Source organism: Megalobrama amblycephala, linkage group LG23 (assembly GCF_018812025.1).
Source record: "Megalobrama amblycephala isolate DHTTF-2021 linkage group LG23, ASM1881202v1, whole genome shotgun sequence".
Taxonomy (NCBI): Eukaryota; Metazoa; Chordata; class Actinopteri; order Cypriniformes; family Xenocyprididae; genus Megalobrama; species Megalobrama amblycephala.
The window spans coordinates 19,152,660-19,224,748 of NC_063066.1; the positions used below are offsets into that span (position 1 = coordinate 19,152,660).

General features: G+C 36.8%; 3 protein-coding genes across 9 annotated transcripts; 2 read left to right on the forward strand and 1 right to left on the reverse strand.

Annotated features, from left to right (window-relative positions):
• Positions 1-4,078: 4,078 nt before the first annotated feature.
• tnip1 (TNFAIP3 interacting protein 1) lies at positions 4,079-22,945 on the forward strand. 5 transcript variants are annotated; one of them, XM_048176778.1, is made up of 18 exons: positions 4,079-4,218; positions 8,294-8,476; positions 8,851-9,000; positions 9,104-9,192; positions 10,092-10,154; positions 10,745-10,939; positions 11,053-11,147; positions 11,416-11,551; positions 12,627-12,719; positions 12,830-12,895; positions 13,726-13,857; positions 17,187-17,315; positions 17,679-17,804; positions 18,258-18,383; positions 18,520-18,600; positions 18,738-18,926; positions 20,047-20,131; positions 21,286-22,945. In XM_048176778.1, the coding sequence occupies exons 2-18, from the start codon at positions 8,332-8,334 to the stop codon at positions 21,345-21,347; spliced, it is 1,962 nt and encodes a 653-aa protein (XP_048032735.1). In that variant the 5' UTR covers positions 4,079-4,218; positions 8,294-8,331; the 3' UTR covers positions 21,348-22,945. The 5 variants fall into 5 exon arrangements, with proteins under 5 accessions (XP_048032735.1, XP_048032737.1, XP_048032734.1 ...); XM_048176780.1 differs by lacking the exon at positions 4,079-4,218 and adding an exon at positions 5,890-5,910; XM_048176777.1 differs by lacking the exon at positions 4,079-4,218 and adding an exon at positions 7,124-7,276.
• Positions 22,946-23,034: 89 nt separating this feature from the next.
• gpx3 (glutathione peroxidase 3) lies at positions 23,035-28,012 on the reverse strand. The gene is made up of 5 exons (XM_048176785.1): positions 27,855-28,012; positions 26,086-26,236; positions 25,786-25,903; positions 25,086-25,185; positions 23,035-23,651 (listed from the first exon to the last, which is right to left on the reverse strand). The coding sequence occupies exons 1-5, from the start codon at positions 27,936-27,938 to the stop codon at positions 23,433-23,435; spliced, it is 672 nt and encodes a 223-aa protein (XP_048032742.1). The 5' UTR covers positions 27,939-28,012; the 3' UTR covers positions 23,035-23,432.
• A 2,704-nt stretch (positions 28,013-30,716) lies between these two features.
• dctn4 (dynactin 4) lies at positions 30,717-39,087 on the forward strand. Of its 3 annotated transcripts, XM_048176783.1 has the most exons (15): positions 30,717-30,899; positions 31,484-31,554; positions 31,800-31,978; positions 33,181-33,224; positions 33,319-33,426; positions 34,410-34,430; positions 34,946-35,019; positions 35,764-35,876; positions 36,085-36,194; positions 36,900-36,973; positions 37,071-37,125; positions 37,348-37,455; positions 37,791-37,888; positions 38,267-38,499; positions 38,704-39,087. In XM_048176783.1, exons 1-14 carry the CDS (start codon positions 30,765-30,767, stop codon positions 38,478-38,480), a joined length of 1,404 nt encoding a protein of 467 aa, XP_048032740.1. In that variant the 5' UTR covers positions 30,717-30,764; the 3' UTR covers positions 38,481-38,499; positions 38,704-39,087. The 3 variants fall into 3 exon arrangements, with proteins under 3 accessions (XP_048032740.1, XP_048032739.1, XP_048032741.1); XM_048176782.1 differs by having other exon boundaries at positions 38,267-39,087; XM_048176784.1 differs by lacking the exon at positions 34,410-34,430 and having other exon boundaries at positions 30,718-30,899; positions 38,267-39,087.
• The last annotated feature ends 33,002 nt before the right edge of the window (positions 39,088-72,089 follow it).

Consider the following 72,089-nt stretch of genomic DNA (forward strand, 5'->3'; position numbering starts at 1 on the left):
GTAATTTTGACCTTCAAACTGTTGGTAGCCATTGAAATCCACTGTAAGGAGAATAATCCTGGAATGTTTTCCTCAAAAACCTTCATTTCTTTTCGACTGACGAAAGAAAGACATGAACATCTTGGATGACATGAGGGTGAGTAAATTTATCAGGAAAAGTGTATTTAAAAGTGGACTACGTTAATCCTGTAAGTTGCAACAGCTGCTTGTGCTGGGTACACACTAAAAGATTTTTGAAAACTTATAGGATTTACAAAATGAGAGAGACCACAAACTGGTGCTGATGCTGAGGATGATGGTATAGGGTCCCGTCATACATATCAACAATGTGCTAGACTCAAGAATAGTAGTAGTTTTAGTTATGGCGTCGGATGCGCCGTAGAATTCGGTTTTGCTTTCTACATTTTTCTTTGGTTAGCCAGTTTAGAGGATTTTGGGAACTTAGTTTATGAACTATTTTGTTTTATTCGTTTCTCTAATTTGGCGCCACCCTAGTTCCTTTGCCCCATTAGTTAATTGTATCTTTCTTTCTTTATATTTCCTTCCAATCTGCATTGTAATATAGCGCGCTCACACGCAGTCTTTGGCTTTTTGTAATAATACATTAATTGGCCATAAATGCTTTTGTGTGTCTGGTCTTTTCTGCTGCCCGCTCCATTACAGCAATATAATATCTAAATGTTACGTGGTTCTAACCCTAGACCTTTAAAAGTTCGTAACAACAAATAAATCCTAGATTTACCCATGTTGCTCCTGTAGTGTGTGGTGTGCCGTGATGTGACAAAGACAGCACACCACACACAGATTTTCAACCACAGTCCCAACTGTGAACACGGGAAATCTCTCAAAATCTCTCAAGACTTCATAAAGATGGACGATAGGCAGGAAGAAATTGTTTTGGTAATGTTTGGAATGATTTTGGTATGTTTTACAGGACACGAATCAGCTTGTCGATTTTGTGGCAACAGCATGAGTGTTTATAACTTTGTGCTGCGACTGCATTTGTTATGCTTCTGTCTTCTGTAAGCTCGCTTTCTGATTGGATATTGTTTGGTTTCACGTGATAATCTCCAGAGCGTGCGCACGTTTGTCCTCGGGGTTCCCCCCACACATCAGGAGTTGATTCGTGATCGGGGCTCCTACGACGTTCTTCCGAGCAGATTCAGTCACTCTTAACACACTTCACACCACAGGAAAACCTGATAAGATAATCTGTAGAACCATCAAGATAATCGGGACATTACCTAGGATTGTCGGAAGGGGAGAAAATGGCCCAAAATCAGCCCGATTATCTTGTGGTGTGTACCCAGCATAAGAGATTCAAAAATGATTCACCAATTCAAATCTCTGTGCAGAAGTCTTTTTATAGTAAAATATTTATGTGAAATATGAAAATGATGTATAATTTTGCTGCACTAGACCACTAAAAGTAGCTTTTTACTGGATAAGATATAGTATTTTGAAAATAGATAATCTAGTCAACTGTTGCAACTTTTTAGTTAGTTATTTTCCAACAATGCAAATGACGAGAGCAAAATATTGAAAAAGGTTTACAGGTTTCAGTTATGCAAGGCAAGTGTTAAGTGGCCTATAAAATCATTCCAAACACTTTCAACGCCATTTCTCCCTGCCTATCGTCCGTCATGTTTATTCCGAAATCTCGAGAGATTTTGCGAGATTTCCCATGTTCACAGTTGGAGCTCTGGTTAAAAAACTATTAGTGTGTGGTATGCTGTCTTTGTCACATCACAGCAAACCACACGCTATAGGAGCAAAACGTTGTAAATCTAGGATTTTTTTGTGGTCATGTTCAAGAGACCTCATGTTTGTGGTCTCTCACATTTTGAAAATCTTTTAAGAAGAGTCAAGTTTTCAAACATCTTTTAATGTGTACCCAGCATTAGTTTAAAAGTTCTGTGCAAGTTGAGCTTCATACAATGGACCTTTTTTTGCCCACAGAATTTCACTAATATGACCACACCTTTAGTATTTTAAAGAATTGCATAAACTCATCAATGTACGCAATTATTAACATGACACAGACAGGGCTTAGATTAAGCCAGGATTAGGCCTTAGTTCAATAGCTTTCATAAACATGCCTTAGAAAAAACATCACTGGTGTGCATCTTGAGACAAAACAATGGCACTGACATATTTTAAGATATGTCAGTACAAGTTGCTTTCAGTTAAAACAGTTCAAACATGCATTTTAGTCTGGGTCTAGGCTTAAGCCTTGTCTGTGAAACAGGGGTTAGAATTTTAGAATAAGATCATGATATTTTCATGATATCAGCAGCTAATAATTCACCCACAAAATAAATTGCGGTCAGCCCAAATCATGTTTATGCTCGCTTCAAGAGAAACTGTGTTTTTATGTAGACTGGGGTCATTTTTTTTTTTTTTTTTTTTTATTTTGTGTAATTGTTTTTTATTCAATTTTTCTTGAAAAGTTTTTCTTTTCTTTTTTTTTTTTTTTATAAAAAACAAGTTTCTATCCTACCGTATCTAACTAGTTGCATTTTATTATTTGCATTTAGCATTGTTTTTTTACCTGCTGTTCGTTTCTGGCTCAAAACGTCAGTTGAAAACCACTGGCCTGAAACATTCAGCATTCAACTCAGCAGAGGATGTTTCTCACGTCCTTATTTTTGATTAGTGGTCTAGAGAGCTGATTCACCCAGATCAGTCATTAACTTTATTTACATTACAGACGCACAAGATAAGGAAATTCCCTCCTGTTTTAATCTGTGAAACTGTTCTGAATAGGAAATATCTGGTTATAAATTGCAGATAGATATGATTGCAAATGTGATATTTGATGTTTGGGAGATGTTATTTACTTTTCAAAGAATCAAGCATGCATTATGACGTCAAAAAAAGAAAAAAAAGAAAAAAAAGCATAATAATGGAATTCTAAAAACTTAAAAGAGAAAATACCTAGGACTAGTTACTGTGCCCTGAACACATTGCTTTTATTGGATTTATCCATGCACAACACACCTTAATTACATATCCCGTGACTGCCATTTTAGAAAGATTTTTTTTTTTTTTTTACTTTTTTAAAATTGAACTCAACACATTTTCTGTTCTCGTGAGCTTCACACCATTTCGAGAGACGTTTCCCAGTTAGCAGACAGCAACAGTATTGTCATCTGCAGATTTCAGGGTGTGAGTAGAAGCATTGACGGGTCTTTTTCTGTACAACAGCCTTCCTCTGTCAAAAGCGAGCCTTCAAACCATTAATTCGTTATACTCTTGTCTGCAGCTATATGCGTATGTGCGCGAGCACGCTTGTGTTTGCGTGTGTGCGGACGTGTCTTTGTGTGAGCGCAGCTGTTGTCAGGCCATCTTTAGTTAAAAGAGGAAAGAAGAAAAAAGCTTGTGGGGCTAGGAAATCCCCTGCAAGTAGACCAACATCCCAGTCACCATCGATGATGTCTGCAATAGCAATAACATTGTTAAATTCAGAACAAAACATCAAGTATATGATCATACTGATATTTTCAACTGTGTGAGAACAGTTGCACATGCAAAAGCAAAGAAAAACTGAACTCTCCAGGGTGTTACGAGATGATTAATGTCAGAGGTGACAAAAGGTTACTATGCAGGCAAACTTAAACAACAAGAAGAGATATTGTGCATTTCAAAGTGCACTTTCTGTTGACTTTGCAAAAGTTGCATGCAGTTTTGCATCTAAGAAATTTAGGTTATTTATCAGTGCACTTTCCTGGTGCATGTAATCGTAATCGTTTTTTTTTGTGTGCGTGTGGTTTAAAAACTTTTGAAAGACAACAAAAATGCAATTCTACTTGTTTTGTGATCTTTATTCTTCTTTGAGGTTTATTTATAGGACAATTTCAAGACAAATGCATGTAGAATGATGGCGTATTAGAATCCACCAACTCAATATTAGGTGTTAAACTGCTGATTTATGAAGTTATGTTACTATAATTGAATACAATAATCCTATACTCATGTTTGTTACTTTTAAACAGTTAAAATGTGCTGTGTTACTATCAAATATATGTGTTGTCTGGTAACACTTAGCTAAGCAGTCTCAAGTTCCTGGACGAATACCAGGTCCCACTTTGAGACGAAAATATCAAGGCCTTTCACTATGTGGGAATTCCCCCTTCTGTTTAAAAACACAGCAAACGCTTCCCCCATTGCCACTAGTTTCCTTAAAAAACGCCTCTCGGACACAAGTATAATGTGTAGGTGAGTAATTGTACCATGTTTTTATTGAACATTTTCTAGTATTATTAATAGAAAAAAATGCTGTATCTTTGTTTATTACAACTTGGATAAAATAATGGGAAATTATACCAGTTAATCTGTGAATTTGCATTTCCATAAAAGCATTGATGAAAAGGTATTTATTTTTGATGATGCAGTAGTAGATTTCAATGGAAAGTGTATTAAAAGTAACCTATATACAGTATTAATTACTAAAATGTGCATGTGTTTTCTATTCAGACAAGACAAGTATAACTTTCTAAACAGTATTTTTTAATGTTTTGTTCATTGTTTTCAAATTTTCTTTGGCTGTTTTTCATTTCATTAACATTTAATTTGGACACTATTTTACTTCACATGCAGCTGTACATGGATGGCAAAGTGTTAAAGTTGACTGATTGCTGACCACCGATAAAGTTTTTTAATTTATTTTAATACGCTACCAGTAGAGTTCTCAATAAACATTCAGATTACACGCATATGTGGCAGAAGTATGTGTGTGATTTTAATCTTAAATACCACAGTTGTAAATTTCCACAAGATGTCACCATTTATTTTCAGTGCAGGGTAAGATTTACAAATAGGATGTTAGGATAATCTTCCTAATTTGTGGTGATGGCTAAAAAATGTTTCATATAAAAGTTGCATTAAATTTCCTCTAAGAATGTTATTGTTCTGTGGTGTTGATGGGAATTGAATTCATACTTGGATTACAGGAAAAAATCTTAAATCTGGTCAATCTGGAAATCCCTTTGTTCTGAAGTTACCTCAGTGGTCAAAAAAATACATCCATCCATTTGTCCGTCCATCTATTAACTTTTATCATGAGTTTCAGTTTCTATTTCAACAATGGTATCATTGGAAACGTGCTGAAAGTGACAAACCCAAAAAAGAATTATTTAAATTTACTGGATATAACCCTTTCTTCATAATGGAGTAAAATGTACATTTTCTCATACATTCCCAACTCACAACAGTTTTGTTCCTGTCAGAACACTATTTTGAGAACTGTGGAATATTTTGACAATACAATTCCTGATAGCCTATGCCAAGCACTTTTCAAATTGCACTCCTCATCATGACTGTTTTTGTTTTTTTGTTTTTTGCAGCTATTTTCCAATGCATACTTGACATCATACTGAAGTATTAAAAGGATAGTTGACCCAAAAATGAAAATTCTGTCATTATTTACTCACCCTCAAGTTGTTCCAAAACTGTATGAATTTCATTCTTTTGCTGAACACAAAAGAAAATATTTTGAGGAAAATGGATAACCAAACAGTTGATGGACCCCATTGACTTCCATAGTATGAAAAAAAAAATATATACTATGGAAGTCAATTAGGCCCATTAATTGTAATGTTTATGTTATGAAAGTATTTATAATAGACAAACAAATCAGTAATTTGCTTATAATGTTTAAACTTCCAGAATTGGCCAATAATGATAACTCTTCTGTTACCCAATTCAATGTCTCATTATGTTTCCTTGTGAATTTCTTAATGTCTATACTAGTGAAATGAACACAGCATTCTGTTTGAACACTCATATTTAAGAATGTTTTTTTTTTTTTTTTTTTTTTTAGTTTAACTAGGCTAATGGTGTTTAGAACAGCAGACAGCCATTTTAGTTCCCTGCAGTAGCCTACTGATTCAAGTTTTAAAGATAATATCAGTAAGTATGGCAGTAAGTATGAGTAAGTATGGCAGACCCTTGATTATTAGCTTGTATAACCTAACCTGGACGCATACATTTACACATCGTCGTAGCCTATATGCTAGGCTATATATGGGTCAAATTGATGCACCCTGGATACAATTAGATGCATAATCTTTATAAAACCAGCATACTGGGTTTGTCAATTAAAATGAAAACTTAAAATGATGTTGTGTTGTACGTGTTACTAACTTCAATTTTAACCAGGTGGATTGATAATTACGCCTATACTGTAAATCGCTCTACTAAAAACATCTAGCCTAGTAAGACACATTGCTACTTTTTTACTAAATATAAATTTGTTGTCTATATTTTACCCACATTTGTAAACTGCAGACACACTAAAAGACGTATAAAAACTTTTTGGTAGGGTTTATGTTGACCACGAATGTTTCACGTACATGATATTTGGCAGGAGAACTAGTGCAGTGACGTCAAGTGAAGAGCAGGCGCCCTAGATAAATCATTTAAAGTTAATGTTCCATTAAAACACGGCATACAATCATACAATGTGAAAATTAGTAAGTTTTTTCTATAGTAGTCTATATGGGCTCAGTCATTAAAATAGCAAAGTACAGCCACCAAATCAATATATTAAACTAATTTTCAAATATGTGTGGCTGTTCAGTGCGAGCAAACTAAAACTCGTCAATGAATCATTCTTTTGAGTTGGATCTTTTCCATGAATCGGTTGAATAGGTTCACAACAATGGGTCTGAACAATTCTTTCACGAATTGTAGGCTATTGAATCGGCGGTTCGTAATGAGAATCGATTCGAAATGCTCAGCAAACAGAAAAAGTTGGAGTGTCCCGAAGATGAGCTGGAAATATGTTTGATTATGGCAGATTTATGAACTCACATACTAAAAAGAGTTTATCTTCATAAACAGACTAGCATTTTATTAAAATATAGCCTAAAAAAACATTTTCAGCTAAGAGATAATTATATAATTTATTTATGTTCTAAATGACAGGCTGTTTTTACTAAAACGCTGGCTGCAACAAAATGACCTGGACACATAAAAGTACAATAAACATCCTTATTAATAAAACTGGAAAAAATATAGGCCAAATATGTCTTTCTTTGAACGTTAAGGATCATGTAAAAAGGGACCATTTGATGCCAATTACATTCTGACGTAAACGAGTCACTGAATTGTGTTCTATCAAATGAACTGTTCGAAAGAACCGAATCGCGGAAATGAGTCGGACTTCCCATCAGTGGAGTGAACACGGCTCTGTTTACATCTGCGGAATTTCCCGGCTCGCGCCGCGAACCACTTCCGCAAACCTCCGGCCGATCAAAGACGCATCTCCGTCAAGGTACAGAAAGAGCTATTCTTTTCATTGAAAACAAAAAACTAACGGCAAAATACAGCTTATTATAATAGTCACCGTGCGACTGCTATGTTTTATTCTTTCCTAGAACATTATTGAGCGTGTTTAGGTGCTGTTTGTGGCTTTAGGGTGAGCTAGCGTGAAAGCTTTTGTCTGCTAGCTTGGTAAACACATCACCTGCTGTTAGCTGGATGCTAAGCTAATAGCATCATATATTTGTTTTTTGAAATTGAGTCATTTGTTTAGCTACAAAATACGTTGGCTTTGACCTTGTGTGGGTAGGGGGTTTTGGCTCATGCTTAAAAGCTAAAGCTTTCCACACTGTATCTCTTTCAGGTCGTATTGTTAAGAGCTTGGAGAGGATTAGAAATAAATATGATCCTCTAGATAAGGTTTCCTCTTATCCTAAGTGTACCTATCATTCGGTGATGGTGTTGAAACTACCTGAGTTGTTTAAACAGGTCTCGTCATGGAAAGGAAAGTGAAAGGGTTTAGCTTTAAGTCTAGTTTGTTGGATTTGCTGTTGCTTTGAAGGTAGGTGACTGTGGTTTTGTTGTCCAAGAGGACACTTATTAGGATCGTCTTATTAGGATTTCTGAGATATGTTTGGTGGGATATGATTATTCATTTGCTTGGCTGCTGGTTTGATGCGTCACTTGTGTAAATGTGTAAATGTCATTTGTCATGGTTGTATGCTGTTTAGGATTCGTGCTGGTCTTGGTTGATTGACTATTAACTTTTTTAGAATATCTTAATGACTGCTATGACACATTTTAGTTATGATATCAAAGACGTGCATTCAAATCATTATGTCTTGAAATAGCCAAAGAGAAATCCCCAATATGCCATTATTCAAATGCCACCCTTTGAATTGCAAATCAACAATCATTCTTTTTATGCACTTTTATGCCGTCAGGAGGTTACATTAGTAATCTGAGAGTTTTGTTTAATCTGTTTCTACGGTACACACAAATAAATGACCATGTGATTTCTTTGTTTTAGTACAGGGAAACATGTTTGCTAAGTGACGGGGGTGACAGATGGAGGGAAAAGGTCCATATCGCATCTATGACCCCGGTGGGAGCGATTGCCAGGTCAAAGACGAGGCCAGCAGCCTCAGCTACAGACAGCTGCTAGAGGAAAACACCGTTTTGAGGGAAAGAATGAAAGGTTTGAAGAGTTTAGGTGAGGGATCTGAAACTGCAACCCATTTTTTAATGCCTTTCAGAATCAAGAACCTGATGAAGTCAGACTGGCCATACCATTTTCAATTTCAGCATCTGTCAGTGACTAAGCTTAAGGTTACATATAGTTAAATGCCTTACACGTTGCTCATTCAGGACATCTGAGTCATCAAACCCCTCTATTAATTCACTGGTAATTTTTGTGTTGCTATTTTGGGCTTACAGCTCTATTTTTAGGTCAAGAACAGAAAAATGAAGTGATTCTAGATTTTCAGCTTTTAGCAGTTGTGCCATTTGTTGTGTCAGAGCAGCTACGTGTTTTTATTATGTGCCTATGTCAAATAACTCATTGTTTGTTTTTCTCGTGACTGGTAGGAGACTTGTTAGAGGAGTCTCAGACAGAGGCGGCAAAACTTCGGAAAAGGGTGGAGGAGTTGGTGAGGGATAACGAAGCGCTGAAGTCGTCTACGACCAGCTTTGCCTCAAGCCTGTGCATGGGTGCCCCTGTTCAGTCAGACACTCAAGGTACAGTGCTGTCGTTATTCCAATGGAGTGAGGTCGGTGAAGGGTTTGACACCAGAGAGACCTGATTTTAAACAAGATCTGTTGTGATTTTGACTCCCCTTAGGTCATGGAAAACATCACGGTCATCCTACAACGGAAAGACAAGAATCTCGGGATTGTTTAACTGGAAATACTTTACAGCCAGAGGCAGCGGTAAGAACTTCTACTGAAACGCTTCTTTTGGAAACGCGTTATAAAACAAGTTGTAAATTATACCATTATAGTTTGAAGGTTATCAATCCATGATCTTATGCAACGTAGTAACGTAACTTTCTAACTTGTGAGCAGTAAAATATTCTTTGAGTTAATATTGTATAAAGCATAACACGTCACATGTGTTATATTACCAATATAGCTTCGATGTTGAGAAACATTATATGATATTCACCGTAACATTGTGTAACATTAAACTTCCAGGCTAATTTAATAAACTGTAGAATATCCTTAATGAGTTAATATTGTATAGGATTAACATGTTATAATGTGTTAAATTACCATTATAGATTTGAGGTTGCAAAACAATCAGAATCAGAAAGCGCTTTATTGCCAAGTATGTTTGCACACACAAGGAATTTGTTTTGGTGCCAGAAGAAGCTTCCAGTACACAGAGACAACAACAGTTGACAGATAGTAAAATAAAAAATAAAGATATTTGTGAATAATATATACAAAATAGACAGACAATATACTATATTCACATGTAACATGTATGAAAATCCTACAATGGGAATAAAACTTCCAGCTATTTTGGTCCAACTCAAACAGCAAAATATCCCTTAAGACTTAATATTGTATTCGGCTATATATATTTGACTAAAGCAATGCATGTGGTATAATGCGTTAGCCTTCATTCCCGTCAGAGCTGTGTTACATGTGAATATATTATATTGTTTCACATCATGTTATGAAAAGCTACCGGGAATGTAACTTGCAGTTTTGTTAATTGCTTGTCACGTTCCTCTTTTGCGAACGGTAAAATATTCTTTACAAGTTTACACTGTGTATAACCGTCAGAACAAATGTCGCAACACTGTGAATTCATGTGTTTACAGGAAAGTTCATCGGAATTTGAGGTGGTGAATATGGAAGAGAAGACACTTTCTGAAACCCAGCAGGTGAGTTTTGGGGATGTTAGGAAATCCTGGGCAGCTGCAGTCACTCAGCTTGCACGTGTAATAACTTGTGTGTATTTTTCTAGATTATTGCTCTGTTTCGAACATTCCGTATTCTGTCATTCTGTGCAGCGGACATTAGTCATGTGACACAGATTCCAGTCAGTGTAGTTGCTCAGCTGTTTCTCTCTGTCCTTCCTTATCATAGATATATTCATTGTAATGAATCAACATATCTGTTTGAGGCTGTTCCTTGGATGACTCAGAGGGAAACTCCAGGATTTAGTTAGTAAGCAGATAGGCAGAAAACTCATGCGTCTGTGTCAGTTTATGGAATACCTCTTTGGTTAAGGTTATAAAAACTTTTGTTCACAAATTGTTCGCAAAACTGGAAATATTTGTATAGAGGTATTTTTTTTTTTTTTTTCTTTTGTTCCACTTTCAGTTTATGGTTTCACAATGCTCTTGTATATTGGGGAAGATGAAGGGTAGATATTGACAGGAAGGTTGCTACTTGATGCCCAGTGATTGGTGTTATATATCAGGAATGTTTTTGTAAAGAAGATTAAGGTAAACTCCACATTATAATGCAGGCTGGAGTGATGCATCTGCCACAGGAGAACTTGGAGCTGGCGAGTCAACTCCGGCGACTGGAGAGTTCTTTCAGTGTTTTTGCTGAAGAGTCCAATCCCAACCAGCTGCTGGCTCACCTGGGCCGCATGGCCGTGGAGTTCCACCACTTATCATCCAAGGTCCAGAAGAACGAACAGAGAACATCTCTCCTACAGGTGAGACGGCAGGGCTCACGACACCTTCTAGGCCTCTGTTTTGGCTGTGAGTTGTGTTATGTGAATTAATCGGAGGTTGATTAGCTGAGTATTTAATTCGCTTTTGTCTCTAGACGCTCTGCGAACAGCTAAGACAGGAAAACAACGAGCTTAGGAAAAAAATGGAGGAGGACCTTCAGTACCGTAACCGTGATTTGGAACAGCTCAGGTAATTTAGTTCACATTTATGTTTTTTTTCATTAATTCATTTACTCATGGAACAAATAAAACCAAAAAAAAAAAAGGCCCTTTGTGAGTCTGTGAGAAGGACTGGTGTGAGTAATCTGTGAGAATATAGTAAGCAATATTTCCTGCTGTGCTGGAACCGAGGGGTCTTTCCATCTGATGCTTACTCTTAAGCTGAGTGTGTCAAATAGAGAATCATTTTTTTTCCTCCAATCCTCAGTTTTGATTTTGGTTCTGTGTTCTCTGGACAGGCAGGAGAACCTGAAACTGAAGGAGCAGGTCAGCGGAGGAGGCCAGACAGCACCTATTGAGCAACCAAGCCCAAAACAGGAGCCAGTGAAAGAGGAGGCAGCCAAAACCAAGGTGGAAATGACCATGACTCAGCAGGTGTGCACTTCTTTTTCCATGAACCTCTTTATATCAGGTGACATCACCATAGAATTCCTGGTGCTGTTTTAAATTTGTGCTGGGTTTTTTTTTAGTCTTTAATTTCCCTTTTAGACCAGTGATGTCGCAGTCTAGTTGCCCCCCCCCCCCTTTTAAGTTGGAGTTCTTAGAAAAAAAGACAAATGTGCACATTGCTTTCCAGTTTCTAAATTAAGAGGCTTCTTATTGAGTCACTTTTGCCACTTAGTTTAGTTTTGGGAATATCACCTTGGCTCTGAATACTGCTCTTCCTCAATGGTCTTTCTGGTTAAGTTCCTCATTTGTGGGCTTTTTTTCATGGTATGACTAAATATTGAAGAACAATGCACTTGGTCATTGTGTTACGTTCTGACTCAACCTCAAGACTGCTGTCCTGTAGTAGAATGGGAAAATTCTGGTGTCCGTTGGTCGGTTGTCAGCAAATTGCTGTGATTAATTACGTTATGTTATCATTTTAAAGTCCAGTGGGGATATTTTATGACATTTAAATGGGAAGACTATTCATACTCTGTTTCAATTCAGTTCTGGATAGATGCAGATTTGGTAATTTTTTTTATTTGGGGGTCACTTGGTCACACACAGATCAAAGGATTATACTGTCTATTGGTTTAATGATTTTAAAATGTTCACTTCAATAAATATTAAAACATTAAAATATAACAATTGTAAGCATTTTTCAGTTCAGTAAACTTAAGTTTTTCCAGTAATTATACAAAACAAGAACATTTACGAGCAGTGATGTTCTGATTTTCTTTTGCCAGTATGGCTGTTTGATTATATAAACCAAAATAATAATAGATAGCAGCTTATTTATTTATTTATTTATTATTTTTTTAATCAGTAGGAGTTTTTGTTTAAGTTCAAAGCCCTTTTTAATTATATATATATTTATAATTATTTAAAAATGTTAACATTTTAGTGTTGATTTGGTAAGAAGTACTGATATTTGTCTGCAAATGCATAATTGCAATTTTGTATTGCAAAATTGGTTAATTTTATTATTATTATTATTTTTTTTTTTTCAATAAATTCACAGTCTGGTAAAGCTGTGGAAAAAACACCATCTAAGACTTGTGATCCGGAGGTGTACGAGAAGAAGATCAAACTTCTGGAGAAACAGAGGAAAGATGTAAGAACTTTATGGAGGTCCCCTGCTTTCTTCATGCTGACATTACTACTGTCATAGTTTCCCATTTGTTTAACTCTGACGTGTAAACTCTTGCGTTTGACATTTCTTAGGTACTGGAGGTTAATAAACAGTGGGACATTCAGTGGAATTCTATGAAAGTACAGTTCGAGCAGAAGGTACATGACAACATAGAAATGCTCTATAAATATGTTCCGAGTGGCCTTGTAACCTTTGTGGCTCACCTTGTTGCTGGTAAGCATGACATAAAAACATAAAGAAACATGAATCACTCTACTAAGAAACAACAATTGCTTAATGAAACCGACCAGCCAGTGTAGCATGTGAATGAAGGTGGGAGATTGTACCATATGATTCATCACATGAAATTCCTGTTTAAAGTGAAGGGTGCTGACAGGCCCTGTTACTGCATTTGGGTGGCGGTGGAAATGCTGTTGGGGCAAAGGAATGGAAAGCAGCTCTGTGTGTGTGTGTCACAGTGTTGCACACTAGACCACAGGCCCCTCCTGTCACACCTTTGGCAGAATTTCCCTCACCTCGCCCGTACCCACTGTCTTCCTGTTGTGGCTCGCCGTAGGGGCTGGCCAAGGTTGCAAAGCCGCGTGATCTCACGGCCTAGAGATAGTGACGCCTGTTGCATCTCCGCATCTGCTCGGCTTGATAGAAGAGAGAAAAAAGGATAAAAAAAAAACATCAAACCGAGGCTGTTTCTATACACGCATCCTCTGTCGTCATGGGGGGATCGCTTAGAGCAGTGGAACAAAAACAACTTTTTTTTGTTCTCATTGCTTTGTTTTCATTATAAAATGGATTACAATTCATTATCAAACTTATAATAAACATACACAAACATTTTTGCCCAGTTTAATGCAGCTCTGTAACTGATGGATCTTGTTGTTGCGTTAGTATGACATGTGAACAGATGTATCCGATGCCAAAAAAACTATGATGAGTCTTCATCACTTTATGACTTTTCTCTCCTTCCTAGATCACAGACCTACGGCAGCGGCTTGCCGACTCCCAGAAGGCTGTGCTTGAGCTCGAAGCAGAACGTGAACAGAGGCAAAGAGATTATGATAAAAAACTCCTCCTCGCAAAATCTAAGATTGACAACGTGCAGGTACACCTTACTCTCAACCGCAAACAACACACCCACAGACAATCAGAACTTATTACTTTTATGTGCAGAGAAATTCTACTCTGAGAGTTTAAAAGTTTTACTTTCTTTATTTGGTGTTTTCTGGCAAATTTGAATACAAAATTTCTATGCCAGTTAATTATTGTAGTTTAATCCATTTAAGCCTGCCTCTAAAGGGCATGAAATACAAAACAGCTTTACTTGTTTGTCAGACAGACTCTTCCTGTGTAAGTGGGTGTTTTTTTTTTTACTTCATGCTGTTAGTTATTTAATAATAGGGCTGAGACAATAATAGAGAAATGATTCTGGATCGATTCTGAGATTTTCCGAATGTATTGCAATTCTCTCTTGAATCGATTCTGAGCTTAGTTTTTAACAGAAGATGGCACTGCGTGCTTTAGAAACAGCCGTACATGAACTCGATACACACACCACTTGAACCTTCTATAAAAGAATCATTCATAAAGTTCAAAAAGTTTGAAGCAACTTTTTTAAGGGTGTTTGCAGTGGGCTGTTTACATTATTCTCATGTAATAAAAGTATATAGCACATAGCCGAATGCATGAGCGCTCTTCTTCGTGTACATTTGAGCATGCGATCAGAAACTAGCCTAAAGGGCCATCTGCTGTTAAAAACTAAGCTCAGAATTGATTCAAGAGAGAATTGCAATACATATGGAAAATCTCAGAATCGATCAACGAATCGAGATGAATCGATCTATTGTCCCAGCCCTATTTAATAAACGCTTCTTTATGGCCACATTCGGTTGCCAGTCCTGTATTTGAGTCCTTAATATGGTTACGTTCACACACAGCTCAGTTATTTACTGGAGTGACAACCACATTCTGTAACCAAACTCGCATCCGTAAATTTTCAGGACTCACAAACACATTCTCAGAAAACCCGCGCTGTGTCTGAACCAGACTTTGCAATAAAGGTGGGACAAAATATCGATAGGGTGATATATCGTCGTCCTTCTCTGTGCGATACTAGAATCAATACGCTGGCACCAAATATTGATATTTTAATTCATAAAATTAGGCGCTCTAAATAGATTTCCCTGCTCCCAGCGTTGCTACTTCAAGGCGGTGCTCAACACATGAATGAGGGAAACGTGAACATAAGTTAGGCCTAAGAAAAAGGTTTTTAACGGGATGGCAGAAGCAGTGTGAGTAAAATAATAGATGCCCAAGTCTGGAGGCACTTAGGCTTTTATACCATTGATGTGACAAAAAAGACATCTTTGACGTTCTTCGAGCACTTCCCATGTGAGTCTGTAAGCGCTCAGTGAAGAGTGTCAAAGATGTCTATTTACAACATGTTTTTGAAGCATTGATCATTGTAGCCAATCACAGACATATATGTTGAGCTCGTAAAAACAATGGCCAATCAGAGGTGTTTACGAGTCCGCTCAACAACGCTCAAAATGCTAGGCTATGCTGGTATCGTCACATTTTAAAGTTTGTCTTTGACAACACTATTCCTAGGTTTATTTTAAGGAAGCTGGTAAACACTGAGATGTTCCCAGGTTTAAATAAAAGAGGTTGGTAATTTTTTTTAAATGTACCAGGTTTATATAAAACAAGTCGATAAGCAATTAACTTAGACCAAATGTGTAAAGAAAAGTTTAAGCTTTTAAAAAGTATAAGCATATAATGTTTAATTTACTTAAAATGTTAAATTTAATTTACAGACTGAAAAAACGTTTTGTGCTATTTTCTAACTGTTTGGACTTTAATAAAGAGAAAAAATGCACTTAACCATTTTACTGGCATTTTGTATTCATAGTTAGACAGATATCATGATGTATCATTATAGGATTGTCTAGCAATATATCAATTATCGCAGAATCGCTGTATCGTGATATTATTGTTATCATGAGCCATGTATCGTGAGGTACCCTGCGATTCCCACCCCTACTGGACAACTAGTTGTCTCTCGTCATACAGTGTGAGAGAGCTGCTCTGCGAAGCACAAATGCGTGTATACCATGTTGCGGGTTTTCATGTGTGATTTCGGTAATTTACGGCGATATGAGCTGTGTGTCATCCGAAGGTTCATCCGACGGAGCTGCTTCTGTCAGTTTTGAGTTCATCCACTCCCTGCTCAGATATAAAAGCTGCTGTCGGTTAATGAAGACTTAATGGATTAACTTGCTGCTCAATTGGACTCTTGTCATATCAGATGTTTCAGTTTTCATTTTAATGGACGTTGCCATCTTTGATATTACTTTGGTCATTGGTTCGATGGTTACTAGTAGGAGAATATGGGCTTGACTCCAGTTTCACATTCGGACAGTATTCAAGACATTACTGTAGGTTGCTGTGTGAACGGGACATTTTGAGACTCGCACCTGCAAGTAAATGTGGTTGTCAATCCCAAAAACCAAAAGTGGCATAGCCTAATTAATTTCTTTTTTAAATATATTTTTTTTCTTTTCTTTTTGGAACATTTTGCTGGTATTTCCACCCCTGTGGAGCTCGATAAGACTCATGAGGCTTCAAGTAGTCATTCAATGCTTTCAGTTTTCTCATGGGAAGCACCGGTCATTCCCTCTAACAGGCCATATGACATGCTTAGTATGCAGTGATAGTTTCCCTTCTGTCCCACAGGGGACAGTCAAGCATGCGACACATAAACTGCCTTATAGTTTTATTGAGTCTCATAGACCATGTCATGTGATGACTGGTTTCATTTTTGCATCCACTGCCTACTTATCTGTGCATCTCAGTGCTCTCATGATTTTTAGTTTATTTATGAGTTTGACAGCATTACATAGGTTTTGTGACTCGCCCCCACAGCAGACCACAGATGTTCCATAGGAGAGGCCTTGAGGCAGAAGCGCTGGCCATATTTTGTGTCCGATACCGTTGCCACACACAGTAGACAAAAATGTAAAAAATGTGATGAATGCAGACTTTTATATTGGGCACCTTTTAAAGGTCATAGTTTCATATGGGCTGGCTGTCTTGTCAGATGGTTTGACAGATTGCTTGTGCTGTTAAATACGATTAAGACTTGTTTTTCCCAGCACATACTATACATATTCTTATCTGTTGATGATGTTAAACTCATGTGATGATTTCCGTTTTGCAAAACATCCTTGTATTGCAATTGGGAAAAAAAAAAAAAACTTTAAATGTAGCACAATAGTTTTGTGTTACAAAAGTGTTGTTTGTTTGTTAAATGTGACAAATGTGACATTTATAGTAAGAAGCCTTTAAATTGTATGCACAATTGTATCAAGTATAGATATATAACCAAGTGACTGTTTTGCTCTGGTGGCTAACCATAGTGTCATAATGTCATAGGGCGAGAAGGAGTGCCTCACCTCAGAGACATGTGAGCTGAAACAAAAGGTGCGTTACCTGCAGGACCAGTTGTTGCCACTTACTAAACAAAGAGAATACCAGGAGAAAGAGATCCAGCGGCTCAACAGGGTCAGTCACAAAACACATACACATACACTTCCTAGCTATCTAAATGGGGAATTTCCATTTGACTTATTGGTAGATACTGTAAACAGACTGTGGTCATAATTATGAATATGGGACTACTGATATAAACTTTAAAAGTTTGGAGTAATTGCTACAAAAAAAAAAAAAATTGTGAATTTAGGGTTAGAAAGCATGTGTCAGAATGCCCGTCTGTCAGTCAAGTCTGAAGCAAGACGCAACGCATTATGGCAACGGATACATTTCTTATTATTATCAATGTTGAAAACAGCTGTGCTGTTTAATATATTTGCTTAATATTGTTTTAAAAGCAAACATCAGTTCTAATTGTGTTCTTTTCTTTTACAGGCATTAGAGGAAGCTTTGAACCTCCACTCTCCATCTTCCACTCAGCCAGGCATGAACCTGGGAGAAGGTGTGGCCAACCTGAGACAGCAGGAGCTGCACACACAGATAGCTGTTTTGAAGGAGCAGGTAAAAACATATGGAGACTTCATTTGGGAATGACCTGGGACATTCCCAGTTTTCAATTTGGGACCAGACAAAATTTTATAATTTATCTTCAAATGCATTCAAATTCATACATTTTGTGTCTCAAGTGTCCAAATACCTTTGGGGCCACTGTATACATTGATATGGCAGAGTGCCTTGCTGTGGTCAGATGAGCAGAACGAGCTCCTCGAGATGCTCGAGTTTTCTCATTGCATCAGAGGTTCTTTAGGAGTTGAGGTTTCACTCATTGAACAACTATGTGAATTGAGTCTTTTTACCTCATTTATCAAACATGCTTTGTAAGAAATGAATGTCAAGGTTCCATGGTGAGTCATACAGTTTGCTTGAGGTTTGATAACTTCCTTCAGCCTTACAGTCTGAAGAGGCTGCAAAGATCTTGTAGATCTCCATCCTCATCACATGCGTTTTTCTCAGGTGAAAATCTTTGAAGAGGACTTTCGGAAGGAGAGGAGCGATAGAGAGAGGATGAACGAAGAGAAAGAAGATCTGAGGCGGCAGGTGGAAAGGCTGCAGGGTCAAATGACCAATCTGACAAATCAGGTCAGAAGCTACACAGACCCTACATAGACTGTCAGCTTTAACCAATGAAATGACTTCAGAAAAATGCCCAATTAGTTAATAATGAGACATGAAAGAATCTTATGAGAGTCCTGAATTCAGTGTCTCTGGTTCTCAGCTTCATCAAGCACAGAACGAGTGTCAAAGAGAGCGTGCCGAGAGGTGTAAACTGGAGAGACTACAGATGCAACATAAGCAGGTAACTCAAATGCACCACAGTAGCACCACCTTGTGGTAGAAACTCTAATAATGTTGTTAATACAGATTACAAATATGGCAGATTCCCTTAATTGAAGACAACTGGAACTAATTTAGTTTTTGTTTTTCCATGTTTTGGAGGGGCAACAAGAAAGGAGGACGTCCGATCCCACTTCTGGCTCAGCCAATGGCCCGATGAGCCCTCCATACTGTGGCCCGTTTGTACAGGTGGGCCATCAAGGTCTGGAGGGGTGGCCCATACACTTCCCACCCAGGATGCCTAACATCAGTACGGCACCCGGCAGGGATTTCCAGCCTGTCAACCCTGTAAGTGTACAATAACAATAGCAGTAAAAGAGAATACAACAGTCAGGCTCCGGAAGTAGAAACTCTATTCATTTTCTCCATAGGGAAAAAGATTTTTAATGATTAATTTATAAAACTTTAAAGACAGCCTTACTGTGAGCTATGAGGTTGTTAAAAGATAGCATTTGCTACCAATGAAGCCATTAGCCTGCATTATCTCAACTTAGTTTTAAAGTAATCGTGTTCAACAGCGGAATTCATGGTAGAAAACTACATTACCCATGATGCTGTACAGAAAATTCCACCAATCAGAATCGAAACACAAAATGCACCAAAGATCTCGTTAGCTTCGCAAATGACGTAATCGAGTCTCCCTCTCAAATTACTTAAATATTTGTTTTTTCCATCCCTAAACCAAAATCTGAAATGTTGATTCACCTTGTAGCCTGTTGGTTTGGTATATCGCTTTAACAAACACTTTTTAAAAAAATCTTTATGATAGAAATTAATGGAAAAAATACTTACGGAACCAATGCCACTGAAAAAGTGGGCAAGCACTGTTGTGCTCTATTGATGATACCACAGTCAAAGTTAACAAATTAAATTAAACAAGTTTATTAAACAAGAAATATTTCTCAATTAAATAAGCATTGCTTTTAAGTTTGTTCAGTTATTCAAGTAAACAATCAGTATCAAAGAACAAATTAAGCATCACTGCTGTATTTGCTTTGCAACATTTATTTTTGACCAAGAAGTGCATTTTGTTGTTTAAATCAACTTGATATTGAAATACCAGTTTGCTTTACATGTCTATTGTTCATACACTAATACCATCACATAGTTTGATTTTATTTATTTACCTATTGGCTTTTTTAGCAGAGGTTAGTTCGATTAGTGAGAAAAAAAAAATCCAAATTTTTGCTTCCTTCATGTCCTGGAACAGACACAATGGTGTCATTCCAGCACTTTCAGCTGGTTAACCACACCACATGTGGTATGAAAAAGACATAATGATTTGTACAAACAGGATTTTACGAGAGGTACAGTGTGTCTTCAGTGTACAGAAGTGGACAGAGATCGAAACCGTTGTTCTCTACGTGTCTTTGTAACTGTAATGATTTCTTCTTTTGTGTGTGTTCAGGGTTTTCCCTGGCAGTCATCCTTCCCACAACCACGAGGTTCCAGAGGACAAGCAGACACAGCAAGACCCCCTCCAGAAACTGCAGGTATTTATTGTGTCCTTTCTGCCCTCTTACATCGTTTCTGCGTCACTAGGTTCCATTTTGTTTTGCCACACACAATGTCAGTCTGACCCAGTGATATTTTGAACATTCTTTCTGAATCTGAGCTTCCACTGGAGGCAGTTCAAAAATGATGACGACAGTGAGAACCATGACAGAAGAAACATGAAATGAAAATAGCTTTAAATTTCATAATGATTGTACAAGGCTTATGAAGTTTAGTTTCAGTTTGGTTTTATCCGATTATCTGTATCATCTACAGACATGACATACTAACTGACGCAATTTGCTTTCCATTCTGAATGATTTGTCAGTGTAAATTGTAGATCTTTCATCAAAACGTAATGTCGTTCTCCAACTCTGAAGCTCTGAATCTTTGCCGCTGAAGTGATAAAGCTACTTATGCAGTACCATTTTTTTTATTAGTGGTATCATAGCCCAACTTTGACACTTTTATCAAATCCAGATGTATGTACTTCATGTGGTCTTTTAACAATATCATGACCAGGTTCAGAAATTAATTTGTTGTTGATTAGATGTCAGACATAATCGGAGTCATTTATTTCAGTTAAGTAATTCACCTTTTAATGCGTGCTACTTCTCAAATGTTTGGGGTCGCTCTTTAATATTGTGAAATAATATTATTACAATTTAAAATAACTCTTTTCTATTTGAATATATTTTAAAATGTAAATTTATTTCTGTGACTGCAAAGCTGAATTTTCATCAGCTATTACTCCAGTCTTTAGTGTCACATGATCCTTCAGAAATATGCTGATTTGCTGCTCATTTATATGAAAAAGATATTGTTTATAACAATGTAAAAGCCTTTACTGTCACTTTTGATCAATTTTAATGCACCATTGTTGACTAAAAGTATTAATTTCTTAATTTCAACAGAAACTATTGACAAAAAACTGATTTGACATAATTGGACCGCATTTATGAGCAATAATGAGCATCCCGTCCCCCTCTTGACAAGACCAAAAAACAAACAAAAAAACTTTAATTTCAATAATATTACATTATTTACATTTCTGACACTGATCATTAACCCACCTCATTTTCTATAAAAATGGTAAATTATGTTTTATTAATGAGGATTCTTAACTTTTTTTTTTTTTTTTTTATGCTGACAGAAATGGGAGCAACTGGATTTGGGAAAAGGGAGCGTCAGAACATAGACCCCGGAAAGCACTAAACACATATTCTCTCCTGGAATGGCTCCCGGCTAGTAGCATGATGCAGTTTATTTTCTTTTGGCATGGTGTGAACTATTGTTTTGTTTTTTCCTACTGTGTATATATATATATCTATCACTGATGAAAATGTTGTTTATATACTTAAGTTTTATAATCCTGTTTGTGAAACACTGTTCTGGCAAATTAGGAATATATACATTTATTATTTCACCTTTTTATGATTGAAGTTTAAATTATCTGCTTTATATAATTCTATGCAGGAATTGAAGTCAGTTATTTAATGGATAATATAATTGAACGTTATTTTTATAGCAATCTACCTATAGAGTTAATTGAATAATAACCACCTGATGATAACATTATATTTAGTGATTCCTTGACACATCAGAATGTGTTTTGGTATCGATGTATCTAAAAAAAAAAAAAAAAATGTAACTCTATAGGTGAATTGTCTTGAAAATGGCTAACAGTAAAATGTGACTGAACTGATTCATGATTCCTTCATTGGCCGTGTTCGGGATGGTCACACACTGTCTGCATATGTCACCTCTCTGACGGGTCATCTGCCCCATTGTTTATTGAAGCCATATACTGTACAACACCTGTTAAACCTTTCCATCATTAGATTATGTTCTGGGATCACTTTAAAAAGTGGCTTGTTGATCTTTACTGATTGTAATTGAAATTGATCAAGGAGGGCCTTCATCTGGTCCTAGTAAATGGTCGCCAGAAGTAACAGTAGTTTTGCTTAATATTGTTCATGATTCAGTGTTCAAAAACATTATTCCCGATGTGCAAATGTAAGTGATAATTTATTTATATCTATTGTTTTGACAGCTGAGTGTGGTTTAATGTCTTAAGAAATGTTGTCTTTAGTGTATTGTTTTGTGTCTCCCTTTACATATTGTAGCCACTGGAAGATTGTAGGATTTGAGTTTGTGTGCGTTTGTGAATATGCACAATCACAGAAAGTGGGCCGGAATAAATAAGTTAATGCATCACGTTAGTGCAGCCCACTTTTCATTGGTCTTGTTCTTGATTTAGGCTGAACACGAGCAGAAATCCAATCACCGGACGTCTGATTTATAATGGGTCCAGTGTTGCACTTAAAAGTATCATAAAATGTTTGGAAGATGATCAGGGTAAGAATCATATCCTTTAAACTTTTACAGTCATCCGCCATCATGAAGGCTGTTTTTGTTTTTCCATATGTGTGCAATGTCTCCAACTGCACTGACCAATGCTTTGAACCAAACGCAAAAAGGTTTGTATGCTCACAAAATATTCCCAACGGCAAGCGATTTATTTGCTTCCAAAAGCTTTGATATTTGTCATGTAAATGTTTAAAAAAATAGCCATTTATTTTATGAATATGTGGTTGAATTCAATGAACGGAACGAGATAAGATGTGTTTTCAAGTTGAAATGTCTTTGAGCTAGATTGCACTCTGAGATGTGTGCTTTATTTACTCATTTCCATAATTTACTGGTTGGTGGTTTTGTGCTTTTTGGAATGACTTTTTTTCTCCAGTGGGTGAAAGCAGATCTCATGTGAAACTTTTGTAATTGATTAGTATAATAAATATATTCTAACTGTCTAAACCTCCCAGATGTTATTGTGTGAGTTAAACTACAAGTTTACGAGCCAGTTGCATCATGGTTGCATTGACCAGAGGAAACCATTTTGTTTCTTGCATTATAGTCTTTATTTACTGAACATCCACAGAGATGGCAGCAAGTTCAAAGGATTGTTTAGGAGATGAGACATGATTGAAAAGGAACAGCAGAGCAGCCTGAATGCACTAAAGAGCTGCCCGCTGGCCCTCGTTCTCAGGTCGGGCACCACAGAGTGTCTGTTTTCAAGCCGTCCCGTCATCAACATGCCAGTCTCCAAACAGATCCCATGACAGCCTCTGGAAGGAGCAGTCTGAGAATCCGTTCAAATTCTTGTAACAATAATCCAATTCACAAAGGTTTACATTTTTAAACTTTGCCACATGTAATCTTGCTGTTAACTAGTTAAACGCAGTATATGCTGGAAAGAGAGAGAGAGATGAATGTACAATTGAATCCACTGTTTCAAAGTTAATCAGCCTTTTGCTGATTAACAAACTGGCGGAAGTATTTCAAGATGTCTGCCCTAACTTCAGATACGTTCACCCTTGGAAACCACCTCATTACTGGTCTTCCGTCTGGCCCCACTAGAAACTTCTCAAAGTTCCACTTGATGTCGTTGACCTTGAGAGGTTCCCAAAACAATCTGTTGGCGTTACCGAAACTGTCTCCCACAGGTGGGCAAGCATTCTGAAAGAGACAGTTTACATTAAAATCTGGCCTTTTTCTTGATGCAATAAGTTGTAAGTACTTGGACATTTAAAGGGTTAGTTCACTCAAAAATGAAAATTCCGTCATTAATTTCTCATGTCGTTTCACACCGGTAAGACCTTCGTTCATCTTCGGAACACAAATTAAGACACTTTTGATGAAATTCAGTTAGGCCTCTATTGGCAGCAAGTTAATTTACACTTTCAGTGCCCAGAAAGGTGCTAAAAACATATTTAAAACAGTTCATGTGACAGTGGTTCAACCTTAATGTTATGAAGAGATGAGAATACTTTGTGTGCACCAAAATAACGACTTTTCAACAATATCTAGTGATGGCCGATTTCAAAACATTGCTTAGAATCTGCCTCACTGAGCCATCGGATTTCATCAAAAATATCTTAATTTGTGTTCTGAAGATGAACGAAGGTCTTACGGGTGTGGAACGGCATGAGGGTGAGTAATTAATGACAGAATTTTCATTTTTGGTTCATTTTTAACCCTTTAAAATGTTATACACTCTTAGGGGATAAAAGCTTCGATGGGTTTGTAGGGTTCTTGAATCAATTTTAAACAACCATTTATGCCAAAAAGTACGGAGCCCCTAAAGGGACATGGTGCAGGGGGGAAAAATGTTGTCAATGCTTTTGTTCTCTCAAATATTTTGTGTTCTCCCAGCCTAGAAACTCAAGGTAACACAAAATGTTGTGTTCCCTTTGCATTCCCTCACAAAACTTTTGCATTCATAAAAGCATTGAAACATATTTTTTTCCATCACCATGTCGATTTAGGGGCTCCATAAAAAAAAAAAAAAAGGAGAAATGTCTTAATGCTGCCTTCAAATGTTATCAGAAATGTGATAATTCCAACTTCTGAAGTCATGATTACGAGCTCGTCGCATTCAAATTTTGAACTGGGAGGGTGTTCATGTGCATTTTTTACCTATAGGAAATTCGTATTTATAATAATTCAGAGAGCATGTGAAGGCAGCATAAATGATTGCATAATAATTTAATGTTTAATGGGTTATTTTTTTTTTTTTTAGTAATAATTTGTTTACGAGCTTAAATTAATTCAAATTAAATCCATAAAATGATCCCATGATGAGAATCCCTAAAATGTTCTATATATGAAGTGCCTTCTAATAGTGTATAAATAATATTAATTGTAAAGACAACACAAGCACAATTCTCTGGGTAAACATATTGATATACATATTAAATGAATGCAATGGCATGCAGACAGCTAAAATGTCATTTAAGTGCACTATATAGGCCTATTGGTGTTTACTTATCAATAATTTTGTTTTAACTGAGTTTTTGTTCCTTGAACTTTTGGTCCTAACAGCCTTTTCTTGCGCAAGGTGTTGCAATTTCAGATAGATTTTAAAATATGCTTTATTAAGCAATGACCAACCTTTAAAAATGTGAAAAGGGCCTGTTCGTTGTCTCCATTCACATCCACCTTCTCAAATAACGGGAAGTTTGGAACAAATCCATTGCCTGGACGAACATACCTGTGAAGACAAGAGGGTCTGTCTATAAGGAAAACAAATAGAGACTTCAGGGAGTCAAGACCAGAGAAGTGGCTTCAGATATCACTCCAGAAAAGAGCCTTTAGGTTTAAGATATATGATACGTGCAGTAATTTAAAGGGGATGATGGATGAGAAGGACAAGCTTATTGCACACTGTCTGATGCTCAGATTGTTGTGGCTCATGAGAGAAGAGCAGTAACCCCAAGGTTAAAATACTCTTGAGAAACCTTCAGTGTTCTTCCTTAGAAGACTACGTCTTCTGATTAAAAATTGATGAGTAATTTACATAGATCTTGCATAGTTTCTTAGTTTAAGCTTTAGTAATACTACTAGTTTGACCTAATTGTTCAACTCAATTTTTTTAAGTCAGTTTAATATAATTTCACTTGAAATTTCAGTTAATTCCAATTTGATTGTAATTTAAAATTACAGGTTAATATTAAGAATAAATAAAGAATAAAATATAAAAAAATATAAACATACACACACACACACACATATATATATATATATATATATATATATATATATATATATATATGTTTTTTTTTTTTTTTTTTTTTTTTTACAGTAAACTCACTTTAATGCAGGAAGAATTTCATTATTTTCTCCAGGCTCTTGTTTCCCAAATTGGTTGCAAGGAAACCCGAGAATAGTGAATCCAACATCTCGGAACTCCTCATGTAGTGCATTCAATTCTGATTAGCACATAAAACTCACAGTCAGTCAATACAGTTATTAATAACAGGTTTAATATTTGTTCTTCAAGCTTGCTGTCATGAGATGTGTAAAATATATATTTGTACATATTAATATGCAAACATAAGGAATGTTTGTATATACTAATATTTGTGTTAAGTGAAATAATTTGCATACTTACCTACATATTGGAAGGTGAGTCCTCAGTAGGTGGCCACATTGACAATGAGGACATGCTTCCCAGAATAATGGGAGAATGGGATGTACTGGGTCCCATTTATGGTTTTCGCACCATAGTTGTGTATAGTGTCACCTACACCTGGGCTACACACCTGAGAGAGAAAAACAGAAATTAACACTGTTCCACAATTAAAAAAATATATATTTTACAAAATATTTTTTTATTGTTGTGTTCATAAGATTATTCATGAAAAATAAACCTTTTTTTCTAATAGAATTGAATACTTTTACTCAGCAAGGATGCATTAAATTGATCAAAAGTGTCAGGAAAGACATTTATAATGTTACATTTCAAATAAATGCTGTTCTGTTGAACTTTCTATTCATCAAAGAATCCTGAAATATCTCAGTTTCCACAAAAATATTAATCAGCACAACTGTTTTTGCCATTGATAAGACTAAGAAATGTTAATTGAGCAGCAAATCAGCATATTAGAGTGATTTCTGAAGGATCATGTGACACTGAAGACTGGAGTAATAATACTGAAAATTCAGCTTTGTTATCACAGAAATAAATTACATTTTAAAATATATTCAAATAGAAAAAAGTTATTTTAAATTGTAATAATATTTCACAATAGTACCACTATTTTTCATCAAATAAATGCAGCCTTGGCAAGCATAAGTGACTTTCAAAACATGTAAAAATCATACAGATTTTTGAATAGTGAACATGAAATAAATTCATTATTTAAACATTGCAGTGAACTTTATTCAAGATCCCTTTATCAATGTACAGGCTAATTTTCAAGTTGAAAAGAAAACTGGATGTGACAACAGTAAAAAAAAAAAAAAAAAAAAAAAAAAAAAAAACATAATATTATATAATCTAATAGTTTATATTTTCAGAATTGAAACGTTGGTAACACTTTACAATAAGGTTCATTAGTTAACTACATTAGTTAACATGAACTCCACTTATAAAGCATTTATTAATCTTTGTTAATATTAATTTCAGCATTTACAAATACATTATTAAAATCTTGTTAACATAATGCACTGTGAACTAACATGAACAAACAACTGGATTTAACGGAGATTAGTAAATCGAGTAACAAATGTATTGCTCATGGTTAGTTCATGTTAGTTAATACATTAACTAATGTTTAACTAATGAACCTTATTGTAAACTGTTACTGAAATGTTTTAGGATTATATCACCTTGAAGCTGTAGTAGTGGGGTTACAGTGTCCTGACTATAGGCAAAGTAAATATTTACCATGACTTGGCTTTTGCTGCTGGTATTTGATAAGAACTGAGCATGAGTCTCGTATTTTCTCTTCTCTTTTTCATTTATTTATTTATTTTCTGTCTCAGTTACTGTGGCAACCCACTGCACCTGCTTCTGGTGACAACAGAGCGCACTAAATCACACTGAATTATAGGCTATAACCTAAACGTCTGTACAGCATTGTGTTGAAAACATGCTTTAATATATAGAGGTTAAAATAAAAACTTGATGTTACCAATTTGTTCCTATATTTACTTTGTAAGCTTCAGTGTAACATACAAATACTTAGATGTTGTTTACTTAGCTTATTGCTTTAATAAGCAATGCCTTCTACTTTAATTCAGTGAAAATGGGGATTTGTATCTTATTCTCGTGTTCTCTGTTGCTAAAATTTATCTCTTTGAGCAATCAAATGTTACCAAAATAGCATATTTTAAAGAGTAAAAACTGTATAATAAGTATGTGTCTCAAGATCTTACCTGGGTATTGGATAGTCCACTGACTTTCTGTAAAAGACCCACCAGGACCAGAGCAGAGATCCAGGGATTCTTCTGGTTCCCCATGAGGGTGACGTTTGGCCCCTGCAGGGTGTCAGCGTGCCGTCTGAATGAAGCGTGGCTGTGCTGGAGATGAAAAGCACTGAAGGAGAGTGACGCAGACAAGCCAATAATATCACCAGCCTCATCCCACATATTTACATAGTGAATACATGCAAGGGGAATGTTTCTTGCAGCTCTAACCTGCCTAAGATTTTATTGTAATGTAATTTCTCAATATGTTTCAAAGAATAACTTCAGTTATTTGCTTGACAGTGGTGAAATGTTGACAGTTATTTTTGTCAACAGTCTTTCAACAGCTCATCGGAAACACTGATAACACAAAAGCACAAGAGCTTCTTTTACATGCATGCAAACAAATTGAGTTCAGCTCTGCATTACCTATAATCTTGGTTGAGAGTTGTTTTTAACGTATTTTTATTAAGCTTTGTATGTATTTAATGACACTGTACAGTGAAGAAACTGAAATCTATCTATCTGTATCTATTACTGTATCTCCCTCTTTACAGGCATGGCCCATCATTTTTAAAGTGATACAGTATAGCACTGACTGAAGAAATGAAGTCCAAGTTTTGTACAGTTTACTTTGGCTCCCTGTGTCTGTTATTAAAAATGATTTTGTTTTACTTGCTCACAAAGCACTTCATAGCATTGCAGCTGAACATTACTGGTTGCTTTATATTCTATACAGCATCAGGTGCCCTCAGATCATCTTATGTTAAGCTTCTGAAAGTACCAAAGGTTAAGCTTAAGTATAGTGGAGTGGCAGCTTTCAGCTACAGTGCTCAGCGTAAATGAGTACACCCCCTTTGAAAAGTAACATTTTAAACAATATCTCAATAAACAATTTCCAAAATGTTGACAAGTTTTATATAACATCTTTTTATCTTATAACATGAAAGTAAGGTTAATAATATAACTTAGAGAACAAAATTTTCAGTTTTACTCAAATTAGGGTGATGCAAAAATGAGTACACCCCACTGAAAGTCTCTGGAGCAAAGTTAAATTTTAGACTACAAATGTCTAATTTAACAGGGATTCAACCACAGGTGAGTCTAATTATTCATTACACAGGTGTCCAGCAGACAGTTGACTATAAAAGGGTGTTAAAACCCCTTCCCATTTCATGCTGTCAGCAATGGCACCACATGGAAGAGAAATGTCACAAGACCTGGGAAAGAAAATAATTGCTTTACAGCAGAAAGGTGAAGGCTACAAGAAGATCAGCAAAGCTTTATTTATCAGTGAGAATACTGTAGCAAAAGTGGTACAAAAATGTAAAAAAGATGGAACTGCAACAATCTCACAGAGACGTCCAGGTCGTCCATGGAAGTTAACACCTCGACAGGAGTGTCTTCTGATGAGAAGGGCTGAAGAAAATTGGCATGCAAGTTCACTGCAGTTATCTAAACAAGTAGAAAGCCAAACTGGGGTGACTATTTCCCATGACACAATACGGCATACACTGCAGAGGAATGACATGCATGGGTGCCATCCACGAAAGAAGCCTTTCCTAAAGCCCAGGCACAAAAAAGCCCGCCTAGAGTTTGCCAGGGCCCATGCTGACAAAGATGAAGACTACTGGGACTGTATACTCTGGAGTGATGAGACCAAGATAAATGTTTTTGGATCTGATGGCTTCAAAACTGTATGGCGTCGCAAAGGTGAGGAATACAAAGAAAAATGCATGGTGCCTACAGTGAAACATGGTGGTGGCAGTGTCCTAATGTGGGGCTGCATGAGTGCTGCTGGTGTCGGGGAGCTGCATTTCATTGATGGCATCATGAATTCACAGATGTACTGCTCTATACTGAAAGAGAAGATGCAACCATCACTCCGTGCTCTTGGTCATTGTGCACTTTTCCAACATGACAATGATCCTAAACACACATCTAAGGCCACTGTTGGATTTCTGAAGAAGAAAAGGGTGAAAGTGATTCAGTGGCTCCTGATCTGAACCCAGTCGAACACCTATGGGGAATTCTGAAGAGACAAGTTGAGCATCACTCTCCATCCAGCATCCAGTCTCTAAAAGAGGTCATTCTTGAAGAATGGAAAAAGATAGATGTTGCAAAATGTTGCCAACTTGTTCATTCCATGCCTAGAAGACTTAGTGCTGTCATTAAAAATCATGGAGGCCATACAAAGTACTAGATGTAGTAGTTTTTGTTGCGGGGTGTACTCATTTTTGCATCACCCCTTGAGTAAAACTGAAAATTTTGTTCTTTAACAATTTAAACTTTGTTTAATACATTTATCTACAATTTCATTATTATTTTTACTAAGAAATAATTGAAGCAATGGTGCAAAGAATGCACAAGGGCAGGGCAAAATCAAGTACATTAAGTACAGAATAAATATTTTTTAGTAAAAACTAGATATTAAGCACTTTACAATGTTAAACATGAAGAATCCAAGGGATTGCGTTGCAGCTGCTGTGCCAATTACACCCTGTCAACAGAAACAGGTGTCTGACTGCCTCCCTGTTTGATTAAACTATTATACTGTTTGCTGAACAAATTACTCACTCAGTGGATTAATGGATCTTTTCCTCTATTTAACACAGATTTGACCTTTAAAATCAAACGGGACCATGCAGCAGCTATTTCTTCTTAGTTGTCAATTCTTATAGAAGGAAAAATATGCATAAAACAGCTAAGACAGGCATAACATAACACAGTATAAGACTGAGAGGTGTGCGAGAGGAAAAATACAAGCACTCGTCTATACAACAGTATGAACAGCAGAGGCGCTATTAACACAAATGCGGAAAAGAAAGCGACACGTATAATGACGTAATCGTTACGTAGGCAGCAGGATCTCAGTCAGAAATGGCGACGCTGCTGCAGCCAGAGAAAGTGGTTTATCTCGTCCGAGGCGAGAAAAAGATTCGTGTTCCGCTCTCTCAGTTATATTTTTGCCGATACTGCAGTGAGCTGCGATCCTTGGAATGCGTGTCACATGAAGTAAGTAACGCGGGATGTGACATTTAGTTGAAAACAATAGATGCTAACCGTGCTAAGACCGAGCTAACATGCTATTGATGACAGTATTGTACCGCCTATCCTGAGTGGAACGAATTCCGGTCCTGTGATTGGCTAGTTTATCCATCCGTCATAAATTATACTGCAATGGTGTTATCCAATTGGCTGTGCAACCAGTCTGTCAAATTCTGCACCGCCCACTTTTTTGGGTATTTGAAGAGCTAAAAGCTAGTAGCAGAATTCTGAATGAAATGTAAAATCTGCTGGTTGCATTTATTTCGATTATGTGCATATGCAGGTTATAAGATAAATGAGGTTCTAAACTCAATGTTTGCATCACATATTCGTGTTATTTTGAGGGCATAAACACTACCACACCCTGCAAAGACAGCTGGAATATTTTATTATTGTTCGTTCTTTCTTACTTTCTCGCTAAAGTAATGTGAGAATTGTTCCACTGGTACCAATTAAGCTCCATTCAGCCTTTCTCTACGTTTCCAACATATAAAACCAAATACAATTGCTTGTCTTGAAAATTGTTTTTTGGTGTTATGCCTGTTCTATAGGTAGATTCCCATTTCTGTCCCAGCTGTCTGGAGAACATGCCGTCAGCTGAGGCCAAGCTCAAGAAGAATAGGTAAACCACATCTGTGCTAAGTATCTGACAAGCCTGTGAGAGTCTAAAATTTAACTTTTATCATTGCCTAATAACATGGTTGCCATATTCATTATTTTTGACACATGAAACTGGCCATTCTTCTCCCTAATCGAGATTCTGAGAATTACGTATATTTGATCAATTGACTATAATGATATCATATCGTCACATGAATCATTTTTCCTTGTAAAGATGTTGAATTCTGTATGATACACCGGTTTCAGGTGTGCCAATTGCTTTGACTGCCCATGCTGTATGCACACTCTCTCCACACGGGCCACCAACATCCCAGCACCACTGCCTGATGACCCCACCAAAACCACAATGAAGAAGGCCTACTACCTGGCCTGTGGATTTTGTCGCTGGACCTCAAGAGATGTAGGCATGGCTGACAAATCTGTGGGTGAGTCCTGACAGTTCATAATCTGGACATGGGTATTAGTGTCTGTATTGCTTTATCAGTAAACTAGGGCTCCAAGTGCAACTAACAATTATTTTGATAATCGATTAGTTGGCCGATTATTTCTTCGATTAATCGGGTTAAAAAAAAATTGTTTTACTAATTTAAAATAACAGATTTCCTGCATCAAGTAATTTTACTGTCCATACTCCATGTAAAAGGGTTAGTTCACCCAAAAATGAAAATAATGTCATTTATTACTCACCCTCATGTCGTTCTACACCTATAAGACCTTTATTCATCTTCCGAACACAAAGTAAGATATTGTTGATGAAATCCGATGGCTCTGTGAGGCCTCTATTGAGAGCAAAGCCATTAAAACTCTCAAGATCCATAAAGTTACTAAAAAACATATTCGAAACAGTTCATGTGAGTTCAGTGGTTCTACCTTAATATTATAAAGAGACAATAATAGTTTTTGTGCGCCAAGAAAAAACAAAATAAAGACTTATCAACAATATGTATATGGGCCAAGTTCAAAACACTGCTTCAGAGCTTTACGAATCGAATCAGTGAATTGGAGCGCCAAACGTGATTTCAGCAGTTTAGCCATTTGATAGGAGATCCAAATCACTAATTCGAAACAAAAAATTCATAAAGCTCAAAATCGGCCCATATAGATATGGTTGAAAAGTCGTTATTTTGTTTTTTTGGCGCACGAAAAGTATTCTCATCGCTTTATAATATTAAGATAGAACCACTGAACTCACAATCACATGAACTGTTTCAAATATGTTTTATTACCTTTATGGACCTTGAGAGTTTGAATGGCATTGCTATCTATGGAGGCCTCACTGAGCCATTGGATTTCATCAACAATATCTTAATTTGTGTTATGAAGATGAACGGGTGTAGAACAACATGAGGGTGAGTAATAAATGACATTATTTCAAGGGTTAGTTCACCCAAAAAATGAAAATACTGTGCAAATGGTCATAACTAGTCACTAGAATATGATTTTTAATAATTAGGATTTTGGGACAGTTGTTTTACTCTAGGCTGGAACATAACAGAAATAGAACAAAAATATGTGGTAGAAAATTTTGAAATTAACATAAAACATTTCACTTGTTGCTTTGTGTATGGCTAGGACATTTCAATCGGCCTGCTAATTGTAATAAAACTTTGGTCTTTTTACATTTTAGCCAGTGGAGGATGGCAGGAACCTGAAAACCCACATACCCAAAGGGTATGTGTGAAACCAACTCTCCTCTTATATTACATTGATGTTACGTTGTCAGCATTACAATGTAGTTGACAAATCAGTTATGATATCTGTATAGATCAACAAGCTGCTTGAGTATTACCAGCAGCTGGCCCAGAGAGAGAAGCTGGAGAGAGACAGGAAGAAGATGGCGCGAAGACGTCCGTTCATGCCTCAGGCGTTCTCGGTACACATTCACACCACTGTGTCTAGAAACACCCTCCTAACCTAACATTTACTTTCCAGTTAGCAAACACTAAACGGGTGTGATCTTTCTTGTCTAGTTTCTGAACTTTGGCTGAATCTAATTGAAAAACAGAAAAAAAATACAGTAACAGTACTGCTATTTTGTTTTGTGTACATTAATTAATTGTAAAAATATTTATTGCATGTTTTGCACAAAACTAAAATTGTTGATAATGTTCACATTAGCCTTTTCTTAAACATTTCCTTTAAATATGCACCAAGGCTGGCTAAGACTGGTTAAGTTTACTAAACATAGCAGGGTCTGAAATGTGACTACATAATAATTTTCCTAATGTTCGCTATATACATTACCGTTCAAAAGTTTAAGGTCATTTTTTTTTTTTTAAAGAAATGAATACTGTTGCTTACCAAGGATGCTTTAAATTAATCAGAAGTGTCAGTAAAGACATTTATAATATAAAATAAATTCAATAAAGAATCCTGAAACAACATGTATCATGGTTTCCACAAAAAAAAAAAGCAGCAAAACATTTTTTTTCAACATTGATAATAATAAAAAGGTTACTTTAGCATCAAATCAGCATATTCAGCCAATAAATTGTTTTATTTTTATTTTAAAATACATTAAACTAGAAAAACTGTTAAATTGTAATAATATTTCACAATATTTTTGATTAAATAAATGCAGCCTTGGTGAGCATAAGAGACTTTTTTTTTAAAAAGTCTTACCAACCTCAAACTTTTGAATGGTGGTGTAAGAAATGATGGCTTCATTTCTAACCCTGTGATACATGACTGAGTACTTTGAGCTGCATGTCTTGTTTACTAAAGCAATCCTTGTTTCCTTGTGCGTCAAACTGCCACTTTAATGTTTGCTTGATTGCATTTGTTTCACATGATTCTGTCTCTCTCCTTTTCTTTGCTTGTGCACGGTGATATTTTTGGTTTTATACCCCTCTCCAGCAACACACTATTCACGTGGTGGTGAGTGGTATTTTTTTCCCCCACAGTTCTTACAGAAACACTAAGAAGGTCTTTCTTTTTTCCCCCCAATCCTTCCATCAGTTTAGCATGTCTAATCTGTTACTAAATGACTTTGCTGATCACATGAGCTTCACTATTTCCACTTGGAATTCTCTTCATAATCGAATCCTTTGTATTTGGTAGGCGATAACTTTAATGGTATATTGAAGAGTCCTGGTTAGGCTTGTATTTATGTTTGGAGATTATTAATGATGCTTGAAGTTTAGCTGCAAACATGCAGTATTTGATTATATAGATTAGAAAAAGAAACTTATTTCATTAAATTAAATAGGCAGTCTGATTTCACTCATAATCGATCAACCAGTTTCTTGGAAAGCAAGCTTTTGGATAGCATTTGTGCTTAAACTGTTAAATATTACTAAGTGTACATTCATCCATTAATAATGAGCTTTACCTTAAACTTAGAAAACATTTGATTAGCATGAACTGATGTGGTCTGTCTTTATGTCTAAAAGGAGAAGTATGGACTGGGAACCAGACTACAGAGACAGAGATCTGGAGCCCCAATCAGTGCCCTATATGGCCTTTCGTAAGTAACGTTGAGTACTGAGATAATTGATGCATCACATTTTAATGTGCCCCTATTATGTTTAATATAACTGTTTGTGAATGTAAAAGGTCTGCAAAGTTTTGAAGATCAAAGTGCACAGCACAACAAATAAAGTTGTTATCTCCTAAAAAGAAAGAATCGATTCTAATCTGCCGGATTGAGTCGTCAGCAATTCTATCTCATTTAGAGTTACATACCTATGTAACAAATTTGCATAATGCCAGCCTGTGGGTTTCATTGGCTGTCCGCGAACAATGTCTACTTTGACTCGTCCTCAAACACTGTACTTGTAGCTGAGGCCTGGGAGAGTTTGGTTCCTTTTTGTCGACATGTCCAGAAGATGATGTTTTCAGTGCTGCAAATCATCTTTGCATGCACTTTAAAAGGATGAGGACTCGTGCTGGAATTGATATGGAAAAAAACGACACCATCGCATTCGGTGCTGAAATTCAGATATGGTAATGGCCAGTTCGTTTCCGACCCGCAGACCAATCACAGCAGAGTAGGCTTGTGGTAAGGCAGGGTTTAGAGAGACTGAATCTTGGAACAAATCGTTTTCATGCTCTTTGAAAAATGAGGTGATGTGAAGTGTTTTCGATGGATGTTAACCTATTGCAGAAGATCTCCAAAACAAAATTAGCAACCTTTAAAATAGCATAATAGGGACTGAATTTCTACTAAATGATTGTAGAAATTGTCTATATGATGCTGAATTGTTTTCAGATTAAAAGAAGGAGAGGACCAGAAGGAAATCATTATAGAGCCAGCACAGGCTTTGGATGAAGTGGAGCCCCTGCCTGAAGACTATTACACCCGCCCCGTCAACCTTCCTGAAGGTTGGTCTCATCCCTGCTTCACCAGTAATACTACTCAATTAATTTATTAATCCAGCACCTTTCCTAGTGCAGTGATGGAAGGCACAGCCTCACAGGTGTCATGGGGTTTCATGGGGAGTTCACATGTTCAGGGTTAGGATCAAATGTGCAACAATCTTTATTGACTTATTTGATGCATATTTTAAACATGGCTTGTTTTTCACTGCAGTAACGACTCTTCGTCAGAGGCTGCTACAGCCTGATTTTCAGCCTGCAGGAGCTTCACAGCTGCACCCCAGACACAAACACCTGCTAATGAAGCGCTCTCTGCGTTGCAGGGTATGTAAACATATCCATGGCTTCTCTTTCATGGCAAAGAAAGCCGTTCAGGAAGCTACCGTTAAATCACTGCTCTAAAATCTTTCAGCCTGTTTTTGTTTTATGTAAGCTAGCATTCAAAAGCATGGGGTCGGTAAGATTTTTGTAATGTTTTTGAAAAGTCTCTTATGCTTACCAAGACTGCATTTATGTGATCAAAAATATGATAATGTTGTGAAATATTATTGCATTTTAAAATATCTGTTACCTATTTGAATATATTCTAAAATGTAATTCCTATGATGACAAAGCTGATTTTTTTGTATTATTACTTCAGTGTCTCATGATCCATCAGAAATCATTAATATGCTGATTAATAAGAAACATTTCTTCTTATCAATGTTGAAAACAGTTGAGCTGCTTAATATTTTGTGGTAACAACGATGCATTGTTTTCAGGATTCTTTGACGAATAGAAAGTAAAAAAAAAAAAACAGCATTTATTTAAAATGGACTTTTTTGTGTAATATTGTAAAAGTCTTTACTGTCACTATATATATATATATATATATATATATATATATATATATATATATATATATATATATATATATATATAATATATCAAAAGCTCATTTGTTTTCAAATTTATATTTGATCTAAGCTGCAGATCAATTGAATAAGTTTAAAGTGATGTTAATTACTGTTTTTCGTCCTTTAATTTTAGAAATGTGAGCACAATCTGAGCAAACCGGAATTTAATCCAACCTCAATAAAGTTCAAAATCCAGCTTGTGGCAGTGTAAGTCCTGTGTTTGTGCCCTAAATTATACTATTTGTTGTTCTTTGAGTGTATATTTGCTAAAATGAATCAATAAATGGTTTCTGTCCTTTCATAGGAGCTACATTCCTGAAGTGAGAATCATGTCCATTCCAAACCTGCGTCATATGAAGGCAAGTTTGGTTCATGCTGGAACAGTTGAATGAATTTATGCATTTTTAAAAATGTTATTTTTACTACTTACTTAATTATCTTTGTCCTGTGTGAGACATAAGGCCATACATTATTATTATTATTTAAAAAAATAAAATAAATAAATAAAGACCATTTGTCTGGATATACTTATAGAACTTTATATTTTTGTAAGTAATTGTAGTATTTTGTTTTTAATCCAGGAGAGTCAGGTTCTGCTGACCCTGACCAACCCAGTGGAAAACATCACCCATGTGTCTCTGTACACCTGTGAAGAGGGAGACCCAGATGACATTAACAGCACTGCTAAGGTAAAACGCCACAGATGAGCTTCTCTCTAATAGTACAGATGAATTATAGTGATCCTGTATAAATGAATCATCAGCAGTTTATCCTATAATGATGGCTGGGGGTTGGTTATTGAATTAGGTAATTGTCCTTATCTGGTTTGAGCTGAAACTCTCTAAAAAACAAACACTCAGTTCAGTCTCCAGACAGTTGTTTACCTTGAGTGGGCAACTGCAGGGGAAATGTTGTAGACAGCCTCACCATCACTGTTATGCTCTGTTTGTATTCACTGGCACTGTGTCAATGTCTTGTGTTGTGTCCTCCTACGGTTTGATTATAAAATATTATTGTTTAATAGGTCCTGGTGCCCTCAAAGGAACTGGTCCTGGCGGGGAAGGATGCCGCCGCTGAGTATGATGAGCTGGCAGAACCTCAGGGTTTTCAGGATGACCCAGAGTAAGAACCACCCCTTGCTAATGGATACTGAGAGCAGATAAAAAATATAGCTTATAAATTATCAAGACAATGGAACTGGGTCAGGATTGAAATGCTTAAATGTAAGAGGAGCTTCACATGAATTATTCAGCAAAACTCAGTTCATAATCTGAGCTCTAAAGTTTTCTGACCATTCTTTTTTGAAGTGGGAATATCTTTCTAGGTAAATTAACTTCTGTTTATGCACTACAGAATTGATTCCTGTGCAAGGGCTCTGTACTTTAAAGCCAAAAGTTGTGGGACCTTACATTTAAGCCATTCCTTCTACTTCTAATCATCTGATAAGATTGGTTCCTGTGATTTTACCCTTCATTAATAAGAGTCTGCTCTTTTGTTTAGTGTGGTGGCCTTTAGGAAGTCGAACAAGATCGGCTTCTTCATCAAAGTGATTCCGCAGATAGAGGAGGGTGATGTCACTGTTGCTTTCAAACTCCGACATGACTTCCGAAACCTCGCCGCTCCGATCAGACCCACCGAGGAGGGAGAAGCCACCAGTGAGGCCATCTGGCTCACACACCATGTGGAGCTTAGCTTGGGCCCCCTGGCAACTTGAAAACATAACACACTTTGATGCAAGTAAAACATCATGTGGCACTAAACTCACTTACAAACTTGCACAATCTCTCTCTTACTCATAAAGATGTTCATCATCTTGGTGAAGTGAGTGTAAATATTATCACGCATCACTTACAGGAACACGGTTACTTAACAGTACACACACTACTCCTACACATGTGTCAGATGCTTTGAGCAGTGATCTCTTTCTCTCTTTCTAGCGCCCCCTGCTGATGTATTTAAATGCATGTGATTACAGTGACATCGCCTTCTGTTGTATCTCACGGCTCCAACTCCAGTACTTCTCAGTGTTAATAAAAACATTTAGATTAATGCTTCATCTAGTTATTGTGTTAATTTAATATTTTGTATTTGCTGTAAAACAAGCAAAATGTTACTTGCAGTTGTGTGGCACTATTAGAAAGTGAGACAAAGACATTGGTTGTGAAACACATGCTAATTTTGTGGTAATTGAGAGGATGAACATCAGTGCATCAGCTTTATTTATCTCTCATGTTAGTAGCTGCAGTCCTGATTTAGTTTCTAATTTGACCGCCTTAAAATGTGGTTGAGCAGTCTTATCAAATAAAATGTGAGAAAAGTGATGTGTCTGGGTGTGTTTTATTATTATTAATAATGGCAACATAATATTATTTATATTATGGTTAAACAGGGCTAATGATATGCTGTGTAGAGTAAACCTGTTGTGTTTCCCTTTATGCTCTGAAAAGTTTGAAAATACTTTAAAAAAAGAAAAAGGAATAAGCTTTTTAAAACTATTTACAGGAAGTTTTGAAGTTTTTTTGTAATAAAATTGTTATGTAAGTTATGTATAGTTATGTAATAAAATTAATTTAATCATTATTTACTCATCTACCCTGCTTATTTTTCTATGGAACAAAGAATGATTAAAATTTTATTAAATTTTTTTTTTTGTTCAATTATTTTATTAAATTTTTTTTGTCTAAATTATACTTACCAGAATACCTAAAAAAGAAAGGAATAAGCTTTTTCAAACTATGTACAGAAACCATTGGTTTATTTTCAGTTAAATAAAAAAGAAATATTAATTATTTATTCTTCTACATTGCAGGTTTTTCTGTGGAACAAAAAAAATATATATATATTTTAATATATAATAAAGTAAATGGGGATTGTGGCTGTAAAACTCCAAAATGTAAAAAAAAAAAAAAAAAAAAAAAAAATCCCTAATTAAACTTGGCACCAAAATAAAAACCCTTCTTCCTCAAGTCAGATAAAACTGATCCGTCTATCAGTGCGTTCCAAACGGGATATATCGCCCTCCGAAGGGCACTTAATCATAAAATAATCATGGCCGCCATATTGAAGGGTCGTTCCAAACCGAAGTGCTCAAAACTGGCCACTTCAAAGGGCCCTTCGGAATTAAGGATTTCGAAGGGAACAACTGATGGACACTTCGGGCCCCCATGATCCTTTGCACAGGGAAGTTTGACGTCACAGAATGGGCACAGGAGGCTCAGAATTCGATTAACTATAAAGGTAGGCCTATGTATAATATTTTATACATATTTTAAATATATAATATTTTTCTGTACTACTGTAGCCTAATATTTATATGAGTTAGATTTGGTACATTATTATGGTCAAAACGACTTTCTACTTCAACAAAAATACTTTACAGCTCCCTTTATCAGTCCATTCAAATGTTTAAAATACATAAATACAATATAGCCTATAAATAAATAAATAAATAAATAAAACTAACGTTAAATAAAGGCCGCAGCTTGCACAATCTACTCCTCTTTGATTGTCTTGTTAAGATGACGCAGAAGTGCGTTCCAAAAGAAGTGTTTTTTTTTATCCCTTCACCCTTCATCCCTTCGAAGCTCTCACTCCGGAGGGTAAACCCTTTGAAGGGATTAGGGCATAGGGATGAGCCCTTCTGAATGGAACGCAGGGTGTGTCAAACACACCTTTACCTTTGCGTGAATTTTCATCTTGCTTTATTAAAGAGACAGTTCACCCAAAAATGAAAATTCTGTCATCATTTACTTCATCCTCAAGTTGGCCCAAACCTGTATGAGTTTCTTAGTTCTGCTGAACACAAAGGAAAATATTTGGAAAACTGTTAGTACCAAACAGATCTCGCCCCCATTGACTTCCATAGTATTTATTTTTCCTACAATGGCAGTAAATGGGGGGTGAGATCTGTTTGGTTACTGACATTCTTCCAAATATCTTCCTTTGTGTTCAACAGAACAAAGAAATTCATACAGGGTTTGAACTATTTGAGAGTGACAGAATTTTCATTTTTGGGTGAACTATCCCTTTAAGAATCATTTTTAATGAACAAGAACAACACTTCAGTAACATAGGAGCACCCTAAACCAGCTGATGTCATTTTGAATTGGTGTTTAAATGAATAACAATATTTATTTGAAACTTAATCTTTCCTTGCGTCCTAGATAGAATAACTTAATAAAAGAAATTGTGAAACACCAAAAATGAGGTCAAAGCCGTTAACAGAGCTGAGGGAACGATTATCAGACTTAAATGTAGGTCGTCTGTTTCTCATACAAAGCAATCTTATGGCTACAGAAGACTTGGAATAAACTCCAATGGGTTACTTTTATAATATCTATGGCGTTTTTGCTTCTTTTTGAAGCTTGACAGAGTCCATATTCAATGGCCTCAACAAGAGTGATTCAAGCATTCACTTTTTTTGTTCCACTGAAGAAAGAAGTTCGTACGGGTTTGAAATTGCACGATGGTAAGTACATAAAACATATTTTGGGTGATTTTTTTATTTTATTTATTATTATTATTATTATTTTTGTAATATTCATTTAATATTTGAGGCTGTCCACCAGATGGCAGTCTATCACGCGTAAAACGTTTACTCCCAATTTTGACACTGTGCAGTCAACAGACATTGCCTGTCAGATAATATGATCTGTATGTTTTACTTGACAGCAATGTGTTTTGAGTTGTTATTATGATTATTCATCAAATTAAAAGATTTTGATAAAAAAAAAAAAAAAAAAACCTATAGGCTATAAAATGGCTTTACTTAAAGTGTTAAGAGATCCAAGCTAAGATGAATATACTTTCCATAGGCCTTAATGTGCACTTACCTACTGAAGACAAGCAAAGCCAAGAATATATTTACTTAGTTAATGGAACGATTCAAAATCTGTGAGCCTGTACTGTCTGGCAAAACATTTACCGGACTGTATTTTACACATTACACAATATCCCACAGTGTGTTCAGCATGATGTCACAGTTCTTGTGCTCTTACTAAAGAGGTCTGCCTGAAACGTAGTGCACAACAGTACACATTACAGCACACCTGATTATGATATTTTACAAAGGTGACAAAGTATGTTCCTAGTGTAATGCTTCTAGCTGTCTAGCAATTGTGCTAGGGAGTCTGGATATAAAAATAAAGTGAGCTTTAATGGTAATTGGCAGACCTCTGTGTTTCTCTGCACTGTTGACATTGGCATGGTTGTAGTGCTCACAGTCGCAGTAGATGATGTGGATATGGAAATCTAGACGTTTTGTGTTCGTTTTTTGGAACTGTAACCAGATGTGTTTTGTCTCTGTGCTTCACAGATAATCATCTTAAACTATGGCTCTATTAAGAAAAGGAAGCTGTAGCTTCCATGTATGACGCATTAATTTTTCTTCATAGGCATTTCTGCATAGGCCAGCAAGGCCAAAACACTTTATGTGCTGATTGTTCAATGTCTTTAGATGAAGATAGATTAAAAGTATCTCCTGACCTTTCAAAAGAAGTTGGAGAAAAGAAAACAGTTTTGTATAGAGTTTATGTTAGGTCACCTCTATGGCAAACATATGGCAAATAAATACTGGGGTGACGCATGATACACTATTTGATTACTGTTTTTCCAGGTCTTTGACTGACTTTTTCCAGCTTAATGTTTCCATGAGTTGTGTACTTTTTCTACTTATTTACAGATGTGTAGTTTTTTTCTTATATATGTGGGAACAGTAGTTGACTCACGTGTTCATAATTCTCAACATCATGAATTTATTTATTTATTGTTTTTTTTTTTTTTTTTTTTTTTTTTTTTTTTTTTGTACTGTGACTTATCACAGTATATGATTAAAAAAGTCTATGGACATGTTATGATATTTTTTATTAGCATTATTATAAATATCTTCCTCTTTTTTTTAACCATCTTTTCATAATTTCATTTAAAATGGTCCTATGGTGTGATCGGTTCTTATGAGGTCATATAGTAATCTGCATAATAATAGCAAAATGCTGTTTAAATGTTTAGTTGGAGTAGCATCACAGGTCAACCACCCATGTATCCAAGTATGAGCAATCAGAACAAAATGACCTTTCATCATCATGGTTTTATTCACAATGAAGTGGCATATCTGTAATAACTGTACAGTGAGGTGCAGCGCACATCATCATTGTAAAGCCTGGTGATTTGTTACATTTTTAACCTTCATGAAAAGACCTTTTGAGAGTCATTAGAGGCCAAAAATGCCTCTTGTGTTGACTCTTTCTGCGAATGTGCTACAGTCTAATTATACGCATGTAAAGTGTCTATTGCTGCTGATCTAAAGCACAGCCAAACCTCATAAGTTATAAAAGTCCAGAGTAGAAGTGAAAACTACCACAGTAAAAATCTCCTACCAGGAGAGACTTTAGCCTCAGGATGTTGTCAAATACCGAAAAGTCTGGTTATCTTCTTTTCACTGGATTCATTCGTAACCAAACACCTCATAGAGAGCTTTGATAAACGATGTGTCAGAGATCCTCTCCTGCACTGTGTGTCTATGGCCATGTAAATGATAATCTGGAGAATGTTTATATTGCAGGCTGGTCCATTACGATAGAGGAGGCCCTGGTAAAGCTCACTAATGGTTCCTCTGTGTAGGATTAGCCACCTCCGGTTGGTTCCCATTTAGGGAATTCTTTTTACTGTTAAACCTATATGTCATGTTATACTGCACGGTTGAGGTCCCTCGCTGCCATTATGGGGTGTTGGAAGGCCTCTTCTAATGGAACTGACACATATTTGTGTAAAGACTCAGTTCCGGCAGCATCTTTCCACTGGTGTCCTTCAGCGCTGACCTGTGACACTGCTTTGGATGATTTAGAGTGCACATTTTTGGCTAAACAGAATTCTTTCGCTTTCTATTTTCCACACAGAAGAAATGAAGCTTGAAATTATTTGATGATCTTCACCTGGAGACCTCTGAGAGAAGTGCATGATCTGAAAACACTTTGAAGTCATGATGAGAATTAGGATTCCAGCTTAATGCTCTGATGCTCGAGCAATTTCCTCAACTAATGGTGTGATTACATAAAGATGTAAAACCCAGAAATTTCCCCACACTTAAATGCATTGCACCTTATTTTCTAATGGAAAATAACAGTAGTTCCTACCTTGCAGTTGTCCAAGCCTGTGATGTCCTCATGTTGTTTTGGTTTTATCTTTAGTGCAAGCGCAGGAAGATATTCCACATAAAATTGTGGAGCTGACAGATGTCTGGACATTTTCACCATGACATCACCTACAAAAGCAGTCTTAAATTCTGAACTGACATAATATTCAGAGGCCAGCTGAGAGATAGCAGTCCACGAACACCCCGGTTTAATAGATATATTAGAAATTGAGAATTCTGAGATGCCCAGACGCTGATAAATGCATTGGTATTGAGATATTCAAGATGGCTGCAACTGTTTGTCACTGCTTAGAGGCCCTCCACAATCCATCAAAAATCAACTGGATATAATACAATCCATCTAAAATGATGCTTCTCTTGTGTTGGAATTATTAATGGGGAAAGCAATAGAGAGTTATTTTTGAACCAGAGTTGGAGATTGGGACCCTCAATATTGGACTGTCTGAGGCCTGTTTGAGGCCTGTCTGAGACCTGTCTGGCCTAGAGCTCATTGTGACTGACAAAGCAAAGTAGGTCCATCAAATTTACCCCCAGTCTTTGACTTCTGTGAGTATTGCGGAGTGCATTAAGAAAATGGCAACTAAAAAACTATCAGAGGAGATGGAAGAAATTAAAAAATCCCTAACTTTCATGACTAATGAGATCAGTAAAGTTGTGAATCAACAAAAAAGCCTCATGGATCTCATGGAAGAAATAAGGCTGCTGAAAGAAAAAATAATTCAAAGGGACCAAAAGATTGAACAGCTGGAACAAAGGACTGACGACTTGGAACAACAGATCAGGAGCAAAGACCTCATCATTACTGGATTAGAGACAAAACAACGCAGCTATGCAAGAGCTGCAGCTGGAATGGATGAAGGTGAGGATGCCCCTACTGAGGAACTACAGACACTTGAACAACAGCTTTTGCTATTTCTAAATGGTAAAAACATCAAGTTAGAAATGCATAAACATCTCCAGTTGTCATACTATTCCAAACAAAGATCGAAAAAGGAAACCAGCCATTGTGATTCAGCTAGTGTCAGTTAAGCAAAAAATTGAGCTACTGCGACAATCTAAAAAACTAAAAGGCACAGGAGTCTACATAAATGAACATTTAACCAAAAAAAATGCAGACCTAGCAAAATGTGGTCGTTTACTCAGGAAGAAAAACAAAATACAAGCCACATGGTCAAGGAATGGGAAGGTGTACATCCGACCAAATGGAGCTGAACAAAATCGATCAATTATAATAAGAAACTTGAAAGAGTTGGACCGCTATAAATGACTGGATCAACTGAGCAGGTATGTTGGCAACTGCTGGGGACAATGTCGGCAAAATTGGTGAAATACTCATGTGTCAAGGGGAACAACAGAACAAGGGGTTTACATGTCAAATCGAGAATCTTTAAGGAACACGGATGGACTTAACAGAGACACTGAGGACCATATGCAGTTAATGGGTAATCAGACTAATCTTAATAGTTCTGATCAAACTGAATATAAGATGTATGATATTGAAAATGACATTGACCCTGAAACAAACATTCATAATAATCTTGAAATAAATTGTGAATATTACTCAGAGGAACAATTTAACACCAGTGTAGATATTCAAGGAGCGTTATCAGTTATACATTTTAACAGTAGAAGTCTATGTAAAAATCACTCTTCTATAAAACATTTTCTTAAGTCTTTGAAAAAGTTTAATGTGATTGCAGTATCAGAGACCTGGCTTGACAATGACAAAGTGGTAGAAGTAAGACTTGAAGGGTATGAGTTATATACAACAAATAGAAATTATAAGAAGGGTGGAGGAGTGGGTTTGTATATTGATAAAACACTAAGAAGTACAATTGTAAAAAAGGCATCATATATTATTGAAAATGTTCTGGAATGTATAACAGTGGAAATTGAAGTTGAAAATTCAAAAAATGTAATGCTTAGTTGTGTGTATAGACCACCAGGAACAAATGTAACTACCTTTAATGATGAAATGTCAGAACTGGTGAATATAATGGGCACAAATAAAGTGAAAATAGTGTGTGGAGACTTCAATGTGGATTTAGTCAATCCACTTGGACTTAAAACAACTACAGAGTTCATTAATTCAATGTACAATAATTGTTTATGCCCAGTCATCAATAAGCCAAGCCGAATAACAACAGAAAGTGCGACACTAATAGATAATATTTTTACAAACAGAATTGAGGAAACCATTTTGGGGGATCTGTTTATTTGTGATATAAGTGATCACCTGCCTGTATTCGCAGTGTTTAAAAATGTATTTAGAAAAAGAATACAGACACAGACCCAATACAAATTAATAAGATGCTGCACTGTAGAAAATATAGAAGCATTTAAAAAGGATCTCTGGATCCAAGCATGGAGTGAAATTTACTCGACAACAGATGTCAATGTAGCATATGATGTCTTCCTGCATAGATATATTGAGTTGTATAATATTAACTGTCCCATGCAAAAAGTCAGGGTAAAGGAAAATTATAAGACAAAGCCATGGATTACTAAAGGAATAGAAAATGCGTGTAAAAAGAAAAATATATTATATAAACAATTTATGAAAAATAGGACAAAAGAGACAGAAAATAAATATAAGAAATACAAAAATAAATTAGTTAGTATAATCCGAAATAGTAAAAAGGAATATTATCATAAGTTATTAGATCAATCAAGACAAAATATGTTAAAGATATGGAAAGTGTTAAACAATTTAATTAAAAATACAAATGTCAAACAAGATTGTCCAAGTTATTTCAAAAGGGATGACGTTTTTTTCAGAAATTCAAAAGATATAGCGAATGAATACTTTGATAATGTGGGTAATAAAATAGCAAATGATATAAAAGAGTCAAATTACAAGATTAATGGAGTTAATACAAATATGTTTTCAATGTTTGTATCAGAAGTGAATAAAAAAGAAATTCTGCAAATTGTGAATGGTTTTAGAAATAAAAGGTCAAAAGATTGGACAGATATTGACATGTTATTAGTTAAAAACACTATTGAGTGTATTGCCGAACCATTAACTTATATATTCAACCAATCTTTTAAAATGGGTGTATTCCCTAATAATATGAAAATGGCAAAAATTATACCAATTTTCAAAAGTGGAGACCGTCATTTATTTTGCAATTATAGGCCTATCTCACTGCTATCTCAGTTTTCTAAGATATTAGAAAAACTTTTTGTTAAGAGAATGGATAATTTTATAGAAAAATATAATTTACTGCAAGAGGAACAATATGGTTTTAGGGCAGGTAGATCTACCTCAATCGCAGTAATGCAATTAGTAGAGGATATTGCTTCTTCAATAGACAATAAAAAATATGCGGTGGGTGTTTTTGTTGATTTAAAAAAAGCTTTCGACACTATTAATCATAAAATATTATTGAATAAGTTGGAAAAGTATGGCTTTAGAGGGCCCGCTTATTCTTGGTTAGAGAGTTATCTTGACAATCGGTACCAGTATGTACACTTTAATGATGAAAACTCTGAAATATGTAGGGTGACATGTGGGGTGCCCCAGGGGTCTCTGCTGGGTCCTAAATTGTTTATTTTATATATAAATGACTTTTGTAAAGTGTCTGATTTGTTAAAGTGTGTCTTATATGTGGACGATACAACTTTATATTGTTCTGGTGAGAATTTGCACCAGCTTCTTACAAATGTTTCGAGAGAACTACTTCAAATTAAACTGTGGTTTGATGCAAATAAATTATCTTTAAATATTACTAAAACCAAATATATTATATTTGGTAATCGACAAATACATAATCGTACAAACTTAAAAATTGGTGATGTGGTTTTGGAAAGAGTAATGGAAATAAAATTTCTAGGAGTAATAATAGATCACAAATTATCCTGGAAACCACACATAACACATGTATTGTCAAAAATGTCAAGAACCATTGCTATATTACATAAAATCAAGTATTTCATAAACAAATTTACATTGTATATTTTGTATTGTTCTCTCTTAGTACCATATATGACCTATTGCATTGAAATTTGGGGGCATAGCTATAAGTCACATACAAAATCTATATTTACTTTGCAAAAAAAAGCTATTAGGATTGTTAATTATTCCTCATTCAATGAATCAACTAAATTAATATTTCTTAAATTTAAAGCACTAAAATTTTACGATTTAGTTAGTCTTAATACAGCTTTGTTTATGTACAAAGTTAAAAAACTAATTATGCCAGCAAATATATTGTGTTTGTTTGAAATTAAGGAAGGTAAATATGATTTAAGAGGAAAGGATATGTTTAAAAAACCAGTGGTCAAAACTAATGTAAAAAAGAATTGTATTTCGGTTCAAGGGGTCGATTTGTGGAACGGTCTAACTGACGAATTTAAGAGAAGCAACTCTATATTTCAGTTTAAAAAAATGTTCAAATCCAAAATATATATGAATTATAAGATGGAAGCTTAAGTTGTGTATTGTAATGTGTAAAATGTTGTAAATTGTGATGATGGAATTGCACACCTAATATCAGTTGGAGGGTATGTGACGCTGTAATAAGGGTAGGTGTAATAAGCTATGGCTTCAGCCTACACCTTTTCGGTTGGTTCTGTTTATATTTTTATGCTTATGTGGGTAAATTATACATTTATATGTTATGTAACCGAAATAAAGATCTTTTCATTCAAATGCCTTTTTTCAAAGCTTTCATATGGGCTGCAATATTTCCCTATACTGTTTTAGTCATAACATCTGCAAAAAAATGCTTTTAGTCTTAACCTGCATACACACACACAAAAAGTACTTTTGTCAGTTTGTGATAAAATAGACACAATATACTTTAATATAAAAAATTCTGCAAGTACGATTCAAACTTGCATTGCCCACACGAGTGACAAAGTGCGTGCTAACTTCTAGGTTACAGCTATGACACATTTCCTGGCTTTTCACTCTGTTTCTGCCTAAGCTGGATGTTGGAAAGACCCAATTAATCACTGTGTTTCACCTCTATTCACCAGACCATCTTGTGACTGATTACAGGTAGTTGACCATGTCTACATAGACAAATGGCTTCAGTCTTTGAGCCCTGAGACAAGGCCAGGTCTGTGAAATCCATGCTTGCCTTGCATATAGTTCCAACAGCTCTCTCTCTCTCTTTCTTTCGGCTTGTGGTGGAATGTTGATTTTGGAGAGTTTGGTGAAAAGTAACACTCTTGAGAAAGCAGCCCCGCTCCGCTCTGCCTGAAACTAACATATATGCAGCCTGTCGCCCTAGACTCACTGTTTTACTTTCGCATTTGTCTTTTAGTCTGTGCATTATGTGGACTCCAGAGGTTCTCCTGCCTTAGTTGTGAGTTTTTCCAGTGGTGAAAATTCAATTTCTCAATATTAATTTACATCTCAGATTTTTCCCATTTTTCTTGCTAATTTTAATTTGCATTCAGTCCTCTATATGAAGAGATGTCATAATTTGTGCTGGCCGGGGGCTGCAGGTTCGTGTTTCTTTGTTGCCATGGCTCACTGGGTGTTGAAAGGAACCAGAGGGTGTGGAGGGATGCTGCTGAGATGCACATCCTCCATTGCTCCCTGTAGGCTGGGTAGGGCCAAAACCACATCACATCCCTCTATTATTTTTGATGAAGACTGTGGTTTATTGTGGGTTATTAGGAGGGTATATGGCTGATTTGAATACAGGACACAGTGTAACATGGAACTGGAACGAGGTTGGACTTGCCTTTTGAGCTCAAAAAGATTGAAGAGCATAAAATTGGCAAGATGAAACAAACAACTTCAACCATCAGACTGCGTAGTTTAGCATAGTGAGCAATAAACACTGTGACTAACCCTGTAAAGCCTACTGTTTTTAATATGCAAATTTCTAAGGCATGATCAAACATTTGCTTTACAGTATATTATATATATTTCATTTTCACCCAAAAATGAAAATTCTGTCATTAATTACTCACCCTCATGTCGTTCCACATCCGTAAGACCTTTGTTCATCTTCGGAACACATATTAAAATATTTTTGATAAAATCCAATGGCTCAGTGAGGCCTCCATTGACAGCAGGTTAATTTACACTTTCAAATACCCAGAAATGTACTAAAGACATATTTAAAACAGTTCATGTGAGTACAGTGCTTCAACCTTAATGTTATGAAGCAACGAGAATACTTTTTGTGTGCCAAAAGAACGAACAAAACAACTTTATTTAACAATATCTAGTGATGGGCGATTTCAAAACACTGCTTCATGAAGCTTCGAAGCTTTACAAATCTTTTGTTTTGAATCAGTGGTTCGGATTGTGAATCAAATTGCCTAAGTCACATGATTTCAGTAAACGAGTCTTTGTTATATCATAAGTGTTTCAAAATGTTTCGTAATTTCAGTGGTTCATGTGACTTTGGCAGCTTGATTCACACTCCGAACCACTGATTCGAAGCAAAAGATTCGTGAAGCTTCATGAAGCAGTGTTTCGCCTATCACTAGATATTGTTGAATAAAGTTGTTATTTTGTTTTTGTTTTTTTGCCGCACCAAAAGTATTCTCGTTGCTTCATAACATTGAGGTTGAACCACTGTAGTCACATTAACTGTTTTAAATTATCTTTAGTACCTTTCTGGGCATCTGAAAGTATTAATTATCTTGCTGTCAATAGAGGCCTCACTGAGCCGTCGGATTTTCTCAAAAATATCTTAAAGGTGCCATCGAACGTTTTTTTACAAGATGTAATATAAGTCTAAGGTGTCCCCTGAATGTGTCTGTGAAGTTGCAGCTCAAAATACCCCATAGATTTTTTTAAATTAATTTTTTTAACTGCCTATTTTGAGGCATAATTAGAAATGCGCCGATTCAGGCTGCGGCCCCTTTAATTGCTCACGCTCTCCGCCCCCTCCTGAGCTCTTGACTCTATCATTGCATAAACAAAGTTCACACAGCCAATATAACCCTCAAAATGGATTTTTACAAAGTGTTCGTCATGCAGCATGTCTAATCGCGTAAGTATGGTATTTATTTGGATGTTTACATTTGATTCTGAATGAGTTTGATGGTGCTCCATGGCTAACGGCTAATGCTACACTGTTGGAGAGATTTATAAAGAATGAAGTTGTGTTTATGAATTATACAGACTGCAAGTGTTTAAAAAATGAAAATAACAACAGTCTTGTCTCCGTGAATACAGTAAGAAACGATGGTAACTTTAACCACATTTAACAGTACATTAGCAACATGCTAATGAAACATTTAGAAAGACAATTTACAAATATCACTAAAAATATCATGTTATCATGGATCATGTCAGTTATTATCGCTCCATCTGCCATTTTTCGCTGTTGTCCTTGCTTGCTTACCTAGTCTGATGATTCTGCTGTGCACATCCAGACGTCCTGCCCTTGTCTAATGGCTTGAACATGGGCTGGCATATGCAAATATTGGGGGCGTACACCCTGACTGTTACGTAACAGTCGGTGTTATGTTGAGATTCGCCTGTTCTTTGGAGGTCTTTTAAACAAATGAGATTTATATAAGAAGGAGGAAACAATGGTGTTTGAGACTCACTGTATGTCATTTCCATGTACTGAACTCTTGTTATTCAACTATGTCGAGGTTAATTCAATTTTCAATTCGATGGCAACTTTAATTTGTGTTCTGAAGATGAACGAAGGTCTTACGGGTGTGGAACGACATGAGGGTGAGTAATTAATGACAGAATTTTCATTTTTGGTTGAACTAGCCCTTTAATGGCAAAATGAATATTTGGAAATGTGAACTGATATTTCCTACTGACACACTACAGCAAATCTTATTATATGAGCCATAAAAGCCTGTTGTATCAAATATGATGCTCAACAAAAACATGTATTCAGACTTTTTTTTTTGATAAAAAAAAAATTCTATAAAGGTTCAATATACTGTTTCATTTTAAAAAAAGTTGAATTTTCAGATATATTATAAAATATTGCATGAGGCGCATAAATCAGAGCATATGATTTTAATATGAAACATTTGGTGGATCACCATAATTACATCGATATATGGTTGGTATGGTTCGTTCACCAGGTCTGATGTGTTTGCCATACAGTCTTGCAGTTTTATTTCATGTGCAATCTGGATCTTCAATTGAGGCTGGTCAAGAGACACGCCTCTCATGAGCAGAGGCCAGTTGTGAGATGATCCAGATGTGGCTTTCTTTTCTTCAGTTACTTATTAATAGCACTGAAAATGACAGGCTGGAGCAGAGAACCACGTGTCTGGGCTTGATTTGATAACCCGTTCGCTAATAAAATGAGACATTTGGATGAAATACAGATTGAGTGTGTGCCTCATAGTTTCAATATGTTGGTTTATTGTGAGATTACCAAAGCAATATTATTTGAGGGAGGAAGGTATCACCAGAGATGGAGATTACTGAAGCAGGCTGGGCCATAATGGATATAGATGTTAATGCTGCACGCTTCTCCAAGCATGTGTTCTTTAAGCACCAGATATTTTAGCGCATGGGAGTTGATCTCGACATTCATCTCCAGATGAAACAGCAGGCCCCTGGAGAGTGTTTGAGAGTGATTGTATGAAAGTCCTATTGGGTTTCAGATCATTTGGGTCTGGCATTAAGGAATGCCTGTGCTTGGTTGGGCTTTTGTCTTAAACCATGTTGTTCTGTTTAATTTCCTGTCAAAGTGGCTCACAGATATGATTTCCTGTCGGCGAAACATTATCTGGCCCGCTCCATCTCAGGCGACTCGCCTCTCCTGTCATTTTGAGATGGGCTTCCGTCCGGTCTCTGCTTTGAGTTGTCTGGGCTAAGAAGTGAACTGAGTTTGATGATGATGACATGTATTGGAGAAGTGGAGGATGTGGGTTTGAAATACCCTTAGAAGTAGGTCAGATGACTGGGGTTTGTAGATTAGGGGGAACTCAGAGTCTGGGATCAATTCTTATTTTTGAAGCAGTCAGACCAGTTTCCCATTAAAGCGCCTGCTTGTTTTGAGAATTGTTTCATTTTTTTGTCACTCCAAATGTTTTATCTTGAATAAAGTTACTTTGCAATTCCCAGAAGTTCTATAGGGTTGAAAACACAGAACATGGTAAACATGACATTACATTGTAGCACTAAACATACAGCGTATCCAGAGTAGTGTGATTCCTAAACAAATAACACTTTTTCAGTTGTTTAAAGAACAACGCAATTAGTGTTGTTCAACCGATTCCTAAACAAATTACTATTATGAGCCAATTCTTATCAAAATCAAAACCATATGATCAGTGATCAGTGTAGTCCAAGTACCAATTTCTGAGCCAATGACTCATATAAGATGTATTTTTTAGTGATTGAAAAATACACAGTGTAACAAGTATGGTTCAACCAGTTTCTGAACTAATGACTCCTAGTCAATTCTATTTAATAAACCAAAACCATATCTTACCAACATTGTCCAATCGACACTCTGATCAGTGTATTACAATAGTTTCCTGAACAAATAACTCTAAGATGGTTCTTTTTTTTTGTGAATCAAAACCATTCAGCACGATCGATGTAGTCCAACCCATTCCTGAACAAGTGAATCTTATGAGCTGATTATTTTTAGTGAATCAAAACAATAGCACGACCAGTATGGCCTAAAACCCATTCCTGAACAATATACTTTTATGAGTAGATTATTTTGTGATTAAAAACCATACAGTGTGCGATCAGTGTAGTCAAACTGATTCCTGAACAAATGACTCTTACGAGCTGATTCTTTTTAGTGAATCAGAACCCTGCAGTACAAAAAGTATGGTCTAATTGATTCCCAAACAAATAACTCTCATGTGCAGATTCTTTTTAGTGAATCAAACACATACAGCTTGTTCTTGAGACTTTAGTCTTCAGTGTACTGACTGGTCGTTCCAATAGTTAAAAATCCTACCCGCCTGTGTTCGGCAGAGCTTGTACTGTAATGTTAACAGGAACACATACCAGCGAATGACAGCCATGATCCGTTATTAAAGGTTTTTTTTTTCTTCCGTGGTCCACTGAGTGCATAAATATTTTCATGCAGAGGGTTATCATAACATGACCTTTTTAAACAGTAAAACAAAGCATTCCTTCTCCTTATTCACTCAGAATAAAGCTCTGTTCCAAAACCTAGTGAGCTGTGTATGGCCTACATAGGCAACTGAAGGCAGCCTCCTAAATAGAATGGAACCTCATAAGTGATTCGATCTGTAACATTCTACACAGGCAGTAACTCAATCATACAAATAGTGTTCTGTAAATGAAGTGCATGGTGATCTCAATACTGATGTGCTAATGCTAAGTCTGTGCTAAAATACTCACATTTTGGGTAAAATAGTCTGTTTATAACATTTTTTTTTATTTTTAAAAAAATCTATACTTTATGACATTTCTCTCACTTTGCCTTTCATCTTGGAATTATTTTATTTTGTATATTAGGTGTTTAAGGAGGCAGCATAATTAAATGCTCATTAATTAACTGCATAAAAGGAGCTCACTATATATTGTAATGTACACTGCTGTTTTTTTCTGTTCATCAAAGTATCTGGAAAAAAGTATCAGCTGTTTTCAACATTGATAATAATAATAAAAATCAGCATATTAGAATGATTTCTGAAGGATCAGGTGACACTGAAGACTGGAGTAATGATGCTGAAAATTCAGCTTTGCTATCACAGGAATAAATTACATTTTAAAATATGAAAAAAGAAAACAGTTAACTATTAAAGGAGTCATGACATGAGAAATCAAATTTGTCTTGATCTTTTGACATATGAGGTCTTTGTACCATTAAAACATTCTGCAAGTTTCAGAGCTTAAAACGTCCTCCTCATTTTAAACAAAGCATATATTTAACCAAGCTCTAAAAACAGCTAGTTTGGATATTGGGGGACTTGTGATGTCAGATGGGCAAATAAATTTGCATATGCCTGCCTCCAGAGCAAGACATCAACAAATAATTTTACATCATCGTACAGTAGGCCCCGCATACTGGTGTTCAGTTGCTTAATGGCTGACACTTGCCTACACCGGATGCGATTATCGCTTCAAAAGCTGCAAATAGAACCCATTATAAAAAGGTCCCTCTCTAAAGTCTTTAATTATAATCACTGACTCTGTCTACTTTGGGTACAGTAAACAGATGTCTGTTCACTTTACTCCACATGCTTGAGTCTGCCGACAGGAGGACAGATAGAAGAGTAAATAGAAGCAGGAGCGTTAGCTTTGACGCGTCCTGTTTAAACAGCTGTTTGCGTCTCTGTTCAGACTTCTGAATGATCCCAGCGTCTGATGGCGTCCTGAAATGTGTCTGAGGATTATATGTTTGTTCAGAGAATTTGACTACAGATTGTTTTGTAAACGAGGTACAGTGTAATGGAGAGTTAGCAAAAAAAACTTTTGTTGATAGATGAAGCAGCTGTATTGGATCTGACAGCAGCTACATCGCATTTCATAATGCTATGTCTGTAAATAAATTTATATACAAACCCGATTCCAAAAAAGTTGGGACACTGTACAAATTGTGAATAAAAACAGAATGCAATGATGTGGAAGTTTCAAATTTCAATATTTTATTCAGAATACAACATAGATGACATATCAAATGTTTAAACTGAGAAAATTTATCATTTTAAGGGAAAAATAAGTTGATTTTACATTTCATGGCATCAACACATCTCAAAAAAGTTGGGACAAGGCCATGTTTACCACTGTGTGGCATCCCCTCTTCTTTTTATAACAGTCTGCAAACGTCTGGGGACTGAGGAGACAAGTTGCTCAAGTTTAGGAATAGGAATGTTGTCCCATTCTTGTCTAATACAGGCTTCTAGTTGCTCAACTGTCTTAGGTCTTCTTTGTCGCATCTTCCTCTTGATGATGCACCAAATGTTTTCTATGGGTGAAAGATCTGGACTGCAGACTGGCCATTTCAGTACCTGGATCCTTCTTCTACGCAGCCATGATGTTGTAATTGATGCAGTATGTGGTCTGGTATTGTCATGTTGGAAAATGCAAGGTCTTCCCTGAAAAAGACGACGTCTGGATGGGAGCATACGTTGTTCTAGAACTTGGATATACCTTTCAGCATTGATGGTGCCTTTCCAGATGTGCAAGCTGCCCATGCCACACGCACTCATGCAACCCCATACCATCAGAGATGCAGGCTTCTGAACTGAGTGCTGATAACAACTTGGGTTGTCCATGTCCTCTTTAGTCCGGATGACATGGCGTCCCAGTTTTCCAAAAAGAACTTCAAATTTTGATTAGTCTGACCACAGAACAGTTTTCCACTTTGCCACAGTCCATTTTAAATGAGCCTTGGCCCAGAGAAAACGCCTGCGCTTCTGGATCATATTTAGATATGGCTTCTTTTTTGACCTATAGAGTTTTAGCCGGCAACGGCGAATGGCACGGTGGATTGGTGGATTGTGCACGTGGATTGTTTTCACCGACAATGTTTTCTGGAAGTATTCCTGAGCCCATGTTGTGATTTCCATTACAGTAGCATTCCTGTATGTGATGCAGTGCCGTCTAAGGGCCCGAAGATCACGGGCATCCAGTATGGTTTTCCGGCCTTGACCCTTACGCACAGAGATTGTTCCAGATTCTCTGAATCTTTGGATGATATTATGCACTGTAGATGATGATAACTTCAAACTCTTTGCAATTTTTCTCTGAGAAACTCCTTTCTGATATTGCTCCACTTTTTTTCGCAGCAGCAATTGGGGAAATGGTGATCCTCTGCCCATCTTGACTTCTGAGAGACACTGCCACTCTGAGAGGCTCTTTTTATACTCAATCATGTTGCTATTTGACCTAATAAGTTGCAAATTGGTCCTCTATCTATTCCTTATATGTACATTTAACTTTTCCGGCCTCTTATTGCTACCTGTCCCAACTTTTTTGGAATGTGTAGCTCTCATGAAATCCAAAATGAGCCAATATTTGGCATGACATTTCAAAATGTCTCACTTTCAACATTTGATATGTTATCTATATTCTATTGTGAATAAAATATAAGTTTATGAGATTTGTAAATTATTGCATTCTTTTTTTAATCACAATTTGTACAGTGTCCCAACTTTTTTGGAATCGGGTTTGTAGATAATGTTTTCAAAACACTTATTCATGTGCAATAGCAAGCGGGTGTTGATACCGTTTCCTATGCAATGACTTTAGCCAATCGTAACAGATGAGTTAAGTTCACAACGTAATTTCGGGAGGAGTGAACCCTAATCTTTCAATTAACGACCAGAGCATATAAGCAGCTACTCACCCTGCTCTGGCATCAGTTGTTTCGATATCCCTCCACCTCCCCAACTCCACCACATAATTTAGGCATCTCATCTATCATACTCCCCTTCCAGACACTAGTAGTCCCTGGGGGGTATATCCAAGCTCGAGTTGAAGCTGCTTCCTCGTGCCCCTCCAAAGCGGACAGTAAGCCAAATACGCTTAACCTTATTAGCTTAAAGATTTTATGTGGAAACAAACTTGTGAATTAATTCAATTCGTTCAGAAAGATTGTTGAAAATAAATGTTTTTCTGCATATATATAATATATATATTGTGCAAAAAACTTTAATAACATTATAAATGAACCTCAAGGAACATATTAAAATAATAATACAAAAAATAATGTCATGACCCCTTTAAATTGTAAATTGTAATAATATTTCACAACATTATTATTACTGTATTTTTAATCAAATAAATGCAGCCTTGGTGAGCATAACGGTAGATTGAACGGTAGATTTTCTTCCCTTGATTTTCTTCTCTTCTTTCTCTTGTTCACTAATTCATTCAATCACTCCTTTATTTCTATTTCTTGCCATTGCCCTTTTCTTTCCACTAACTAATTAAAGAGAGTTAAAAATACAACTGAAGTTGCTAAGCTCATGAGTTCTACAAAATAACTAGCTTGGTTTGCTGCCAGATGAGTCCCATGGAGTGTGTTTGTCAGCACGCATTCGTATGTGGGTCAGAAAACTGAAACCCTGGGCATTCGTTCCTCCATCCACCTGTGAATAACATCCCTCTGGGGAGAGCCGCTGACCATATGCCATTCTGACACCTTAAATCAACACTCAGGTTTAGTCCAGCCATCTCCAACCACAAGCTGTTTTTATTGAAAGCATTACAAGCTGTCACCTAAGGGTAGAAAGGTGTTTTTTAGATGTGGCAGTGCTCATACAAGAGTTCAGGGACAGAAAACTACTCTGGAGTATGAATCAGTAATGCAATGTGAGAGGCACATATGACTGACGGGTTGCTGTTACTGTGGTTTAATGAGACGACCCTGATGGCACCTGGCAATCATTGCACTGTTTATTTCTGCCTGCCTAGAGAGATATCCTCATTCTGTGCAACACACGCTTCATAATGCTGATTCATTTATGTTTAAAAACACTGTCCAACATAAGTGTGCTAAGTATCTTTAGGATCTGGTTATGCAACCAAAAATCTGTTTGAAGATTTTTTTGAGATTCTTGTGTGAGATATAGAAACACTGTTTGTCATGTAGTACATGGGGTGTTCACTGCCAGTTTGGTTTAAATCCTCTAATCAGAAAGAACGTTGTGTTTACTCTCATAACCCTGAGATAATGGGAATGAGCATTGCATCTGCTTTAGCTGACACTTATGGGGAAAACTCTTTTTTCCAAATGCTAAAGCTTGATGGTTCACGTCTGTGCAGTTGCACAGACAAATGGCGTTTCAGCTGCCAGAATGGGTGAGGTTGACTGCCTATAAAGTCATGCAGAAATGCCGCTATTTCAGATCTTTCAATTGACTCGCTGGACATGGAAAGGTACGCAATACTTGTGCCTATTATCTCAGGGAACCAACGTTCCTTCAAGAGCCGTCCTGTCAGCGTCTTAATCTCTGTTAGACTGAGCCATATGTGGAGCTCTAGCACCACTAGGCTGGCCATAACTCGACCAATGGCTTTAGTAGCGCGCAGGGCCAGGTCTGTTGCGCTGCGCAGCTCTTTGAATTTAGCTAGGTCTACTCCAGACTCGTCCATGTCATGGGGAAGTTTGGCCTGATATACTTGAAGCACCGCCATAATATGTAGAGCAGAGGCAGCTTGGCGGTCAGTGACGAACGCTCTGGAGGCAAGTGTGACATAGTTCTGCAGGGCTTTGGCCTTGTTCTTCCAACCGATAGCCATAGGCAGGCAGAGATATGCTTCTTCCACTGGGGGAAGCTTCGTGTAACCGTTTTCATTGGCGCCGTTGAGATTAGAGAGAGCGGCCAAAGAAGAATAATGGATGTGTGCCGAGTATGGGGCATGCCACGTCTTGGTGAGGTCTTGATGAACTTCAGGTAAGAAGGGGGCTGCACAATTCTAGGTTGAGCATCATCAGTCTCTTTAGGAGGCATAGGGGTCATCTCCGGAGTTCGCCCACTCTTCACACTCGGAGGTGGCCAAAGACTCAAAGATTCAAACTTGTCATTGGACCCGCCGAACGAGAACATGCCACTCGTGCCAGATGAGGGGCGTTGATCTTCGTGGGTGAAGAGAACAGGGGACTCGCTGCATTGAGGGGAGAGCAAGGCACGTGGGCACTGGGCTGCTCGCTGTTCAACCTGACAGCTCCGATGAGGGCGTGAACAGGTCGCTGAAAAGCTCGATCCGAGCACACAGCATTGCGAGGCTCAGCTTCTCACAGGGTTGGCAGCTGGAGTCCAGAAGAGCCATCATCATTCCGCTGTGAGGCTCGTTCACACCGAGAATAGGTGAGAAGAGTGTGTCGAGGCTTCAGATCTGAAATAGCTGCATTTCTGCGTGACTTTATAGGCTGTCAACCCTGCCCATTCTGGGCTGAAATGCAATTTGTCTGTGCAACTTCACAGATGTGAACCAATCAGGCTTCAGAATTCGGAGAAAACAGGAATTTTAATTAACTTGATTTTTGCTGGCACTCGCTGCAGGTCTATACAGAAAATATTGATTTATACATTAAATATTTCCTTAAATAATAGCAATAGATTATAAAACATTTATCTGGATAACATAGTCACTTCAGTTGTAGTTGAGTAAAGACTTGTTACAAAATGCTGTTCTTTTGCTATTTATCAATAAATCCTGGAGAAAAAAAAAAAAAAAAAAGAAGCAAAACGGTTTTCAATTGTGATAATATTAAAGGTGCCCTCGAATGAAAAATTTAATTTATCTTGGCATAGTTAAATAACAAGAGTTCAGTACATGGAAATGACATACAGTGAGTCTCAAACTCCATTGTTTCCTCCTTCTTATATAAATCTCATTTGTTTAAAAGACAGTCGGGGTGTATGCCCCCAATATTTGCATATGCCAGCCCACGTTTCCAACATTATAAAAGGCATTAGACAAGGGCAGCCAGTATTAACGTCTGGATGTGCACAACCAAATCATCAGACTAGGTAAGCAAGCAAGAACAATAGCGAAAAATGGCAGATGGAGCAATAATAACTGACTTGATCCATGATAACATGATATTTTTAGTGATATTTATAAACTGTCTTTCTAAATGTTTCATTAACATGTTGCTAATGTACAGTTAAATGTGGTTAAAGTTACCATCGGTTATTACTGTATTCACGGAGACGAGAGCCGTCGCTATTTTCATTTTTAAACACTTGCAGTCTGTATAATTCATAAACACAACTTCATTCTTTATAAATCTCTCCAACAGTGTAGCATTAGCCGTTAGCCACGGAGCGCTATCAAACTCATTCAAAATCAGAAGTAAACAATATAACAGTATACAATACTCACATAATCTGACGCATGCATGCCGCATGCATGACAAACACTTTGTAAAGATCCATTTTGAGGGTTATATTAGCTGTGTAAACTTTAAGGCACTGTTTAAGACAAGTGCGAGCTCTGTGGGCGGAGAGCACGGGATTTAAAGGGGCCGCAGCATAAAATCAGCGCGTTTATGATGCCCCAAAATAGGCAGTTAAAAAAATTAATTAAAAAAAAATCTATGGGGTATTTTGAGCTGAAACTTCACAGACACATTCAGGGGACACCTTAGACTTATATTACATCTTTTAAAAACATAATCTAGGGCACATTTAAGAAATGTTTGAGCACCAAGCATATTAAAAATAATTTCTGAAGAATCAACACTGGAGACTAGAGAAATGGCTGATGAAAATTCAGCTTTGCATCACAGGAATCAATTACATTTTAAAATACATCAAGTAGAAAATAGTTATTTTAAATTGAAATAATTTTATAGTAATAGTATTACTGTTTTATTGTAATAATGCAGGATGTATGTATCAGAAGATAGACACAGAGGTAAGTTTTATATGCAACAGCAGGTTTATTGAACAACAACAGGAAAGTGCGAGACGAGCAGAATGTCCAGGTAAACAGGCAGGGAATGGGAAAGTCATATGGGGCTTATCTGGTAGTGACTGTCCATTCGTCCTTTCTGGGGGATCCAGAGGGAACAGGGTGGAGATCTGGAGCAGTGGGGAACAAGGAGTGAACACAGGAACAACAGGTAAGTAAATCACAGGTAAGAGGGTTGAGGGTCGAGGGTCGAGGCACTTGTCATAGAAGTTGACAAGACCACACAACTGTGGTGAGGAAGGTGACTGCTTATGAAGGGAGTGCTGATGAGTAGTAACGATGGTGCTTTCAGGTGCAGGTGATTGATGATTGTGTGCAGGTGAGGAACAGGAGGGATGCTGGGAAATGGAGTCAGACACTGTGACAGTATGCAAGGCCTTACTGATTTGAATTTGTCCAAATCCTCTCAAGCATGAGCAAAAGTAAAAACAAGCACCGTAATTTGAACAGTTGGGGTAAATTACTTCTCATTATAATCAGTCACACTGCCAAAGAGAAATAAGAAATCTGATCTTAATTAGTCACTTTTTTATTTTGTTTTCATGCTCTCTCTCTCTCTCTCTCTCTCTTTCTCTTTCTCTCTCTCTCTCTCTCTCTCTCTCTCTCCTTTTTGAGTATTGCTTTGCAGAGTTCATGCTTTCTAGAAGAAACTTTAACCAAAACTGGTATTTAACTTTCATGTAGCTTCTAATTAGGCTTTACTATGGTTAGAAATTCTGGCAAAACCTTTAGCAAGGCAGCTCTCGGATTGCTCTACACAGAACATTGTGCAGCACTTTTCAAAAATTATATTGTTTTCTTCCACTGAATATTGTTTTGCCTACTTCTTACACTCGATTGGCTGCCTGTCTGGTATCTGGCACATCAATGGTTTTATGATAGAGCTGCCACTCACAATGCCACAGAAGCAAGTCTGCAAAACAACTTACTCAACTATTAACATGACTGAGGAGGAAGCTAAGCCCTGAATTTCATGAATTTTAATGTGTTCTTTGGAAACTCATATCAAGAGTGTTTCCTTAGCAATCCTTATGTGTATGAAAATAATACTTAAAACATTTTTTCTAAAGAATGCCACTTAAATTGAATCACATATGTAACATCCTGTCATGAAATCTGGACATTTCAGTGGCCTTTTTTGGCTCTATTTATTTAATATTGTCTGTCTAACCATAAACGTGCATCCATAAAGTTCAAGTTGGGCTATTTATTTTTGGGAACTTCTGCAGCATTATTTATATGTGTCTGTTAGTGAGTGTGTGTCTAAAAGGTCAGTGTTCTGGTGAAATGAGGCCTGGACGTGCACACACACACACACACACACACACACACACACACACACACACACACACACACACACACACACACACACACACACTGGCAGCTCTGAGTCACCGAGGGGGGATTTCCTTTCGCTTACTGTGGCTTTCAGACCTATTGAAACAACATGCCTGAGTTCAGCATACTGAGAGAGAAAGTGCCCTGCCTCACATTGCAGATAGCTTTGGCTTTTATGAAACAGAGTAAGAGACACACATATACTTTAAATATGTACACATACATTTTGAAATTCAGCACAACTGTAGAAAAAAGAGATTCTGGTTGTGTTTACTTCTGTAATGTAATATACTATACAATCTATCTATCTATCTAGAATTACCCTTTGTTTAACTGCAAGTTGGTCAAACTAGTTTTTATACAGTATTAACATGATGGCTAAGTTTTATATATATATATATATAAAAATAGGGCAAGGATGTGAATGTCACCTGTTTTCAAAAACAACAAAAACACATTCCCATGGTAACTTAATGTGCTGACATCTGCTGACATTCATCATGATGAATGGGGCTGGTTGTGTCAGCCTGTGTGACATAAACCACATTGCAGTTTTGCATCAAAGTAAACAGCTCTTGTTATCCATCCTCTTTGAAGCCTCACAGTTCATTTCCCTCAAAGGGTGCCATGCATTTAGCAAATCTCAAAGTTCATCTGCATGAATCTGATTTCTTTTCCTGTGGCTTCTTTGAAGATAACAGTATTAAAGGATTAGTCCACTTTCAAATACAATTTTCCTGATAATTTACTCACCCCCATGTCATCCAAGATGTTCATGTCTTTCTTTCTTCAGTCGAAAAGAAATTAAGGTTTTTGATGAAAACATTTCAGGATTATTCTCCTTATAATGGACTTCAATGACCTCCAAACGGTTGAAGGTCAAAATTACAGTTTCAGTGCAGCTTCAAAGGGCTTTAAACGATACCAGACGAGGAATAAGGGTCTTATCTAGCGAAACGATCGGTCATTTTCGAAACTGTATATGCTTTATATAAACAAATGATCGCCTTTGTAAGTGCTTCCGCTTTCCATATTCTTCAAAAAGCTTACACTGCATGTCCTACGCCTTCCCTATTCTACTTACGGAAAAAAATTAACTGCCGCTGCGTTCGTTCCTTAAGTAGAACAGGGAAGGTGTAGGACATACAGCGTAAACTTTTTGAAGAATACGGAAATGCGGTTTTGGCGGAAGCACTTAGAAGGCAACCATTTGTTTATATAAAGCATAAACATTTAATTTTTTTCCGAAAATGACCGATCGTTTCGCTAGATAAGACCCTTATTCCTCGTTGGTATCGTTTAAAGCTCTTTGAACCATTTGGAGACTATTGAAGTCCACTAAAAGGAGAATAATCCTGGAATGTTTTCATCAAAAACCTTAATTTCTTTTCAACTAAAGAAAGAAAGAAAGACATTAACATCTTGGATGACATGGGGGTGATTAAATTATCAGGAAAATTTTATTTGAAAATGGACTAATCTTTTAAGTAGTTTGACTCAAGCTTTTAGAACTCTTCAGCGAAACTGGGTTCTCTGAAACGCGATCTACTGTAATAAGCCAGAGTCCATTGTTTTTTAAGACCTTTGGTGGTAAGGGGCTAAATAGAATAACAAAATAAAACAAAACAACTAGAAAGCCCATAAATGATGATATAGACAGTTCCCCAGACTACTAACAGACGTCAAGCATCTCTGTGGTGATATCTGTTCCTAATCAGAGTCACAGTTTAATTCCTTAATCTGTTCTGACGTCCTTAACGACCCATGGGTTTAACTGTCTGCGAGCTGCTGGCAGCTGTTCCTGCAGAAGCTGAAGAACTGATGTTTTGGAGAGGCAGATCTCAGAGGGACTGTGGAGCTGATGAAGATGCTGAAAGGGAAGATTTGTAACCAACGTCCAGTAAGTCGGCCATAGTGTTCCCTCCTACTCGGGCACATCTGCAGCTCTCCACGGGACCTTTAATGGGGAACAGAGCGAGGCATTGTGAAGCTCCTGCCCGGCACTGCCAACACCAGCCAAAGTAGATTAACCGCTGTCAGCCAGGAAAACCGAATCCAAAGAGCTCCACTGGCCCATCAGGACACTAGGGGCACTGCATAATGCCATCCAACAAGATTGTGCAGCTCCACTCAATACCTGTTGTCTGTTTACAGCCAAGTGTGAAATCCACTGCATGAAACCCTGTGTTCTGCTCTTAGGGTTTCCCAAGGTTGCAAAAAAGAAAAGAAGAAGAAGAAAAAACAGCCAAGCTACTCAAAGAGAGAATGGAAATATCTCCGGATAGAGCTAAAAGTTGTAGCTAAAAGCTAGTTTCCTCTCTTTTTTTAATAAATCAATTTTGATATCATGTTAAAGTATTAGAGGCACAAATCCCATGCTTATTTTAGTGAAAACTATTACTTTAATCTGATTAATTGTTTCCCATTCTTTCAATGTTGATTTTGGCCAGTTCCACTTCAAAGGTTGTGACCTTCTTGACCATTTTTTTTTTATATGGGGTTATTTATAAATTTAATTATTTAAATTCATGGGAAATAGTTTATCAGTAACTATAACAGAACAGCATTTGTTATCTTATCAGAAATGCCATTTAATGTTAATGTTTATTTAATGTTTACTAAAAAAATATATATCACACAATCAGGAATTAAAACTAAAAACATTTGTGTTGAAAAATGGCAAACCTCATATTGAATGAACATGTAAAATAATGGCTCGTATAATATTTTAGTTTAACCTTTTTATGAAAAATATTGCTTATATTTACTGAAAAAATATATTTTATTATAGTTATATAGCCTATCCATTGAAAGTGACTTTCAGCAACATTAATACAAAATGCCATTCTGTAAATGTACTCAGGATGACCGATGCAGTCCATTGGGACAAAAAGCTCAGATTACAGCATCTATCACTCCCATCACTCTGTGTGCCTCTGCTTTGAGAGGTCAGGCCTTTGAAGTTCACGTCCGTGCTGCAGGGACCCCGTCAACCCTCTGCTAACTAATCCCAGACTTTGGCTCCTCTACCCCCATTCAGCCCCAGCTCTTTGTCAGCCTGTTTTTACTGCGAGCGCTTGATGGCCAGACCTGTTTGCATTGGTGTAAAGGGAAGTGGGGCATTGTCTGGACAGGATCTCGCTCAGAGATCATGCATTAGATTGGGTTGGTGTTCGAAGGGCAGGACTCCAGCGACTGACGTCAGCTGTGTTTTATTTGGACCCGGCAAACGCTCAGCTAATCCAAGAACATAGACAGACATCCAGGAAGAGGGGACTTGTAAAAACAAGCATTGTACTGAAAAAAAGTCCTTAAAGTTATTATCGTCAATTCCTCACTTAAGAATGATTAAACATGTTATTCGACAAGCTAAGTGTCACACCTTCTCCTGTGGGTGGGCATGCATTGAAATGTTTATGAGCTACTTTTAAACAGATGACAAGGAACGCCTAAATACTTATAAATAATTGCTTCGCATAGCATAGCAAATCAAGGGGCTTCAGGCCTAAAATAGCAATGAAGCTAAATTTGACTTGTATTTGCAGAATTTATAAGCTATAAGACTTTAGCAACAACTACAGGGAGTTTTATTGCAATGCACCTGTATTTGAGTATGGCCCTTTTTGGAGTGTCTATTTTACACTAAGTGCAAATAGCGTCCTTTGTTGGCAAATGCTGTTTACACTAGCTCCGCCCACCAATGTCTGGTTGGGTCACTCAAGTTTTAAAAAAGACACATGGAATTCACTATCTTCAGTGGTGCAGCAGTAGTGAGTAAGGTTCGCAGACTTTACTCTTTTAACGCGATTGACGCGAGTTCAAATGCGCCTTTTGCCAAGCTTGCATTTATTTTCAATAAAAATGAAAATAATATTCTAAAAGTCTAAATAACGAGTGTTTAATAATATTAAAAGTGTTTATTGGGTAGGGTTAGGGGAAGGTGTAGGGAGGGTTTTATTCTCCCAATAAGGCAGCATCCATTTAATAATTTTAACAAATATAATCATTTACACAATATTATTGCATCCAGTTAATGTACAAAAATACTGAGGTGCAAATAGTATCTGCCAATATAAAGTATGGATAGCATCTTATTACTATTTACTCTTATTGCAAAGAACTGATACTTTTACATGGTGTAAATAGAATCTATCGCTATTTTCACTTAGTGTAAATAGCATCTATCGCTAAGAAAATATGCTGTTTTCACTTAGTGCAAATAGCCGCTGCCTAATTTTTTTTCCCTCAAAAGACACTCCAAGGCTGAAATAGTCTTACATATTCAGACTTTTGATTATACAGGCACTTATCCTGCCTGCGTTGGAAAAAAGAGATTTTAATTTTTAGCTCCTCTTGCTTTTTTATTTTAATTCTTGCTTTTTAACTTTTTTTTTCATATATTTTTTTCTTTTTTCATTTGAAAAAAAAAAGCATTCATTTTTGGTATCAGTGTTGAAAAATATTCTGTATGTAGAATAAAATGTGCATTTTATTGTTAATGATGATGGCTTTTAAATATAACATTAAAAACCCATTTTATCCTTTGAATTGGTACGATAGCTTCTGTTTGTGGGCTTTTAGTGCATTCTTGTTCCACATGCAGAAATGTAAGTTATAGCCGACACAAACTGTATACATAATGTACATGCCTCGTTCAATGTGTAGATGTCTGTGACCCAAACTTTTTTTTTTTTTTTTTTGGTCAAAAATGGCTTTCTCCCACCACAGACGTTGCCACATTTTAATCACAAAGGTCGGTTACAAGTTGTTTTCTCACTAAGCAACGCAAATGTTTCTGTCTGCAGAGGAGGGCTCTCTATTGAAAAGATGCAAGCAACTAATTTATGTTTACTGCCTAACCAGACAATTAAGGCTTGGCAAAAGGCTGAAATTACAACACGCATGAGCTGTTGCGGCCTGCTCGATGGGGCGAAAATAGAGGAGACGTCTCTGTTTTCTGGTAAGCGCTGATATATGCGGACATCGAGCTTGTTGGAAACTGGGTTTGGGTGCTAATACAACCCATATGTCCTTTTATGCTTTGATCAATCTGTCTTATGTTGTGCCTTTCTAACAGACATCATTATTAAACTAATACTATTTTGGTATTCTATATAAAGTAATATATTTGTCAAAGACACTGATATTGCTGTTAGAAAGGGTTTTATTTCACAATGCAGCACCTGCAGCCAATCGGAGGAAATAGCTTCTCCTATTCTCACCATATTCTGAGACAGGCATTTAACCAACCCTTTCTTTCCGGAACACATCATATCCATGGAATTGAGTGCCGGGTCAGACCCACGCAGCGGGAGTCCACAGTGCAGAGCTTGGGTTTCTGTTGGCTTCAACAACCCACTGCAATTTCCACTGTGTCATTTCCTCCCAAGGTCAAAGAGAATCATGGCATTTCCTATTGGTTTGCCAAAAAACTGGCCTTCCTCCTCCCAGTTTCCACCTATAACCTTCTCCTGTTTGCCATAGAGTTTGTTCCCATGCCAGAGGTGCTCTCTGTGAATGGAGACAGCGAGGATTTGGATGTCAGAGCATCTGCAGTAGCTTTTAAGCGGAGATGACATAACAAAGATGACATCATCCCCTGTGAATACGATTTTGCTCCCTGTAATTAGTGTATCGTTCTCAGTACAGAGGCTTGTAAAACACTTACTATAGTCCCAGGCGTGCAGATGCAACTTCTGATCTGTGCAACAGACTGTTATATAGCAGAATTTATATGGAAGGGAGTTTTATTACAATGCACCTGTATTTAAGTATGATGTTTTTCCCCCAAAAGACACTCCAAGGCTGAAATAGTCCTGCATAGCCAGACATTTGACTATTAACAGCAGATTACAACTTATCCTGCATGCGTAAAAAAGAAAAAGTGTATTTATTGTATTTATGAGCAGAGTTGGGGGCATTACAAATAACACGACTTAATCAGATTACTTTTTTTCAAGTAACTAGTAAAGTAATGCATTACTTTTCTATTTAAAAGAAAATATCTGAGCATGAATTTTCTCATCTCGCTTGCATAAAAACAGATTAAGTAATACACAAAAGGAATAAAAACAGTGAAACGCAATCTCAGAATATTACGCAAACCTGCAGTCTTAAAGGTCCCATTTTTCGTGGTTTTTTGAAGCTTTGATTGTGTTTATAGTGTGCAATATAACATGTGTTCATGTTTCGCGTGTAAAAAAAACACAATATTTTTCACATAATTTACTTATCTGTATACCGCTGTTTCCACTGTCATAAAAACGGGCTGATGACTTCCTTGTTCTATGAAGTCCCTCCTTCAGAAATACGTAACGAGTTCTGATTGTGCCAGCGGTTCCTGTGTTGTGATTTGACAGCAGCTTAGCGAACCCAGAGCCATAGAGATGGCTCTGAGCGCACCTTGCCCGGAAAGGTCACGCCTCTTACCATAACGTGTGCTGCACATGTGGATTATATTTTTCGGGAACCGAGTTAAACATAAATTGTAACCATTGATCTCTAAGTACAGCGTCCCTGGGAAGGCCAAACAAAGGTGATTGGACTGCGGGATGAAAATAACAGCGTTTTGACGACATGGTGACAAACACACTCTACAAACGCAACTCTTGTGTATTCCTGTGGGCGGAGGTTAGTCAAAAAACTGTTTTAGTGACGTCATTAAAGAAGGAAGTAGAGGGATGTAGTCCAAACTGGCCGTTCGATGTAGGCGACTTCTGTTAAATAAAATATCTCGCTTGGCATTGAACTTTGAGCTTTAAAATTTTACAGATTTTATTTATACTCTAACAACAACATTACACACTAACTAAAGTTTGAAACATGGGATCACGAAGAACGGGACCTTTAAATATACTTTATGTATTTAATCTCACTTTATTAACCAATGTCTTTGTTGCTGACCTTCAATGATCCAGTTCAGCCATAATAAAAAGCAAAAATAACTTTAGATAAACACTTTTGTGTTTCATTTTTAGGGCCCGAGCACCGATGGTGTGAGGACCCTATTGGAATTGCTCAGCCAAAATTTTCTTCTTCTCCAAAATGAATCACATTTTTGAGGGCCTAAATGTTCTCAAAAACTCATGAAACTTTGCACACGCGTCAGAAGTGGTGAAAATTTACATTTGATATGGGTTTCAGAATTAGGTGTGGCAAAATGGCTCGATAGCGCCACCTACAAAATTTCAATTAAGCGCCCTTCGTGCTACGTTTCACGTACAGTTATGAAATTCGGTAGACAGATGTAACAGCCCAATACCTACAAAAAAGCCCCTGAGTGCAAAGTTTGTAAACCCAACAGGAAGTAAGATATTTTTAATTTTCTCTACAAAATTTTGGCAGTTTTTGCCATTTCCACATGTTGTACTTTAACGAACTCCTCCTAGAGCTTTAATCAGATCAACATCATATTTGGTCAGTCTAATCTAAAGGCCTTTGAGATGTTAAATTGCGAAGATCTAGAGTTTTCGCTGAAGGGCGTGTTTGTGGCGGCCTGGCAAAGTTCGATGTTTCGCCATGAAACAGGAAGTTGTTGTAACTCGGGCATACAATGTCTGATCTGCCCCAAACTTTACATGTTTTATTAGAGTCCTGACCTGAAGACATCTTCATAACAATATTCAGTTACAGTCATAGCGCCACCTGGGGGCAACAGGAAATAACATGTTTTACACTGTGATTAACTCCTCCTAGAGATTTAATCAGATCAATGTCATTTTTTGTCAGTCTAATCAAAAGGCCTTTGTGACGTTAAATTGCGAAGATCTAGAGTTTTCGCTGAAGGGCGTGCCCGTGGCGGCATGACAAAGTCTGTTGTTCCGCCATGAAAAAGGAAGTCGTTGTAACTCAGGCATACAATGTCTGATCTGCCCCAAACTTCACATGTGTGATAAGAGTCCTGGCCTGAACATATCTATATGCCAATATTCAGTTAGTCATAGCGCCACCTGCTGGCAACAGGAAATGGCATGCTTTACACTGTAATTCCCTCCCAGAACCACATTTCAATATGCCACAAAGTACCAAACATAGAAACTAGAAACACGTTAAATCATGCAACACTTGGCTAAGTGCTAATGTATGCGATTAACGCCATGAAACAAGAAGTTGTTGTAACTCAGGCATATGATGTCCGATCTGCTCCAAACTTCACGTGTTTGATAACAGTCCTGGTCTGAACACATCTATGTCGCAATATTTGGTTATGGTCAAAGCGCCACCTGTTGGCAGCAGGAAGTGTGGCAATTCAAAATGACTTAATGGCATAATTCTCCTGTATTCATTCGCTTACATGCATGTCGACCACTGTTCACTGTTTTCCTAAGGCCAACAGGTGGCGGTGAGCCCGGGTGCGGGGGCCCTTTCATCGCTGCTTGCAGCTTTAATTTGTTTTGTTTTTACTGCTTAAGTAACTGTCTGCGTCCGAAAACTGGAAAATGCTGCTGAGGACGCATTTCAAGGTAGTAAGGCATCAAGGCACGTCCGAATCCAATGTTAGCTTCACTTCCTGTCTCATTAGATACCTTCTTCAGATCAATTTTTGAAGGAAGCATGGATGTATCCTTAGCTGCCTTTGATATCCCACAATCTTGTGCTTTCCATTCTGTGACAGTTGAGCTAGAAAAATAAAGATGGCATCCGAAAGTTGCGTTTGCTGCTCATTTTGTGTATAAATGTACGATTTTGACCAACATATTTCAATTTTGATATCATTTCTATCGAGAAATTACTACTGTAATAATTAAATATTTGTTTAGTTCTCACCAAAGCTCGCGCTATATTGCTGTAGATCATTAAACTGTTACGCTGCCTCAGAACAGAAGTCTGTCCGAAATCAGTTTCGTGAGGTACCTTCATGCACAAACGCTGCCGTACAAGTCATTCTCTTATAAGACAGCGAGGCAGCAAGACAGCTACCTAGGTTTTCGGACGCAGCCACAGTGTTAAACTTTTTTTCTTCTGTGTCCTATTCTTCTATGATCTAGAATGGCAGCACAGCTGAAAGGTTTGTTTGAACTGCGCCCTCTACTGTACAGGCATGAATTTGCATTTCCTTCAGCCTGAGGCTTATTCATTTAACTTCTGGTCTGAAAGGGGCTTTACATTTGGCCAAAAATAGAACTACTTCTTTTTTTTTTCTTTTTTTTTTTTGGTTATTAAAAGACAAACAAGCAAGCCCAGCCCAGGTGTGAAAAAGTAAACCAAACTAATAAGTAATGTAAAATGCATTACTTTCCATAAAAAGTATAAAAAAAAGACGTTCAGTGAATGAACTGTGGGTGGTCCTGTCTGAAACTGAGACTAAAGCTGGGTTCACACTGTATGATTTTGGCCATTATTTGGCCGTCTGAGTCAAACTTTGAGAATCCTAAAAGATTCCTCTGATCCTGGGCCAAAATCTGAAGTTTGACCGATTAATAACCATTGCAATCAAGTTTTACCTCCAACAAAACTCTGGCAGTATCAGAAGATTTGATGCACAGTCCTGTAGTGTGGCTTCTACTACGACAACAGTC

Excerpts from the sequence above, each read along its gene's own strand:
- tnip1 (XM_048176778.1), top strand. The coding sequence starts at position 8,332 with ATGGAGGGAAAAGGTCCATATCGCATCTATGACCCCGGTGGGAGCGAT. Across the intron at positions 11,552-12,626 it reads AAATGACCATGACTCAGCAG|TCTGGTAAAGCTGTGGAAAA; the intron begins GTGTGCACTTCT and ends ATAAATTCACAG. Across the intron at positions 12,720-12,829 it reads TGGAGAAACAGAGGAAAGAT|GTACTGGAGGTTAATAAACA; the intron begins GTAAGAACTTTA and ends GACATTTCTTAG.
- dctn4 (XM_048176782.1), top strand. The coding sequence starts at position 30,765 with ATGGCGACGCTGCTGCAGCCAGAGAAAGTGGTTTATCTCGTCCGAGGC. Across the intron at positions 34,431-34,945 it reads AACACACTATTCACGTGGTG|GAGAAGTATGGACTGGGAAC; the intron begins GTGAGTGGTATT and ends TATGTCTAAAAG. Across the intron at positions 35,877-36,084 it reads CCCCGTCAACCTTCCTGAAG|TAACGACTCTTCGTCAGAGG; the intron begins GTTGGTCTCATC and ends TTTTCACTGCAG.